Genomic DNA, 71,897 nt, shown 5'->3' with positions numbered 1-71,897 from the left:
TATTTCACATCTCACAGCGCAGGCCCCGGCACACAGCTGCCATAACCCCCGCAGTACTTCATTTACTGAGGTTATATTTATCGGGTTTTTACTTCCTGATGTTTGTATGTGTCATACCTGTTCCAGTTGCCAATTCTGAATTATAACTAACATTACAAACTTGTTTAAGGAGGAGAGAGAGCAAATAAATCCAGGGACATCCAGGGACTCTGGTCCGTTAATAATTCCATACGGCTCGCCTCGCGAACCGTGACAGTGCGAACCAGCCACAACATGGATCCAGCAGACTTACCCGGGGAGAGCGGGTAATGCTAGTCCAACGCCTGGCCAAGTGGATAACCCACACTTCTAATACTAGAGCAAAGATTGTGGGGATAAACGCTATTGAGGCGATCCTCGAAGAAAATCCCTAACTCCGCCAGGTCAGAGGATTTTTGGATTTAATAACCAATTTGCATAAAGCCCCGGAGGCAGCGCAAGCTCGGGAATTAACGGACTTTGTCCAGCAGCAGCGGGCAACAGCCGCCCCGGAGCAGCCGCGTCAGCTTCACCTGCCGGAGGTTTTGCCCGGAAGCGACAATTGCGTCGCCGGCGCGTCACCCCACTGCCGGATGTGAGTGAAGTTGGCCCCCCCACCTTCTTCAAATCCAACAAAAGTGGTATCAAACGTTTGTGCTGGTTTGTGCCGCTATCATTTTAAAAATATTAATAAAATAACATCTCGATGCGTGCTTAATCATCCAGGTAAGTAAATCCCAAAAGGTTGATTCTGTTCATCTGGACATTTTCAGTTGTCCCTCCTAGTTATGCAAATGTGACCCTGCCAACATCAAAGAATCACTTGTCAAAGCAATAATATTTGTTTGTATAAATGGCATAAACTCATGAAATGGTGTGTCTGTATACGTATGATAAATACAGTGGCTTGCAAAAGTATTCGGCCCCCTTGAACTTTTCCACATTTTGTCACATTACAGCCACAAACATGAATCAATTTTATTGGAATTTGTGAAGTGAAAGACCAACACAAAGTGGTGTACACGTGAGAAGTGGAACGAAAATCATACATGATTCCAAACATTTTTTACAAATAAATAACTGCAAAGTGGGGTGTGCGTAATTATTCAGCCCCCTGAGTCAAAATCTAGAGACTGAAATATTTTAACAGGGAAAAGGGGGCTCAAAGAAATCCTTTTCTTTCTTATTCTCATTTAAAATGTCTCGCTTTTAATAAATAATTTCCTGAATCTTACAACCAAAGTTTCCATCTGGTGTAAAATGTATAGAAATCATACATATACCAACAAGACAGTGTACATCACTGTCACAACAGCGTTTGTTTTCATTCAAAGGCTTTTTTGGCTTTTCCTATAATACCTGGTGGGCCGGTCTCTAGTCAAAATGCCCTGGTCAATTTTTTGTCCCAGTTCAGCCCTCATACTGACCCAGTACTGGTAATTTTTCTTATGCAGATGAGGCATTATTTCTGTACCATTATTTAATTCCAGAGGTTTTTAAGTTTGTTTGTTTTTTGCACTTGTTGACTTGTAAAAGCATATATGACATATTTTATTTCATAATTCATTAACCGCACAGAGAAGGCATCGTTTAAATATGTTAAATATGTTTCTTTAAGCAAGTTCTTCATGACTGAGCCAAGTGTCCTCTTTTTTGGAAATCAAAATATGGTCACCCTAGACTATAATCATAATGCAGAAAAGCGCTATTAGATTAATAAATCAGGAGGAGTATAGGGCTCACACAAATGCACTCTTTATTAAGCCGCAAGCTATAAAATTCCAGGATCTGGTGAAGTTTAAAACAGTGCAAATAATATATAAGGCAAGGAAAGGGATGCTCCCAATCGAAATAAGTAAATGGTTCTGAGAGAGGGAAGGGAGGTATAATTTTTGAGGGAAGTGGAATTTAAAAATACAAAGAGTAAGAACAACATGAAAAAGGATGTCTATTTCACTAGCAAAGTTACATTCTGGAATGAGTTAAATGAAGAAATAAAGGTCAGTAATGATATAAACCAGTTTAAAATAAAACTCAAAAAAGAAATTTTAAATAAGTATAAGAATGAAGAAACTGCAATTAACCCAAGACAGCTGTAAAAGTGGATGTCTTTGGACTGTGGAAGGAAGCTGGAGTACCCTGGAAGAACCCACGGAAACACAGGGAGAACATGCAAACTCAACACAGAAAGACCCCGGCCTGATGGTCAAATTGAACTCAGGACCTTCTTGCTGTGAGGCAACAGTGCTAACCACCATGCCCTAACTCAACAGTACATTCAATAGAATTTGAATTTAGATTTGTATTCTCATGTGCTACTATCATTTGATTATAGTATTAATATAGAACAAGGTTCAATTACAAAAAAGATTAGTAGAATTTTCCTTCAAGGAGCTACTTTTTGCTTTCTTACTTTGAATACATTTCAGAGCCTGTACTTTTTCGCTTTTACTTAAGAAAAGAAGTTGCTTCGGTACTTTTACCGCAATAGCGTTTAACACAGGTATCTGTACTTAAGTATAAAAAAAAAGTCTGTACTTTTGCTTCCTCTGAAAGGGAGGACAGGATGGATTCCAGAGGCCCAGATTAGATATCCAGCAATACCTTGAGCCTCCTCACTAGGTTATTGTTTATCCACCAGTGTATCTGACAACACATCTGGGGTCAGCCCATTTCCCAGCTGCACTTGTTGGTTGAATCTTTGGCCACAGCAAAGCTCACGATTACCTGCCAGTGCTGAAGAGATCTTCTATAAAGCCAATGGCCATTTCTTGGTCTTGGTCCACTTCCAGAGTGTGTCTGTTTATTATGAAGAAGAACTGAACAAGAATCTGCCTGGTTTTGTTTTCTTCATGATTGCTTAGATCAGTGGTTCCCAAACTTTTTTTGCTAGGCCCCCCTTTGTTTTACAAGAAAAATGTTCGCCCCTCCCAACCCCCCCGCACGCACATGCACGCACACATCCTCCAACCACACACCCATATTTTTCCTCCATTGCGGTTTATTTCACACCTCAAACATCCACTTAAACAATAGACTAATTAAGCAAATAAAAGTAATCTGCAATAAATGACAGGCAGTAATAAAATACACTACTAACTCTTTTACGCTACGTCCACACCTACACGGGTAGGTGGGTAAACGGGTTGCGTTTACGTGTGGACGAGGAATACAGAGTTCGTCACGCAACGTCAAAGGTCTGTGCCTTTTTTCACGTCACGCTGTGCGCCACGTTATTGTTTACATGAGATGAATTGCAGAAGGGCAGATAGAGACAAAATACTGTTAATCTGACTATCTTCAGTTTTTACAGCTTACATACACACGCAGTTACTGTCCCTCCATTTAGAAAGGCAGAGGCGTCACGGTGTGATTATTTTAAGTGTAGTTGTTTTTTTCCTTGTGTAATAATATTCAACATTGCAATCAAATCAAAAAATGTCTCTTAGTGCAAAATGGGTTTAAAAACATAAACAACTGTGGGATACTGTTTGTCTGTGATTTGAACAGCCCAGTGCTGCTCCCGACAAAGGGAAAACCAATTCTCCAGGGGAGACCTACCTCGGCACTTGTGCAGGTGAAGCCAAAGGGAAGATTTGCTTCACCATATTTTCTAGTCTTTGGCTCAGAATGAAGTTGGTTTGGAAACATATTCAGTGATGCTTCATCTCCTGCTTTGCGTTTGTGTAGGCGCCTCGTGCTAGCATTGTCCAAGCGTTTTGTTTTTTTGCCCCCCTTTTCATACCGCGCCCCCCCCTGCCATGGCTCTGCGCTCCCCCCCTAGGGGGCGGGCCCCACACTTTGGGAAGGTCTGGCTTAGATGGTGAGTCCATGATGTGGTTGATGTTTAGAGACCATAAAGACACATTTTCACCACCAAGTTTTCACCACTACATAACATGTAGTAATGCACTAAACAACTCTAATCAAACACCAGGGTTGGACAGACGCTCTGATCTGATATTAAAAAGAAGCTTTAAATCTCATTAAAAACTCTCCAAAATTACGATGAGAAAAACGTTAAATGGTTCAGTGACAGAAGGAAAAATTCTTTACATATAAAATCAAACAAGGTTACTAATAAATGGGGAATAGCTGCTCAGTTTCTGTGTCATGATTGAAATTTCAGTGAATATGAATCATCTCCAGGTGGTAAAAAGGGTTGGAGCTCAGCATCAGTCAGAAGAGGCAGATGAGGTGATGAAGAATAGAGTGTTCAGTCAACTCTGCAGTGGTTCAATCAACTCTGCAGTGGCTCCAAGTCCAAGACAAAGTCCAGCATAGAGCGGCTGAGTGAATGTGGTCTGGACTCTGTGGAGGAGAGTCATGGTTTCAGAGACGCTGTAGAAAGACAGAATACCTGCTCTGTGATCCAGGTACACTCCTACTCTGGAGGACCGAGGACCTGAGAGGTCAGTTGTGACATTGTTGTGTAAAAATTTATAACTGTTTGTGTCACAACGTAATGCCCAAGATTTGTCATTGTTTCCAAATCCACATTCATTGCCCAACCCTGCTCTGCTGATATTCTTGTATGCGACTGCTACACGAACTGCTTCCCCTCTCCACTCCACCTCCCAGTAACAACGTCCAGTCAGACTTTTTCTACTCAGGACCTGACTCCAAAATTTGAATCTATCTGGATGATCAGAATAAGACTGTTGTTGGTTCATTCTAGTTACCTTTCTGTTCCCCTCAGATAATAACAGAAGTGTGTTTGCTGTGTTTGGATCCAGTGTGATTTCACGTGAATATTTTAAGAATCCAGCTCTGGTCTTTGGCTCTGCTGGTGACAGTAAAACATCCACTTCAGTGACTGTCAGTGAGATGTTTGTCCATTCCTCTCTCAGGATGTCCTGTAGTTTATCTCTGGTCTCTGACACAGCTGCTGTCACATCCTCAAAGTAGCTCAGAGGACGAATATTGATGCTGGATGAGTGTGTAGACTCACTGAGTGCTGACAGTGAGGGGTAGTTGTGTAGAAACTGGTTGTGATCCTCTGTGTGTGAGAGCTGCTCCAGCTCGCCGTCTTTCCTCTTCAGCTCAGCAATCTCCTGCTCCAGCTTCTCCTGAAGCTCTTTGACTCGACTCACTTCAGTTTCCTGCTGGGATCTGACCTGCTGCTTCACATCAGAGCTTCTTTTCTGGAGGAGACGGATCAGCTCAGTGAACATCTTCTCACTGTCCTCCACTGCTTTATCAGCAGAGCCATTGATGGCCTCCACCTCCTGTTGAAGCAGCTTCACATCTTTCTTTCGCTCCTGAATTCTCTGCTGGATGTTTAGTCGTCTCACCTCGAGCTCCTTCTGCTTCTCAGTCCTTTCTGCTGCAGCTGGGACTGTTTCATGGCCTTTATGTTCATCCATTGTGCAGAGATAACAGATACTCTGCTGATCAGTACGACAGAAAATCTTCATCACCTCATCATGACGAGAGCAGATGTTCTCCTGGAGCTTCTTGGAGGGGGCCACCAGCTTGTGTTTCTTTAATGGCGCTGCATCATAGTGAGGTTGGAGGTGTTTCTCACAGTAAGAGGCTGGACAAGATAAACAGGACTTGATGGCTTTCAGCTTCCTCCCAGTGCAGACATCACAGGCCACATCTTCAGGTCCAGCATAGCAGTGATCAGCTGGAGCAGCTTGGAGTCCAGTCTTCTTCAGCTGCTCCACTAAAGCTGCTAACATGGTGCTTTTCTCCAGGACAGGCCTCGATATGAAAGTCTTCCTGCACTGAGGGCAGCTGTGGATTTCCTTCCTGTCCTCTTCATCCCAGAAACCTTTAATACAGTTCATGCAGTAGCTGTGTCCACAGGGAATAGTCACCGGATCCTTCAGTAGATCCAAACAGATTGAACAAGAGAAGGTTTCTCGGTCCAGCTGAACTCCTTTCTGCGCCATTTCTCCTCTCAGTGTCAGTGACTGTGTGAGTTTCTCTTCCTTAAAACTGAAACTAGTCTGAGCTCTGATCTCAACAACATGTTTCTGCAGTGAATGGAGCCTGTCAGCTCTTACTTGTCACCACATGTTGGTTACACCCATCTTCAAAGTGCAGATCTGAAGGGGAGGGAACGAGGAAACATGTGGACAGAGAGGAGGTGCTGTGTTTAAGAGCAGGAAGAAGAGGGAGGGTTATCAGGCTGTGCTTCACTCCAGGAAGAGGAGCAATTTGAGAGTGATACTGTGTGTTTAACCCATTTTTATTTACTGCTTCTTCTATATAAATAATTTTTTAAATCCAGCTTTAATGAACACTGGACAGAAATGTCTCATGTAACAATAACCGTCAGAACAGCAGAGGCTGCTGACTTAATTAAAGCATATACAGAAAGCAGGGTTAGGTTAGCAGATATATGATGGTTGCTTTTATTTATTTATTTATTTATTGTTTGCTTTTATAGGCAGTAATCGATGTTGCTGTAACAAGATGAGAACTAGATAAATGCCACTGCATTGCTTTGAACAGTCAGCAGAGTCTGCACATATAATTACAGATATTCCTGCAGAAAGTTAATTACTCAAAAGAATCTTGCATTTTAGTTTGGTTTTGCATTTATAACAGCTGTTGCAACAGAAATAACCATGTTCTTTACATTAAAATAGCAACAAACCTTTCTGGAACAACTTCACCTACTTTCAAGGTTCATGGAGAAGACAAAGATCTGATGACATGAAGACTCCAGTGAAACCTAAAGTATTAGGAACCAGTTTTATTAAGTGACCAACACATTTCCCCTTGTGGCTCTCATCAGGGTCATTGCAAAATGATGCAGCTCCATTTAAAAAAGTTTAAATAAAAAACAGGAAACAGTAAAAAAAATCCAAGGGGACCAATCACACCTTCACAAATGAACAATCTGACCAATTAACATTTAACATGGTGGTGCTGGCTAATTGGTTACGCCACAGTCCAAATAGGCTCAGGGTAGAGCTGCTACACCTCCACATTAAAAGGAGCCAGTTGAGGTGGTTTGGCCATCTGACTCGAATGCCTCGTGAGCAGGGTTTTAATAGTTTTGCAATTTTCATTAGTTTTTATTTTTATTTAGTTTTGACTTCAGATTTTCAATTTTATATCAGTTTTAATTAGTTTTTACCAATTGTTTGCTAGTTTAGTTTAGTTTTTATTTTTTTGAAAATCCTTAGTTTTAGTTTAGTTTTGATTAGTTTCAGTTATAGTTTTAGTTGTGTTTGCAATAATTAAGTGTAACAAAATCCCAGTTTCATCATATCAGTCATTCTCTTCTGCTCATCCTTGGGTATGTTGCTATTCCAGCTACCATACCCTGCACCCTGGACAGGTCGCCTGTCTGTCGCAGGGCTAACACGCAGAGACAGACAACTCACATTCCCACCTATGGGTTCTTTAAATAAATAAATAAAGGCAGATGAACAACCATTGATACCATGGCAACTATAAAATGTATATTTTGGCCCCAATGAGACTATTAACTCTCTCAGCACCGGGTGTTCGTAATTTTGGTTCAAGTGAATTGATAAACTTTTTGAAGGTAATTGACTCACACAATTATGTAGATATCCCCGTCCTGTTGTCTCGGGATGCATCACGCTGCCTTGCCTCGGGTTAGCTTCTGTTTTAGGTAAGCTAGGTTAGCCTTGTTGTGTGAGCTTTTCAAGTGCACTTTAAGGTTTGTGGGATTTTTTCCCTTTAGAAACGTCCCTCATAATTTGTCTGTTTCCACTACAAGACACTTGCTTTATCCAAAACACAGTCATATTCAAAGTAATCCCAAATTGGACTCTGGCTCCCGACTTTTCCTGACATGATTCTGCGCGTGGACGGAGCAGCGACACAGACGACTCGACTAACGTGCTGCCACCTGCTGGCATAATGAGACACAGCAAGAAAATAATCTGGAAACTAAACTTCATTTTCACCCTTGACTCTTGTATGACACGCACACATCAATGAAAACTAAACACATTTTTGCTATAAATTCAGGTAATTTTAGTTAGTTTTGTGAACACTCATTATAGTTTTAGTTAGTTTTCCTTTTTTTGTTTTTATTTTTATTTCCGTTAACGAAAATGTTTTTTCACTTCTAGTTTTCGTTATTTCGTTAGTTTTCGTTAACGATAATAACCTTGCTCGTGAGTGACAAGTTGTGCAGGGGAGGAGGCTTAGAGATCGAACTAGGACATGCTGGAGAGATTATATGTCTCAGCTAACCTGGTAACGCCTTTGTGTTCCAACAGATAAGCAGGAGGAGCCTGGAGAGGAAGGTCTGGGTTTCTGTGCTTAGGCTACCCTTGTGAACTGGGCCCAGATAAGCAGAAGAAAATGGATGGATATCAATTAGTATGGGGAGTCCTAAGGCAAGTAATTCACAGACAATTAGCAGATGCAGCCCATCATCTTCCAAAGCTTCCATGTGTGTAAAGTAACGTCAAAACACAAGTGACTTTAAACACAAGTGGCAGCCGTCTTTTAAATAACCACCAGGAGGCGATAGTGATTGCTAAAAGACTACTGGTCAAAAAGGAGTGTATGGTAAAATGACCAATGACCATGTGACATGATCAAGCAAGCATTTTTCTGATCTCTTCACCGCTCAATGGTTTGTTGTCATATTGAACAAAATATTAGGTTCTCTTTGTATATTATACTCAGGCATCAGGAAAGAGTGTTAACTAGTTTATAGTTTTTAGCTAATGACATGTCAATCACAAGACATTGCTCAGTAAACGTGCAGATTCTCAGCTAGATCCACCTTCCACTCTTTACTTACAGTTTCAAAACAGAAAACAAACACACAAATAAGTTGAAGTAATTGTTTCCTGTATGACTTCACTGGTCTCGCATCAGTAAGGACTTTTGCTCCTTGTTGCTTGAGTTCATTGAGGTGATGAGCATACATTTATCCCCAGACATGTCCATGTACACAAACATTAAACAACTTCTTTCTGACATTTTTCACACTTTTGCACCACTTCAGAGGAATCCCCTTAACCTCAAATCACTGTTTTCTTAAGGTATGACTTACCTTCACAGCTGTGTGGATTACGCATCATGTCACAGAAGGTCCTCACAAGCATAGATGCACGTGTGTGTTCATGTCTGTAAGCTATTATTGTAATTACATTGAGCAGACAAACATTGGGCTGGTTTCATCTCACTGAAAGCACAAACGCCATCCTCTCTCTCTCTATTTTCATATGAGGATGGGGTGGACAAAATAACAGGAACACTAACAGGAACACCTCACAACAGTGATGGCGCTGAGTTGCAAAGCTGCCTGAGCTGCATTAGAGACTGCGCTGGTGTTATTCACCTATAACGTGCTACAGTTCGTGCTTCCCTGTGTGTGTCGCTTACAAGAAGAAGGTCAACAAACACACTGCAGTGCTGCAGGCAGAACATACATAATCAATCAGCCCTCAGTGCAAGCTACAAAAATAAAATATGGGTTACACACACACACACACACGCAGCAGCCTGCTCTGATATCTATAGCTTCCTATTAAAAGAGAATGTGCGTGTATGAGGGATTAAAACATCTAATAAAGTCAGGGAAAAGCTCTCAGCCTGACTCGCAGACAGTAAAACTCAACATCAAAACATCCGGCTGGGACTCATTAAACTATGAGGGTTTGTAGGAGATGCAGCGCGCGCGCACACACACACACACACACACACAGAGTCATGTTTTCATATCCTTCCCTAGATGCTTATCCTAACACTAACCCAGTGCTTCCCAAAAACTGTGCCGTGGCACATAGGTGTGCCGTAGAAGATTATCTGGTTTCACCTGATTAGTACTCTAAGTGACCGCAGTGAGTAACAGGCAGAACAATTACATCGTCTTCCACTAGATGGCAGTACAACCACCTGCTCTAATTAAGTTGGTTGTCAAACAGAAGAAGATATTACATAATAGTCATGCTGTGAGAACACAGCACGTAATAGCAATAGATAAATATTTGAAGAGAAAAAGCAGTCAGTCTGACCTGGGTCCTGGAGAAAATTCCTGCTCACATGAAGGCCCTCATGAGTGGTGGCCAGAAGAAAGCCAAAAAGGTATACTGGGGACAAACTGAGCCTATTTTGCTAAGATAAATGATCAAAATGCTTTTTGAGACATTTTTGTTTGGTGGTGTGCTGTTTGATTTTTCTAATGTGAAATGTGTGCCGTGGCTCCAAAAGGTTGGGAAACACTGGTCTAACCTATTTTCTGTGACCATAAGGGCTGTTGGTCCCCACAAGTATGGTAAACTTCCAATTTTTGGTCCCCACACAGGTATGTAAACATGGTACACACACACTTTTTCCTAGGGGTACAGATGTGTGTGCATTTAGCCGTATTACTATTTTAGTGGGGACTTTTTTATATTGTCACCCTTTGGGGACAGAAAAACAGGCCCCTGTAATATAAATCATTAAATCATAGGATGGAGTTTAACTCTGTCTTTTAGTAAATGGTAAATGGCCTGCATTTGTATAGCGCTTTTCTAGTCCCTAAGGACCCCAAAGCGCTTCACACTACATTCAGTCATTCACTGGCGCCACCAGGCCCTCTGACCACCACCAGTAGGCAAACATGGGGTTAGTATCTTCCCCAAGGATATTTGGCATGCAGCCAGGTAGATCTCCAACTTTAATTTGTCATGTACATATCACAGAATTCAATCTTAAGGAGATTAATTAGTTACTTTAATTATCTGGATACAAATCAAAGTGTTTTGGCTTCAGAGTGGATAAACTGAGACTTCTTCAGTCTCAGTTGAAGCCTCCACAGCTTTTCACTTGCTTTCTTTTATTGACCTTTTCCTTACTTTGCATCCTATTCTGTGTTTTATAACCTCTTTTTCCTTATTTACTTTATTTTTCTTCTTTCCTCTTTTGTTTCTTTTTATCCTTCACATTAATGTACTTTTGTTTCTTCATCTTATTCCACTTTCCTTTGTCTTCGGTGTTTCCATCATTCCTGCTTCCACCTTCATTTACTTAGCTTGTCTTCATGTGTTTTTGTCTTTGCTTTATTTCCTTCCTCACTTGTCCTTCCCCATATTTCATTTATTTCCCTTTGTTTCTCCTCTTTGAATTGTTTTTCTTTCCTTCATCTTTCTTTTGTATCCTAATCAATGTTTTCCTTCCTTCCATTTCTGCCTCTTTTGTTTCCTTCATTTCCTTCATCTTTTCTTCTTTCCCATCTTTGGTCTTGCTGGTTCATTTTTTTCCCTCTTCAGCAGTTTTTGCTCTCTTTGCTTGGGATTTTGCAGTCGTCTGCCTGTTGTTGTGTCGGCTGGCCGTACGTTATCAGGCTACTACAAACACACATCAAACTCTACACACACTTTCACGCTGCACCTTTCATTTCCAGCAGGTTGTAAAAATAGAAAGCCCATAAAATCCGACTCTTTCGTGTCGGAGCATTAGGCAGGAAGAAAACCATCCACATGTGCAGAGCACTGATGAGCAGCAGCACGGACCTGCTGCACAGCTTAGATTTAATTCATTAATTTTATCAATGAAGCTCAGAGCAAAGAAAAAAAAAACACCTACATGCTTCAGTTTTCCTCGTATGGGGTGTTGCAGCCAGTTCTGGTTGCATAATATTATCTGCTCTCCTACAAACTCCCACATACTGAAGCAGAAAGCTCGGTGCGAGGCTCAGACAGGAGATGTGTGGGAAGACAGAGATTCAAAGTCAGAGTTCGTCTCCTCCTGGTTGAGAATAAATAAGCTTCCTTTAAACGGATGATTTTGAGTGTAGTAGAGTCTACTCCAAGACGCTGCTAAAATAAACTCGACTCATTAAAGTCTGGGTTTCCGCTGCTTTAATAAAGCGCAGTTTCTACAGTCCTCCACGTAGATCAGATTCAGTCTCGTACCAGTGAATTTGGTCCCAAAAACCTCAAGCTGACGTTAGAGCTCGCTACATTTCCAAGTTCAACGTGGCTTTACGTTCACTTCCATCTGTCAGTCTCTTCTCCTTCCTTTCTCATATTTTTCCTTTTACTCTCTTCTTTCATCTTTTCCTTCCTTTTTCCCTCCTCTTCCATTTTTCCTTCGTTTTCCCTCCCCCATCTTTTCCTTCTCCCCTTTTTACATTTCCTTCTCTTCCTCCTCTCCTTGTCCCCCTTCTAGCCCGTTTCTTTTCCTCTTGTTGAATATGAGCGTTTGCAGTAAACAAACATGACCAAGGAAGGAAGGAAGAGAACGATGTGTGCTTGTCAGCATTCAGCTCACCTGTCAATTTCAAGTGACGACTTCATTGAGGTCGTATGAGCCATTCTTTTACTTTGGTAAACCAGAGTTTATCTCAAAGCAGCTCTGTGTACACGGCATTTGGCCGTCTTTGTGAGGACATTCATCAACATCAGTGGGTTTCCCCGTGTATTTAGGAAGTACTAAGTGCTTAACTAAAACTGTGACCACAGCCTCATTTAAAGTGTTTTTTTTTTTAATTGTTTTTTTAAAAAAAATAATTTGGTTTCAGTGGCAGACACCTTCAGCTCACTCCTCATGTTTGGACATTTGGTGCTCTCCTCTTTATGATTAGCTGCAGGTGAAATGTTTAAAGGACATCTGTAAATTGCAGACACATAACCTGCAGTGTTAATACAACGCAGGTGTGCATCAAGAGTGAAATCCAACTACCATAAAACTGAGTTACAAATTCTTCTGGGTCACTTTGGTTTGAGTTTTTCATAATAAAAGTCAGAGGAGCTGTAAGAAAAGCAGCAGAAAACTCCCATCACAAAAGACAAGCAGTCAGCACTTTATAAAACTCATCTTTATTGATTCAGAGTCATCCCTCCATCCACGACAATATTTTCTCTGCTGTGTTCTTATAAAAAGCTGAATATGTACATCCTCTTTGTATTTACATTATTTTACATGATTACATCGTCACAGAGCCTCACACCTGCAAAAAGGTCAACTCTCCTGCCTGAAACGTATCACCTGTTGTCAGGGGAAATGAACAATAGAGCAACTTGCTCGTGGGTTGTTGCCTGGCAACAGCAGCTTATCGGATTAATATCGGCAAAGAGGAATTGTTTTTAATTATTCATCTTATTTTCCTAAATATTTCACAAGCCGAGAAAAACATGCGGAGTGACCCCATGTGCTGCGGCAGGGGGTGGGGAAAAAACACAAATAAAAAAAAGTAATGGAACATATAATGTAGTGCAATGCAAGTTTCTAATGTGAAGTCGTGACGAAAGTACAAACTAATAACAATAAAGTCGATGCACGTGAAAGAGTTTTTGTGCACTTTACATAAACACACAGTCTGAGGAAAGTTTAACAACAAAAACTGTAGCTAACACTAGGCTGCTAAGCATCTCCTCATCAATCAGCTTAGTCCTGCACAAGAAAATGAGAGGGAAAAATTATACAAAATACAGGGTGGAAAAATGTCCTAAAAAAATATACACAAACCACTGATCAGACTTAATGCTGATTATCTGATAAATCATAGAAAGGACATCAAAAGGTGGCTGGAAAACATAATGTGGAGAGCAGACTCAGAGCATAAATGTGGCTCCTTAAAACCTGCTTTGCTTCTCTAATGAGAAACAAAACAGGTTTTATTTTATGTCGGTAATATGACTTAAAGTAAAAGCACATAATTACTTAGGTATAAAAATTTTTATCCATGGAGGCAGAAAATGTTCACCGAGGTCATGCGAAGAGTTCAAGGGTCGTTTTCACCTTTCTCTTCTTTATTTTAAAAACTGTGTTAATGCTAATGTTAGCAGCTATGTGTAAAGGCGGGAGAGGTCCCAGTCATTCAGGTCTTAGAGAGTGGTGTGCGATTCCGTGGCAACTACTGGTCGCTATGGAAAAATGTGTATTCCCAGACTCGTTGGAGAGTAGTTTCTAGCAACTGCCTGTAGTTTGCAAGGAAGGCGTCGCCTTGTCTGCAAACATCACCAACTATGCAGCTGTTAAACTGAGAAGCGCAACACAAACTGGAAACAGAGATAGTTCACCTTCAAAATAAAAGTTGAACCTTTTGAAATGTACGTAGTCAGAAGCAAATTTTCTGTTTTGTGTTGGGGAGCAGTTGGCTAGTGTTTGCAGACAAGTTGGCAACTTCCAAGCGAATTATGGGTGACCACAACAATTTGCTAGCAGCACAGTCACAAGGTGGTGCAGCTCAGCCTTTGTGATCAATTTCACAACAGGTAAGTGGTTCATAACCTCTGCACACCTGAATGAATGACAGGTGTGCAGAAGGAAGAAAAAAGATACACATAATAAAATAGTACCTAGCAGCAGTCAGCAATCACTTAGCAACCGGTAAGGGGAATATGCAATTTCCCCTAGCAACCAGAGGTTTCCATAGTATCAACAACTGCTCTTTAAGCCTGCGTGACCAAAGCCTAAGCTTTTAAAACATTCAAGACACTCTCATTAATACTGAGCAGAAAAAAGGCCTCTCACACACAGAATGAGTTTAACAGCAACAATAACTCCGTACTTACAAAAGCTTGTGTGTGCAGCCCCCACCCCCTCCAGCCCTGACGGCGAGTAAATAACCACAACCCTGAAACTGAAGCCGCTAAATGGAAGTCAGCCACCTTTTGAACTGTTAACTCCTGTGCTTTCCCCACTTTAATACTTCAATGTCTCAACAGAAACAGGCTAATGCCAGAGCTGAGCAGCAGCCGGTGCCACCCCTTTGAAAATGTTTAGGCTTTTGGCAGAAAGTTGTTGCACTACAAGTAAAACTGCGGCATAAATCATTTGGACATGTGCGTCTGCGAGTGATTTAGCGTGCAGTAAACCAGAGTAATCGCCTTTCTCTCTTTAAAAATAATATTTCTGTAAAGCTTGACAAAGTTTCCAGTGTTACAACCATTGCAGATGTGAGGCTCTGCCTGTGGCCAACATGTTTCGAGGGTTTAGTCTTCCCTCTTTTTAATGATGGGAAAAGAAGCTTTAATTCCCGAATTTCACCGTTTCCAACGAATTCCAAGCACCAAGCATGTAACTCTACCGCAGGATCAAAACACGCTGTTTAGAGGCAACAGAGATGAAGAATTTGGCTCAGCTGCTGAGAATAAATGTGAAACAATGTGATGGTTTAAAAAAAAAAAATACTGACTAAATGTGAGGTTTGGTTTATATGCTGTGACATCGCTCATCGCTGTTGCCTCTAAAAGTTGCCCGTGTCTCTCCAGCTGCCAAGATTTGGTACATTTGCATTGGTTAAACAGCATCTTTGACCTCCTTGTTGGTTCAGCAGCAAAACAAACAAACAAACAAACAAACAAAAATTGTTTGCCCTCGTTCTTCCTCTCATTGGATACATTCAACAAATCCAACACTTCTCTTACAATCCGTCCTCTCTGGGCCATTTTGATTGAAATAAATGCACTTGTTTGTCCATTTACATCCATGTTTTTTGTCCTTGTGGATTTATCAGTCACACTGTTTGAATTATCCACACTGGGTTCATCCACCCGTCTCTGCCAGCCAATCAGGGACGAGCTGTAACATTCACATCTATCAGTTTGACTGACGAGAAGAGTCGGATCCAGTCAGGACTTTGGTCAAAAAAGTCAAAGTGTGATGAGTTTCTGTTACTTTTCTTTTAAAAAAAATGAAATAAAATAGCCGACCCCCAAATCCTTTAAAAAAACAAAAACAAAATCTGGGCTTTAACCGCGTTTGATGATGTCACTTCCTCCTCAGTCCGTCTCTTTCTTCTTTTCGTCCAGGTCAAAGTCCAGCACGAGAAGTTTGGTCTCCTCAGTGCCGTTTCTGCTACCGGCGGCGCACACCAGGCGAGTGTCGGACGCTCTGATTCGCCACACGACTCCACCTGGATCAAAGACGTGATTGGTTTAGCCACAGACATGTGATAACAGGTGAGGACATAAATAAAGTTCAGGTACTTATATATTTATTCTTAATATTTAATAACAGAGTCAATACTGCATCTACCTGCACCATTACTGTTCATCTAGTGTCTTTTCTACTGAAATGTGAATGTATTTAATCTGTTTGTTATTCTACATTAAAATGTTGACATTACAAAAAAACCACATAATATATAATTAAGTCAGTTACTAAAAATATCTTCTTTGCATCCTTTTATATGATGATGAAGTTGGAAATTTATTCATTTTTAATTTGTGTCTTTTTTGGACTGGGAAACACGGGTTGCTATAGAAACGTGTACTTTCTGACAAGATTGGGTGAAACTGGTTCCAAAGAGGTATATGAGCTACACCGAACACCACACTGTGACTGATTTAGTTGCTAGCAGACCGCCACGGTAACCTGTAATCTGCATGGAAGGCGCCGCAAACACTCAAACCACTCACCAATCACGAGTGAAATTGTAATTGCAAATGGGATACAGGCTGCTTGCTTACAAATTAAAAGTTGTGCTGTCATGCACGTTTCCAGCTGTGCAGGATTGGAAAAGTGACTGACTGCCTTCAAAGTGAAAGAAACCCCTGTGTTTCCACTTTGTGCATTTTCAAAATTTCACTACAATTCAGTGAATGGCAATCACAGCAGTCTTCAGGCAAAAAAAAGAAAAGAAAAGCAAGCACCACATACCTCTTTGCAAATGAACTGACTCAGTAACAGCCAGAAAAATAAAATTTTCCCTAGCGACCTAATGTGGCGCGAACTCCTCACCTGATCCTCGGCTCTGCAGCGCCACCACGTCTCGCAGCCAAGCTCCGGTCCGCAGGTCCCACAGTTTGACCGTCCCATCGTCAGAGCTGGACAGGACCAAGCCACGACAGAACTGCAGGCACGTCACCGCCGACTGGTGCTTGTTGGGACCTGAAAAGTACGCATCATTACACCGTGACCCTTGACCTCAACCAGTTGTCTTTACACGAGCAGCCTTTCTTCTCAGCGGTATCACTTTATGTATCCTTTCTTATATGAGCGTCCGCATGTGCATCTTGATATAACACCTGATTTCACTGAGTTGTAAATGCTCATACTGAATCATTTCCTCCTTCTTTGGCTCTAAAATATTTACTGCTGAACAGATTTCCAAAAAGAAAAAAAGAGAGAAAATACATGGACATTTACAGTCCCAGAAAATAAAGTTCAATACCGCTGGCAGCGAGTCCAATTTTTCATCCAGTCACCAAAAACCCTTGAAACCACTCACATCCCTTTAGCTGTACTTTCTGGCTAAATCCATGTGCCTCGAATTGCCCGCACATGTGAGCTTAACAGATGAAAAGCAAACGCTGTGAAATCCACAACCATAAAAGACTAAACAGGCCGTCACAGACTTTGCATGAAAGTATCCTCAGAACTCGTAGCAACAAACACCCTGTGGTTTGTTTTATTTCTCACGAGTCTCACCACAGCTCAGGTTCACTTTCTGCCTCAGACCTTAACATGATTATTCCCTTCATCTCAGAGCCTTTACAATGCCCCCTGTTTCCTCACTTCCTCCCAGCGGGTTGCGGACTTTTGAGTCAGCCTGTTTTATTGCCGAGTCAGCGATCTGGCGCAGAAGTTCCACGGCGACCCTCACCTTCAAGCTGCTCTCATTGTTCAATCGGACAGATTCCCTCTAAGGGACGTTACCAGCTTCTCACCTTGCAGCGTGTGGAGACACTGTCCAGTCCGGATGTCCCACACTCGCACCGTGGAGTCGGCATTCCCGGAAACCAGGATGTTGTCTCGCAGCTCCATGCCGCTGGTCAGCGATTGGTGGCCCGTCAGCGTGTGGACACACCCACCTGAACAAGAGACACTCGTTTAGCTTAGACTGGCACCCATGCGTTTCATTTTTATTTGCAAATTTTTATATGATTACAGCAGGTTACCACCAACAGGGGGCGCACTGAGCATCACTGTATTTATTCTGTTTAAATTAGGTAAAAGTGAAAAGAGGCGATTGCAGCAGCTTTCTGTCAAGTCAAGTCAAGTCATCTTTATTTAGATAGCACATTTAAAAGACATCAAGTGTCGGCCAAAGTGCTGAACAGAGGGATAATATAATAAAAGAATTAAAATAGAAAGAAAACATTAAAAAAAAAAAAGAATTGTAAGACATGTAATATCAAAGAGATCCGAAAGCCTTGGAAAATAAGTAGGTCTTGAGATTCGATTTAAAGACTTCCAAGGATGAAGAGAATTTTATGAAGGGGGGGGAGACTATTCCAGAGTCTCGGGGCGGCAATGGAGAAAGCCCTGTCACCTCTAGATTTGAGCTGGGAGCGTGGAACTGATAAAACCATCTGACTGGAGGAGCGCAGAGATCGAGTGGGTAAGTGCAGGCTAAGAAGATCTGAAATGTAACCTGGAGCCAAACCATGGAGGGCTTTAAAAACAAATAATAAAACCTATGCGTGCACCTTCTGCACGCATTATTTGCCACAAACCATTAAAAATAAACCATATTTGTTTTTCTTTCTTCATTTATCACAGAGAAAGAGGCGGTCTGTAATCCAGGCTGCTCGTGTTTCAGTTATGTTCCTATGTGTTATATGTAAAGCAAAAAAAAAAGTATAGTAATAATGATAAACACAGCCTGTCATCCAGAGTTACTGCCCCCTAGTGTCTGAATACAGAAATAAACTAATTAAATAACTCGAGGTGAGTCCGTGAGGTCTACCTGTCTCTGGGTCCCACACTTTGATTGAAGTGTCCAACGAGCCGCTCACCACGAACACGCCGTCAAACTGCAGAGAGGGGTGGGAGAGGTGGAGTCAAAACCAAAACAAGAAGCTCAAAGATGCTAAACCGCCTCATAGAGCTCAGTTTAAAGACTCCTGCTCTGTGTGTGTGTTTACCTGCAGCGAGTACACTCTGTTGGTGTGTCCCTGCAGCGTGTGCAGGCACACCTCTGTCTCGGGGTCCCACACCTTCACCATGTAGTCGTAGCCGCCCGACACCACGCGGCGCCCGTCGTACTGAACGCAGCGCACCGCCGCCAAGTGGCCAGTCAGGACGTGCTCACAGCGGCCAGTCGACACGTCCCACACGCGCAGCGTGGTGTCCCGAGAGCCCGACACCACCCTGAGAAAAAGAGACAGACAGAGAGAGGCATTACATCGCTGCAGTGACAGCCAATCAGGTCAAGGTGAACCAGACGTGTGTGTTTGTATCTCTGTTAAAGCTGCGCTGACCCAGTTCTATGAGTTCATGTGTAGCTTACATTAATGTGTGTGTGTGTGTGTGTAGCACACACAAGAGTGAGTCTGTTACCGGTTGCCGTTGAGATGCATGCAGCGCACGGTGGACGTGTGTCCGTAAAGCGTGTGCACGCACTCGCCGCTTTCGGCGTCCCACACGCGCAGCGTCCGGTCTGTGGAGCCGCTGATCACCGTGGTAGCCGCCATCTGACTGCACCACACCCCACCGCTGTGACCCGTCAACGTCCGCAGACACTGCGGGAGAACAAAAGAGGGATACATGATGATTAAACAGTGTTATGATTGAATTTAAACTTTGCTTTTAATTTAAATGATAAAACACATGAAAACATTCAGACTGAAGACCAGTGATTACAGATGAAGTTCATTTTCACTGCACTTTAAGCTCAAATATCAGAGTTTGCATTTGGAACAGTCGAGGTCGAAGAAAAGCCAACACGTTCTTCCTCCTTCACTTAAGATGAAGGAATAAAGAAATAATCTGGTGCTCTTATCTGGGCCAATGAAAGCTGTTATTCAGGGTTTTTCCTGCTTGGATCAAATTAATTAAACACAATCAAAGCTTGCAGTTTGCACAAACACAGCGAACATTAAAACGTCTCTCTCATTGTTTGCGAACGCGTGTGAGTCAATATTTATTCCACTTTCATGGACAGCCTTGAGAGACAAACGCAGTTTCACCTTGAGGGTGTTGTAGCGATAGTTGCCATGGTAACAGTGGCAAAACTTTGCCTTGGCAACTGTTGCGGACACGGAGGAAGACACTGCGGGCGTCGACACGAGCGCTCGCTGTTACTACACGACTGTCAGCGGCTCGTACGCGGCGGCGCACACGCCTCATCACCCCCGCAGACTAAAACATCGTGAGGGTGTGTGTGTTTTTCTTTCTGCAGGGAACAAAATGACTTCACACACACACACAGGCAGGTCTAGGCGGATGAGCGAGCAGGTGTGGCGGATTAAAGAATGTTTAACCGAAACCAGATGAACGACCTGAGTCTGCGAGTGTTACTGCAGTTTATATAGTACACTCAAAGTATCCCACAATGCCTCACTGTGAGTAATGTACAACCAAGGGTCACTATCCAAGCATTGTATCCCATCATGCATTGTTGCTGGAGTAAGAGGCGCTGGCTGGTTTACAGGACAGAATTTCATGAATGACAGGAATTCTTCAAATCCTGAACGCAAACACACACTGGAGCTTCATCAGAGTGTGTGATTGTGTTCCTGTTATGACACGGGTCAGCAGAGATGAGCTTCCTCTGAAGGGTGACTGGTCTCTCCCTTAGAGGCGGGGTAGAGACTCTTGAAACGAGCCATGGTTAATGTCAAACTGTGGCTCTAGCGCCTGAGCCACAGCCACATGTAGAGCAGCTCATGTGTGAATGTCAGACACAAAGCACTCTGGCGTAGAGAGAAAAACGCCTGTTGCATGGAGAGCTTTGAGTGCTCGGGCAGCGTAGAAAGCGCTGCATAAGAACCAGATCATTTATCATTTATCATTTTCCAAAATGACGTCACATGTGCTGTCGTGAGCCGCCGCAGTCCTGCATGTCTCAAATTTTACAATTTTGTGTGTTTTGATGCTGCAGCTCGGTTAAAGGCGTGAGTGTACCATCGTGTGGGTTTAACTGCAGTTTCAACAATGCACCAGGAGCTCACACATTACACAGACGGACATGCGGCAACAATTTGAAAAAGATGAAACTTTGTGGAAAATACTCAAATTCTCATGATGTGGAGGTTTGTCTGAGTGGCGACACCCGTCGTTCTGCAGAATGCTGCTGCGGCTAACAGCAGTGATAAATGGATGTGACTGTGTGACGTCACCGTGCCACGCAGAGTGTCCCACGCAGCGGGTTTACCGAGGCTTAACTCTTTCCACCTTTGATGCTTACAAGGATTTAGCTTTGTTTCTCTTTTCTGAACTGAGCATTTTCTGTCATACTTCATAACAACAGGTGAGCGTGCTCGCTGCCTACACAGCTGTCCTCGAAAAAAAACAGTCATAGTAGTTTAACGAGCTTAAAAAGATGCGTCACGACTTCTGTAAGTTTTTCAAATTTATGTACAGGTGACAGAACTCATCATTAAGGGTAGAAGGGAGTTGGTCTAATACCATCTTAAGGGGAAAAGAGTTGAGGAGCTCGGTTACTCAGGGGCATCCTCCACACCGACAGGAACCCTGAAGTGGTTCAGGATGGGGTGTGGATGCCTCCTGGGCATCTCGTTAGGAGGACACAAGGGAAAGTATAGCTCTCAGCTGGCTTGGGAACACAGCGTCACCAGAGCAAAGAGGACGGAGGAGGTGAAGGTGAAGGAATCACAACAGTCTGCTAGTGTTTTAAGCCTGGAACATGTTCAGGATTGTTCTTCTGGTATTACTCTCCTTTTCTTAAAGTGGACTTTCCTTATAAAACAAGATGAGCAAACAGTAAAAACACTGAAACCAGGAAAGTCAAGAGCACAAGATTGAAGCAAATTGGTATTACATGAGCCCGGCCTTAGTTTAACTTCAGCTGAAATCTCTTCAGCACAATCAAAGATGTCATCCTGGTCATGGTTACTTTATCTTAAAAGGACCTGCAGGGACCCATAAAACTGTTATTTGGTGTAAAACAACCTCCTCTTGCAGAACATTTTGCAGAGTTAAATTAAGATGATCGGTTGCAGCATGGACGTGCACTTGCAAGCAGACAGCTTCTTGGCTTCTGCAGAGAGGGCTGCACTTTATGTCAACATTACATTATCCTCGTCTTGGTGCAGCGGGTAGACCGAGAATCTGCAACAATGGCAAAAGCTTAGCTGGCTTAAGATGAGTCCGGGCATCTTTTCTCTGAGGACAAAGGAGGGATTTATATTCCAGCAATGTTCCCTGTTTATTTAAGGAGCTTTTCATGGTCTGAAATAAGGTAAACGAGAGCCTGTCACCTTTCTGAATGCACTCTGATTGCATATTGTGTGTTTAACAGTCTGCGGGTGTTAAACAGGAAGGTTTACAAAAACACAAACGCGCCAACAGAAACAGACACTTTCTCTACACCTTTAACACAAATGTGAGTATTCAAACAGAGATGCCTCGGGTGGTGTATGTCTGTGTGTGTGTGTGTGTGTCTGTGTACACAAATAGCTTCCCAGCGACACACCCCGACTGACACGACTGTTCCGCCTGTGTTTAGTCCGTTTAGCCACTCTGAGCTTCTCACTGTCCTATTAGGTCACGCTGGCCTACATATTAAAATCTTATTCAGGTCAAATCTGAAGCTGAGTGCAGCTCGCACGCAGGAGAGTCCCATTATTTCATGATAATGTCTTTTACTGACAATTCTCAAGGTCACCTTGATTAAACACTTGATAGCTTCAAATTTAAACCCAAACATATTTGAGCTCCGATTCTTTGAAATCGGACCTTGAAATGTGGTAAACATATGTTTGACTTCCAGACGATTAAGCCCAGACTGACAGTTTCCTCTCGTCGCACCCCGATGTTCACATTTCCAGGCTGAAGTGAAATTTGTCCATGAACTCGAGCACCTGTTGTGGACTCGAAAGTCCTTCTAAAAGCAAATCTAGCAACTCAGCAGCCATTCTGGATCAAATCCAGGGAGTTACTCATTGCTTTAATTGCTCTGTGTTTCTTCCTCTGTATGAAAACGTGTGAATGAGCGCCCGCTTGCTAACTGATCTACAGGTAACTCACTTCCTCCTGATGACAGCCTCCTACACAAATACCTGCCCAGGACAAAAGATTCACTCATTCATCTTTCGCTCAACCAGCCACACCTGCATCTACCTGCAGCTCTTCCATGTGCTTTGCTCACCAGTCTGAAGGTGTTCGTAGGAGCGTTTCACTCTTTAGTCTGAACTGGTTTCACATGTTTATGTCAGACACAAAAGCACTCCACATCACTCTCCTCACATCCTGCAGAGCAGGGATGTCACATTATAGTGTTTCTGTTAGTTTTTACTCATTAAAGATAAACATCGCCTTCCTGTATTCCCCTGATGGAGGTGCAGACACACCGAGTTGGCTCCTGAAGCAAAACTCTTCATTTCTCGTCCCAGTTCAATTATCGGTCCAAATCACACCACTCTGACTCCAAAGAAGGAAACATTGAGATCTGATAATGGTGTGCAACAGTGATTATTTCTGCATGGGCAGACACCACCCTCACTGACCTCTGATGCACATCCAATCATTTTGTTGTTTAAGGGGGATTGAAACAGTTTCAGGTCAGACAACAGCTTCACAGGTTACTTCTAGCACACGTGTTTCAGGGTATGAAGATATAAATCCTTGGTTTTGCTCGATGAATTTGGGCTTATTTAGATCAACTTTACAGAAGATTTCATGGCAGTTTCTTAATCTTAATTTTGTCAAAGTCTATATGGTTTGTTCATTTTTAGGTTGGTGGTAAATCATTTATCTGATAGGCTTTATTGTGAAGTACTACAAAATAAAAGTCATATTTGTACCAAATTTGACTTGCGAAAATAAAAGCCTCACTTTTTTTAGCGAAACAGCTCCTGCAGAGTAAAAGGAGCTGCAGAAATATTCACACTGTATGTACTTTAATATGTGGATTTCATAATAAAAGCATCGCTTCTAGAAATTTCACAATGTTCCAAAATAAAAGCGCACACTTTGTTTGCTAGGCGACACAAACAATCACACACACACACGCAACGCATGTGATCGTGTGGTTGAAGCAAAAGAAAACAATCATTTCCATAATCGATACGTCCGTCCATGCTGTTGCGTCCTACCTTGCCGGTGATGGCGGACCACACTTTGAGCGTGTTGTCGTCTGAGCCGCTGACAATCAGGTCGCCGCTGAACTGCAGGCACGTGATCACATGATCATCGTGGCCTTTTAACACCTGCAAAGACATTTAAAGACAATCAGTTCACATTTACATCTCAGACCGATGCTGCTGAACCGAGGCGGTGTGTGCGTTACCATGGGTTCCCGTGTGTCCCCCTTCCTCCAGTTGGTCTCTATGCGATGTTGTCTAATGTAGGTCGATTTCCACTCACTGACTGCAGCACTTGATCGCCTGCGACGAGACGACGCGCACTCTGATATACCTGTAGAGGGGAGGGGGTAAAAGAAGAGGATACATTTAAAAAATGGGGCGCTCAGTCTCACCCGTCTCCTCACAGATGCGCATATTAATTAAAAAATCCTACGTCGCCTCTTTTTCAAGTTATCACATTCACTAACTCAGGTGTTCATGTCGCCCACCTGCATGACGCAGGGATGAAAATACCCCATCAACCTGTTTTTATTTGTTGTTGCTACACCTTTTTGGGAGGAAAATAGGAAATCTGATGAGCAGATTTAAATAAAGATTATAAGACAAAAACAGATTTCTAATGAACTTCAGAGTCAATATTTGGGGAGGCCAGTCCATGACCGATGATGCTTCATTGTGTTTTTTTCTATCCAGGAATGTTTTTACTGCGAGATTACGTTTCATCACCATACCTGAGGTTCACCATAGTGTAGTGGAATAGCATCTACTGTGACTTTACTAAAGTAGACCTACTTTAAGCCAACATTCATTAGTATGTAAGATGAGTGTGGTTAATGAAGGTTAGCTGCATTTATATTCTTGCTGAGTTCTTGCTAACGTCGACACCGATCCCGGCGGTACGGCAGGGGAGTCGATAATTAGCCTTATTTGTGAAGCTGGTGAGCTGCAGTCAGCATCGGCTTCATTAGTATGGCTGTGGTGTGGCGCTAACGTTAGGTAGCCTCATTGGTATGGCTGCTGAGCGCAGGCAGTGAATCTCGGCTGACTGGCAGAATTCCCAGACACACACACGCACACACACACACGCACACAGCCACTGCATTGCGCTGAATGAAGGTGCAGTGACTGTGTGTGGCTGTATTTGCATGTTTCACTCAGGTTAGAAAGCACCATACATCCAGCAAGTTCCCGTCTCTCTATTTGTATTCTGGTTTCCATATTCCCCTGTGAAAACAGTGGAAAAACACCTGCAGCCTTCAGGTGCGACCTGATAAAACTCACACTCGCAACAGAAAACAGAAGGAAATTAATATAACAATGGGCTGCTGTCCTGGGCTTTTAAATGTAATTACCACCCTCAACCTCAAAATAAACTGCAATCTACTTCATTTTGCCTTTGATTGAATCATTTAAATATTGAGGTGCCTTTTCTGCATTTTTTTAAATTGGATTTGCTAAAGCTGCTGAGGTCCTCTCATGGTCAAACTTCCAATCATTTTTTTATGATTTAATTATAGCTGAGATGATCATCTCGCCAAGGAACATTAACTGCTTCGTTAACCAAGCAGATAATACACGTTTATCTAATGCAGTTTGTTCATTTTTTAAATAAACCACAGTAAAGTGAATATCTCTGGATCACAGACCACACAGACTAACACACAAATCAATAAACTGTAGAAGTTTTTTTAGAACAAAAAAGTGGAAAATATTAGTAGTTAATGTATGCAGTATGTATTATTATTGTAGGCTCCACCTTACTATATAAAGTGCCTTAAGGTGACTGTTGTTGTGATTTGGCGCTGTGTAAATAAAACTGAAATGAAAAGAATAATGAAAATAATTCTTCATTAAACCTCAAAATTTATCATATTGTTTCAACCTAAAAAGGAAAACTTACTTCCACAGCCTTAAACAAACACTGAGTGCAATTTATTATAAATCTGTTGAATATAAACGAATCTACAATTCTTAACGTTTCCAAATTTCACACTGATGATATTCCAACATTCATGATCTTCAGTATTTTCATTTTATGTTACGTTTTCTATGAAGAATGTTGCATTGTGCATTACATTGTAACAAGCAATGTTACAACATAGCATAATGGCTACATTTAACATAAACGTCTTACATGTAAGACGTTTATGTTAAATGTAGCCGAATATAATTCCTGTAAGCTCAGGTTTCATCAATAAAACAATGACTTGTGAAGTGAATACAGAAGTGTTTCTTCTTTTTTTTTCTCAAAATGACCTTTGGTTGCAGAAAAGACTTCAGATTATAAAAGTGTATTAAAAAAAAAAAGGTTTCTCTTAGTCTCTTAAGGGCTCAATCGTAAGTTTTAAGTCTTAATGAATAAAACGTGACGATCGTCATTACCTTCCTCGCGGCATTTCTCCCTCCACAGCAGGTTGTCTTCAGCCAGGGTCCTCCAGTTCCTGCAGGTCTGAGCGGCCTGCAGCAGGTCTCTGGGAGCCAGGAAGGTGAGCACGTACAGGGCTAGCTGCAAACACGGTGATAAAACACAATATTTGAAGCGCACTGCTCATCAACGGGGCCACATTTCTCAGACAGCAGAGCGGACTGCTTTTGTGCTGTACCTCTTTGGGCAGAAGTGATATAAAGTCTCTCTGGAACTGAGGCTCAATGACCTGCATCATGTGCTTCACCTGGCTGGTCTCACACCTGTCGATCAGCTCGTCCAGAGCCAGCAGCCGCTCAGGGCCGCTCCACATCTGTGTGAAAAGGCAGCGAGGGGAAACATTAGCACAGGATGAAGAGACAAAGATTTACATTTACTGTTGCCACTAAAGTGCCTCCATATAAAGTGTTAACATTTTTGTACCGCTTTGTTTTCCTGTATAATTTACTTATTATTTTATATTGTTATATTTCTCCTCTTCTATGTGCATTTCAGGGTGTGTCATCCTTTACTTTTTGTTTTTATTCCCTTATCTCTAAACTGGTTTGAACGGTCTCTCCAAAGAGATCATGTTTTTTTCCCTCCATTTAAATGTCTCCCATCGCTTTGTGTGTCTGTACTTGTATGTTTTTTTAGTTACATAAGAACAGCTTAAGGGCAGCACCACTCTGCTACTGTGTTTGTGTAGCGAGCGGAAGATACACCACACTTTACTAAAAATCAAGAAAAGCTGCAGTTTAGCTGCTGTCCTTGAAAAACCAGGACCAGTGTCTCTCTGCTCGGATGTGCAAATAAGCTGTGCACTGAAATTTTGCTAATTAAAAGTTCTTTGTTGGATTTTGTGTAAATATAATCTCTGGATTATCTGAGAGAACATGTGTGTGCTGACCTGGAAGGTGTGGAGCCAGTCCTGCAGGCCGGAGGGTGGCGGACCAGAGGTGACGCGTCGTCGCTGAGCTGAATGCCCGTTAGCCAGTCGTAGGTCACCGAATGTGGTGGGCGTGGCCTGAACCAGACTGGATGGACTGCAGAGAGATGCAGGAGCAGTATGTGACTGTTTACCATCGTAAACCCATAAAACATCCATCCATGCATGCAGGAGTCTGTTACACCTTTCTTTCATCCTTTTGGTTTATGCTCTGAACGGGTAAAGCTGATCTAATTTAACCATTTAACATTCTAATTAAATCACCAATTTGTTATTAAAATTCAATACAAATGATTCCTGGATCAAATCCACTGTGGCTGCTATATTCATAAATGTTAGGAGAGCGATGACTTAAACTTCTCTGGACACTGTGTCACAAAATCTGCATGGACAGAATCACCAATCAAAACCAACACAGGGAAGATAGACGCCAGTCAGAGTGTCGGGTCTAGTCGACGGGGTGTTTCTGAATGTAAACCCTGTCTTGCTGGTTCGTCTCTGCTGCAGGATGTCTGCAGGTGCAGATGAGAGCAACTAAAAGCCCGGGGGAGCAATGGAGAACTGAGTTGGCAGCCAACTGTTGCACGCTGCCAAAAGCAGAATGGATAGGAGACGCCGAGCTATCAGTGTGATACAGGAAGCCCAAGGCAACCAATAATCATTCCCCAGGTTCACCTACACAAACCTTGTGAGTTTGGTTTGCTTCAAGTAGATTTTGTCTTTTCGTCATGTTTGCTAGAGCTGAGCTAAAAACCAAGTAGGTGTGGGCTTTTGGGAAGGGGCAAAAATGCACAAAAGCAGCTTTGTAGCAAAAAAGAATGCACAAAAAATAAATAGAAGAAAAAAACTCTTTGAATTTTGTGTTGCTGTGGGCTGCTGTTTTAAGGGGCATCCACACAGCATCACATGCTATCAGTGATTTGGCAATTAAAATAACTATATTGGGCAATGTGCAGCAGCAGGCAAATAATAATAGTAATAATGTAAGATGGGTGTGTTACGAGTCCAACTCATTAAAACCTTGAAGGAGCAACTGAAGCGACGGGTGCTGGGTGTAAACCAGACGGATGATTAACATTTATGGAGGTTCAGTTACATCGACGACCAGTTTTAAATGTGGTGTTTGTTTGCATGTGAAACTAGCTCCAGCCTGGGTGCCATTTTGGTGCAAAGCAGGTAAATCAGTGACAGGATCTTTGTTCACTTCATGTTATTAGAGCACATTAGCATGTTGTTCCAAGTATTCCTAGTTTAGTTCAACAGTTTTGTGAAATTCGTTCTGACGGTAAGAAATCAAATGTGGTACCTGAGGTATCCGTTGCCTTTGCAGTGCTTCTTCCCCGAAGGGAACGGCCGGCCGTCTGGACCATGGTCCAACTTCCTCTTCATCTGATGACAGATAAAAAGAGAAACCATCACAGACTGTAACCCTCCCGTTTTGGAACAACAACAGAGCCAAAAGGAGCTTTGTAGGCCTAACTAATTGGATTTACCAACCGAGCTCCCAAAGCCCCACTTTGCTGCACGCTGGTGATTTGATTATTTGCAAATACCATAAAATAAGTCTGTTAGATCATTACCTGATCCGTCTGATCAGGTAATGGTGGGGTTGCACGTCATAAAGAATAAAGACTCTCCATGTGAAAAACCATTTTAAAAAGCTTTAACTTCTCCACAAACCACTTCAAACGCCACAGGAGCTCTGGCTGCAATAGCAGTTTTTACCCAAGGGCCAAAAAAACTGGTTAATCTGACCGTATCCTTCCTCAACGGAAATCAGCTAAAATAAACACGCGCAGCTAGAAGTTTAGCATCAGCACAGAAAAACAAAAGCAGAAGACATTTCGATTGTATATGTGCCTAAAGCATGGGACGAGGACTAATGACTTCAAATCTGCACAGACAAAACAAACCACACAAAGACCATTTCCAACAACTGGAAAAGATCAGGGCACACTGAGGACTACTGCGGCTGGCTATGGATTTTATTTCCACTTGATTAAAGAGGCTGATGGATACGACTTCCACAGTAAAAAGTAAGACTCAGACTAAATAAGTCAGACAACAAACTGGAGCTCTAGAGATGGTAACACAACAAATACCAAACTAACAGCTGGTCTTATACTAAAACAAATATTGACAAGACATATGTTCTATATATGACGTAAAGCCCATTATTTACTGTCTATCACAAAGCTAACACAGGGACAGACAACCATTCACACTCACATCTACAGTCACTTGCTCAGCGGGTTCAAACCCATGACCTTACAGGCAACACTATGCTGCCCAGCATGGTCATGGCATATTTCAGCAAATGTGTCATGTTTTGTTTATTTTTTTAATTTAGCTCTTCAGTGTGTGACTGTTCACTTACTGTATCTAACTTAGTTTGGCATTTGGGGGAAAACGTTGGCCTTCCTCGGTCTACGTGGTCTAATCATTCGCAATGCCCCAATTATCTTCACAATCATCTCCACAGTATTAATGTGAGCCAGCCTAATTCATATTAGCCTGCAACCAGTGTCTGCACTCATGATGCCAGCGCAGTAAGAGCTAGAGGAGTTCCCACGGATGTTTGTGGGTTTCTGGGTTGACCCTGCGGTCAGAAAGACGACCAAACGGCTGGAGCCGAGTCCACATCATCAAAGAGCTGCAGATAAACCCGAGGCCGTCTTTTGAACCGCAGAGATGCTGGAAACACCTACGCCGCCAACTTAGACAAAGCGAGGTCTGAATCAGCCCTCTCCATCTCTCGCTCGCTCTTCTCTGAGCGTCTCTCGCTGTGAATGAACGCAGGAATGCAGAAAATCAGAGGAATGTCGGCGGTGCAGCGCCGCTCCAAAATAGCCTCCAACACACACACATGCAGGGGATAGCATCTGTGTGTGTTCAAAATTAAACATGAGCAAGAAGCACCTGTAAATATTTCAGATTGTAGATTATCAGAGGGCGTTCTTCACTCCCTAACATAAACTTATAATCTGCTCTCCATTTTCAGACTCTGTGTCGCTGGATTTTAATAACAGATGCTGCGTCTGTGTGGATTTGATTAAGCCGGAAAAAATAAATAAATAAAATAAAAAGGAAAAAACTTGACCTTGGGGGGCTGGAAAACTGAAGAATGTGTTTACAGTTAAAACCAGACGACTTTGGCTTTCGGGTGGGTGGCAGAGAGGAGGGACACATCTCTGCTTCAGCAGCAAAAATGTCCCAATCAAGCTAAACTGCATACTGGGACTTTTTGGAGGGTTAGTATCTCTGCAGCTTCACCTTAAATCAAGTTTATAATAATGAGAAGAGGATACGCCATGGCCTTACATCGACCTAGGTGCAATTTTGCCGGGATTTAATGTGAAGTCTCCCTCCATAATCTGTGTTTTTACAACATAGCGAAGGAGCTAACGTCCATTTGAAGCTCCAAACGCAAACAAACACTAGTTATTAAAGTTTTATGTGACTTTAAGTAGATTTCTGCCTCCACAAATTGCAGTTTTGCAGCAGCTGCTGTCTCTAAGGTGCATCTTTTATTCATATTTTCAAAGTGCAGCGAGGTGAAGGATTCAATTTAAATAGAGTTGAATTCGTTTGTATTAGATTTTGCAGGTTTCCTGCAGCTTTTTCGAGCTCAGTCCTTCTATTTATGCAGCCGTGTTACAGATAAAACTGTCAATTTAAAGGAGCATTGTATCTTTTCTTCTTTGAAACATCTTTTTAACTTAAAAATAATCACACGGCCATTAAGGAGACAAAAAACAATCCTGTGTTTAATTGATCGTCATGGATACTGATCGTTTTAAACACCATTTTAAACGTGAACTGTGAAAAAATGGATTTCTAAGCTTTCAATCCTTCAGTTTGAAGCTGTGACGATAAATGAGCATTTGATGTAGAAGTCACGTATCCGTTTAATCAATTACTTTGTTTTGTTTTCCACTCCCGGATGGAGGCAAATAACCGTTTTTAACTTTCTGCTGCTGTGGTTTGAAGCCAACAAGACAAATTAGCATTAGAAATGAAAGTCTTGTATCCTCTTAATTCAGGTTAATAGATATTATCTGCTTCATAAAAAGCTTCATCGGTCTGGAACACAAAGTTTACATGGTAGCGTTGGGATCAATATAAATATTTACATAAAATATAAACAGTTTCTAACTGTTGCTGTTTGCAGATTAAAGGATAAACAGGTAGACACTATAGATTAGTTTGAGTTGGCATTTTAGCTCATGTCCAGTGTTTTGTCAAACACTTTCAAGGTTTTAATCGTGTAGTCTTAACCAAGCACTTAACTACTAAGTACTAAAGTGAAGCTTGACTGAAATGAATTTTGACCTGTATTAAACCTCACACGCTGACCCAGCTGCTCAGTAGAAAGACTTCATTCATTTGTGTTTTCAGAGAAGAAGCAGTGTCAGTTTCTAAGGCTTCATTCCTGTGGTCTGTAACAGAAGATGTGACTGACCATTACACACTCAGCGTTAGCTTGATTTCAATGTGAATTCTGGTGTTTTATACAGACTGAACCTAACAATCTGTCTTTTGAGGAGGTTTAGTGATACAGTTTCCTTTAAATTTTAATATTGACCTGATTTTATTGTCATTTGGATCCTCACCTTGGTCCTGACTGGAGTTGATTTCATGTGTTTTTCTCTCGTATCTGACCACAGATATGGCAGAATACTGACACTGACATGCCTGTGCAGTGAAAGGCTCCACCTTTGTTTGTTTTCACAGTGTCGGGAGAAAGAAAAGTTACTGTCAAGGTTTCATTCCTGTGGCTCGCAGCACCAACAACGAGTACAGACTTTTTTTTTTCTCGTTTAACCAGCGTATATGAGGCAAACAAAGCAGAGTGATGGTATTTAAAGGTTTGTGGAAGAAAGAAAGAGCCAATTTTGAGAAATTTAAGCCAAACAAAGCAAATTATATCAGCTACTGTCAGCCTTCCTTATTTTTCAGGGGGGAAAAAAGTTTGCAAGGCGTCATTCTATGAAGTTCTCTCTGCAATCGTATGTTTTTCACCTTTATGAAATCACATTTGACCTGTAAAATTGCAATTTTACCACGTGCAGAGTAAAGTGCCCTGAATTTAATTGTGCCTCAGAGTACAGGGAGGAAGAAATGTCACTTTTCAGGGCTTACCCAGCATTTATGAGCCAAATAGCACAGCTGCTAGAGATTATCACAGCTGTACTGTAAAATATCCCAGATTTACAAAGGGCAGGAGGTGTCAGGTTTTTACGTTTTCATCTTGCAGTTTGAGGTTAATTTGATTTAAAGTACTTTTTCAACCTTTATTAAACCCCACCAGCCTAAAATGGTGGCGTTTGCATGGTTGCACAGTGGACTAAACCACCTTTTGTCTGCATTTCACAGTGCAGGGAGGAAAAATGTCACCTTCATAAGGTTTTGTGCCTGAAAGAGGAACAAACATAGATATTGACGTTAGGGCCGACTAAAAAAAATGTAACTCAAGTCTCACCTGCCAAAAAGGGTCTATTTACATGACAGTACAGTGAAATACACTCCTGTATTTATGTTAAATATGAACAATATGACTTTTGTGGGTTTAGGCAGAAACATCTAAGCCAAACAACACAGATCACAGCAGCTGTGCTGCAAAACATCACTCATTTCAAGGAGCACAAGTCACTTTGTGAAGGTTTAATAAACCATATGGGACCAACACTGAGGAGTTTACCGTGGAGCGCACCTCCTCCACCTGCATTTTCACAGGGCAGGGAGGGAAAATGTTAATTATTATCGAGGTTTGTAGCTATAAATCATGAAATAAATATTAGACACTGAAGTTCAGAATCTAAAGAATTTAAATAAGATTTTTAGATTTTATGTCACCGTTTACAGGTTACACCCGCGGCTGAGCAGTAAAATCTATCACCAATAATCAATCACAGAGAGGGTGACACGGGGAGGAGAGGGAGGACACGGATGAGGTGCCCCCCCTCTCTGGTTCCGCAGTGGTCCACGCTCGCACGCGCACACGCACGCGCCCCCGAAGCATTTCGCTGTCAGTGAGAGAAACGCCTTGTCATGCCGGCGCACGAGCCTGACAACCTTCAACATCTGCACCACAACCGCCCTTATCGATCCGCCGCTCGTCTCTAATCGATACTCACTTTGTAGAAGATGAGCTTCAAGGTGCCGTAGAAACCCATGGCTGCCCCCTCCGGTAGGTACGAGCCTCCCGGAGCCCCGAGGGGTGGAAAAAATATATATTACAAAGTTCAAATGAATGAATCCGGAAATAAAATGTGGGAAAATAAAAATAAAGAGGGATATCCGAGAATGGGCGTGACGTCACACATCCATGGGGCGCTAATCGATGAGTTTGAGAGGAGCCGCCGAGCTGCTGCTGCTGCTTCAGGATCCACACGCTGACTGACTCCCTCTCTGCGCTCCGGCTCTATGCGGCTCGACCTCCACGGGAACACGCAGGGACATGCCTCTCCGTGCCTCGTGAGAGGGAGGGTGGAGCCTCTGTGCGTGTCCGTGTGTGTGTGAGAGAGTGTGTGCGTGTCCAATGCACGGTAATTATCGTCGTTGTAACCTTAATTACCACGAAAACACTCGAGTTTGAGTCCAAAGCGTTTAGAGGAAACAAGCAGCTGCTTTTAATGACCGCAGACACACATCAAAGGTTCCGAACAGGAGGAAAGACAGAATTAAATGATTAAAATATCTCACCGGCCACTTCGTTAGGTACACACTGCAACAGTTACACACCCTTAATATCACATCCTCTGCAGAGACACCTCAGTGTCAAACACACACATGTAATTTAGTGTAACAGTGTAATATACTGGGATATTTATAATGAATTTGATTTATATCATTATAGTATTTAATTTAGTTACTGCTCTTACTGTCTTGGACCAAATGTGACCACATCATTTCCTCTGGGATTAATAAACTAGTTTTATTGTCATACACCTGTTAACCTGCTCATTAATGCACATATCTAACCTGCCAATCACATAGCAGCACTCAGTGCATTGAGGCATGCGGTTGAGATGACCTGCCCACGTTCAAACGTAGGATTAGACTGAGCGAGACGGGTGTATTTCAGAAGCTGCAGATCTGCTGGGATTTTCCCGCACGACCATCTCTACGGTTTCAATGATGTCAGAGGTCAGAGGGGAATGGCCAGAGTGCTTCACGCTGGCAGGAAGGCAGCAGTAACTCAAATAACCGCTCACCACCAAGGTATGCAGAAAAGCATCTCTGAATGCACAACACAATAGGCCTTAAAGCAGCAGAATAGCACAACACGCACCACTCCTGTCACCTAAGGACACAAAGCCAAGGCTACAATTCACAAAGGATCACCACAATGAAAAATAAAAAGAATGAAGGAAAAAATGTTGCCCGGCCTGTTTGCTGCTGTGACAGGCTACGTCCACACAGACACAGCTATTTTGGTAAATGCAACTTTTTCTATGAGTTTTGGCCTTTTGTCCACACATAGACAGCACTGTGCAGCATGGAAAACAGAGCACTGGAAAGACTCCTTTTGAAAACATAGTTTCCATTTCTATGTATCAAAAAGAAGGACAATGGTGATTTTGTCTCACAGCGCCAAATATGTGAACCTTTATCGCCTTCTTCAACGGTGCACCTTGTTATTGTTTGTGGGCTGTTGATTGGTCATTTCCTCAGTGGTTAAGGCTACATGACCTTTTTTTGACTGAGTTTTTTGTCCAAAACAAAAACAAAATAAATCCAGGAATGCTATACTAGCAACGTGTACCTAATGAAGTGGCACGAGCATATTAGCAAATTAGATGTTTAATAGGTCAGGCCAGTAAATTACTGGCTCATTTAAAATAACACTTCAAATTGTTTCCCTTTCGTCAAGTATCTTGTGAAACAGTTTTTTTGAGCCATCCGTTCATGAAACTGACATCTCGACAAAACCACGAATCGGTTTGTTTCCACATCACAAAGCAAAGCTGCTGAAGTAAACCAGTCTAAAAATATATATATCTACACGCTTACAGGAAGTAACACTAAAAAATAAATACCCAGACTTTTTCTCACAATTTAAAAAGTTTTTCATTACTTCACAGAACACTTTCAAGCTTCAGCGTTGGTGTTTTTGGCTGCTGCCATTTTGACTTTTTTTGACCAACTACCTGTTCGTGGTAAACAGAGGGTTTAAACAGTAGGTGGGTGGGGCTTCTGAGACGCCCATATTAGGGACATCCCCTCTCTGCTGCCATGTCCCAATCACCTCATGAAATAAACTACTGTCGCTGTCTTTGCTTGACTTGAGATGGGGTTCAAGACTCAAATTCTGACTGGGAACTTTGAAATTCTGGCTACAACTTATTCAGGAACGTGTCATATGACATCATACAGATCCAAAGTGTGAAGCGTGAGCTTTCGGCTCACACGGATCCCTGTCACCCATCACCGTAACAGCAAAGCACAAAAGAGAACTGTGTCTGAACCAAAGCTGAAAGCCGACCACTGTAAACATTGTGACGTTACTCTGAAAGAACGGCCACACAGGCAACAGGAATAAATGTGACATGCTTTCACATAAACAAACACACACACCCATGTATGGGCACAGCAGGGGGTTGTTGGAGGTTGCAGCTTTCTCACAGCTGATTGACCTGAAGGTCGAGTGACACTCCTACAGGCGCGCACACACACGCAAGCGCACACAAACACACATTAGGCAGCTCTGGGAGTTGGTGGAGGTTAATTTGGGAGGTCAAGCCTTTCACTCACTGCCTGCAGAGACAAAACATCCAACACCTTCCTCCTCGCTTACCTGTAGAGCTTTTTTTTCTTGCCTTATCTTCCCCCTTCTGGATCTCTCTTCCTTTGTTACCCTGCTGGCCTGAGACGCTCTGTTTTTTCCCTTCTCGTCTTATCTCGATTACATGCGAGCGCGCGCACGGAGGAAGTTGCTGTATAAACTTGGCATTCAGAAAAATGGAAACACCTGTAAATCCAACAAAGCAGCCCTGCAGCCGGTCAAACTGTATCAGTGCTGAGGTGGTTACGTGCACTCTCGTCAGTCTCAGAGGAGTTTGTGATGCTGTTGTCTGGGCTGTGTCACAGAGAGAGAGGAAAAGCTGTATATTAAAAACACCTGAATGTATAACCCATACGAGGCTGATTAACACGTGAGGCGGGATACGCTCGGTCTTTTTTAATTGCATTTACAGACCGGATCCAGATATAATGTTGGCGCCTGTTAGTTTGCTCTGAGCTTAATCAAAGACAAACTTTCCAAACAATGCTAAACAGATCATCAGTGCATGCTCAGTATTCCTGCTTGTGGCCCGTCTCCTGCTACTTTAATCTACAAAGGTTGCCACTGCATTACCGATTGTGTCCAGAGAGAACATTTCTTCTAAAAGTACAATTTATTTTAAAAAAGAGGCACTGAGCTGTTTTTACTTACTAAAAACAGGAGGACTTAATGGGAAACCAGCTGAGTTCTCAGAACTTCTCTCTCAGAGCATGTACTGCATTTAGTAACTGATGCTGCTGCTTATAAGTGACGACTGAAACCAAATGCTGTGCCGGCAATTTTGTCCAATAATGACTCTGAAAGCTCCCGGATAGTGAGTGAAAATTGCTTTGAGTAACATGAAAAACGAACGATATAAGACATCCTTCTGCTGGTCAGTGAACTCTCTGCTCCGAAAGCCAACCAGAGGCTGTGACCTATGTCAAACAGGAAGCGATAACCTGCCAGGTTCAGTCGGCTCAGCAGTCTCTCTGAGTTCCCAGTGTTTCCAACTCACACCGATGCAGACGCAGAGGATGGAGGTGTTCACCAAGCGAGTAATTATGGACCATCTCTGCACGTGAACGAGGGCTAAATGTCATCTCCTAACTCACCCCACGAGAAACCACTCATTGGTTGTATCCCAATTCAGGGTCTGCAGCCTTAAAGGCCGCATTTTAAGGCCGATTACGTCACCGCGACGCGAAGAAGGCTGTCCCAATTCGAAGGCTGCTCGAAATGCGGCCCTCAAATGCGTCCTTAATTTCCCTGAATTTTAAGGACGTGGCGGTGTAGACTTCGTGGCCCAACATATCCCAGAATGCATAGCGCGGCGGTGGGTGTGGATAATTTTGCCGAAAAAAACGGCAGAAGAGGGGCACCCGAAGAGTAAACTTTAAGTAAGTACTGAATAGCATGTCACTTATTTATGTGCAAATGTTTAATAACGAAGAACATTAAAACATTACTGTTGGCCACATGTCGGCAAAGTTATGTGACATTAGTGACGTTTGTACTAACTTGGTTTTAAAGCCTTTACTTTAAAATATACACCGTTCAATAGCTGAGCTTAATCTTACAGAGAATGATCAAAGCTCATGTAGAAACAAACCATCAAATGAACAAAAGATTTTCTCCTTCATTTCTGTCAAACAAAGCTGTATGAAACGTTTCCAGCTGTTAGTATCATGGTTGCTAGGCAACCTGGGCAGCGCAACGGAGGTTAGACCGTCCCATTTCACAAGCCTCGCACTTCCGGCCTTGGCGGTCTTTAAGTACGCTTCCCTTGAGGATCGTTGAGGCTGCGTACTTTAAGGCTGCAGACCCTGAATTGGGATACAGCCATTTTCCCCCACACTACATTTGCAGTATATCATATGCAGCCATGGAACAGCGCCACCCTGAGACTATAAAAACTTTACAAGTTACAGCACCTTAGAAGTACATGAGGTGGCCGCTTCATTTTTTCCCAGCTTTTTTGAGCACTTAGAACTTCTTAAATACAGGATATTGAAACTTGAAAGTCAGTTTTCAGAACCCCCCCCCCCACACACACACACACACACACATTTAAGCTCTTAAAACTCCAAAAAAAAAGCCAATTCTACACCAACTCGCTGTGCTACAATATGACTCTGAAATCTCATTATTGTTGCATGGCCAACTTTGAGCATGACTTTCAATTATGGCAAAATTTTGAAGAGATGTTGCGTGACATCAACACAAACACTGAAGTTAGTGTTGAATACTGTGAAGGATTGGACTGATTTTATACACATGTATGTGTATGCATGTCCAAGACTTTCATTTAATGTGAGAACAATGGTCAAGATTTAGCGAGGCTGAGCTGGTTTGGACACGTGTAGGGGATGGTAACGGTGGATATACCGGACAATGGATGTTGAAGATGGAGCTTCCAGGCAGGAGGGAAGCTCCATCTTCCCTCCTGCCTGGAGTGAAGACTGATGGCTAGTAGGAGTAGTAAAAAATGCTGTTTACCTGAATGCCTTAAGTATCGTATTATTGACTGTAAGTCTTACAGTAGAAACACATCTGAAGCCCGTGCTTTAATACTTTATCCCCAAACAGACTCTTCACACGCTTCTCCCATAGCAGCTGTCATTTACCTGACCTGCTCTGACCCCGCCTCCTGGCTACAGCCATCCTGATCACCTTAATCATCAGGACCTCGGATGATCTTTAACCTCTGGACCTGCTAATCTATAAACCTCTCTTTCTCTCTGTCATCACATCACTTATTGGTCAATCCTCCTCCCTTCATCTCTTCTTTGCTGCTTTGAAGCCTCTCACTTTATTTCCTTTGTGTCGCAGCACTTCCTTCCTCCCACCTTTTCCTTCCATTATATCTGGGACTAATTCTTCTCTTTCTCCTCCTCCTCGTAGTTTCCATTTTGTCATAAATTTGAATTCAGCATCTCCCGCTGTCTGCTTCTAATTTACGTCTTTTTCATCCCTCCACTGCTCTGTTTTCTCCACAGAAACATGCTCGACATGTGTCGCAAATTAATCCTGGAAGTTAAAAGCAAAACAGAAAGAGTGCATGAAGACGTAGGTGGAAAATACAACGTTTGGGTTTTTTTAGAAGCGTCCCCATGTCAGCGGTAGGGTTTTAAAAGTATTTTCTGAACCGTGCATCAGCTGATTTGCATTTTTTTCATATCACCTATAATTCAAAATAACTCCATCATCTAGATTTAAGTCTTATTGTTTTTCAAGTTTCTCCTGTGCACATGTTTATTCTGCAGATCCTTTGTAATGAATAGAAAGTTTCCCCATCTCAAATAAAAAAACTACAGAAACTAAAATTCGCTCTATGCTGAGAATTTACAAGAGAAGCCACTTTTGGAAAAGTGACGACTGGGAATATTAGATGCTCTCCTGCTCGATACAAATCTCTGAAAGCAAACCAACAACACAAACCTGATCTCAGAGAGAGCTGACAATCATTTTATTTTCCAGCAACTTTGCAACGACTCGATAACTTTACAACAGACGAGACTGCAGCGAGTCTCCAAAACCTGAAACAGTATGTACGGTATTATTTAGTGGCTCTAAGCAAAAGATCACTGGTTTGAAATCCCTGTGGGGGTTTCATCAGGAAAAATTCTGCCACACCAAACACGAGCTACCCACTGTGGTGGCATCGTGTGAATAAGTGAACAGCCAGTAGTTTAGGCATTTTCAATACAAGCCTTTTTTTTCTAACACATTTAAATTTCATGCAGCTTTCATTCATTTTTGAGAGTTTGTTTAGTTTAAGTTTTAGGATGTTGGTGACTAGATGGAGGGTGGTCTGTGGTCTCGTTCCCATTTGCCCACGTGTGTGCTGGATTTTTAGCAGCTACTGAATTTTCAAAATAAGAGTAGGTTTTTGTAGTCTGGAGCTCAGATTACAGAGGGCTTGAAAGTGTCAGACACTTTTCTGATTGGCGACACCTTTCTGGAGAAGACTGAAGCAAGTCCAGCATGATTCAAGCAGTGGAAAAAATAGTTATCAAACAATACTGGCATTGTGATAATAAACAAGGCTTTAAGTGGGGATGATGGTATTATGTTTGTGCCAGTCTGCAATAGTTTTTGGCTACTCTGAGAGAAAGATTTTGGGTACGAATATCAAAGTTTCCAGTTTGCTGTAGTCCTCCAAAATGCACTGACTAAGGCCAACTGGAGTAGTTCACATTGCTCGCTGTAATTCTACAGCATGCAGATGGTCTGCAAAGTCATGCTGGTCTATTTACTTCAACAAGCAGTTTCAAACAAAACAAAACACACACAAAAAAATGGACGTATGAAGCCAACTATACTTGGGTGGTCTGAAGTCCTTTGTGTGAGAAACCCTCCATCTACAGCATTCAGATCCCAAGCTGTAAATCTTTAAACATCTGAAAGGACCATCATGAGTGACGAGAGGAAGAGAAGTCCTGCAACAGATGGTCTGACCCCCACACAGAGCCCAGATCTTATCATCATGGAGTCGGTCTGTGATTACTTCAACTCAGACAAACAAAACTCTTTCGGATAGTACTGATCAATGTCCAAAAACACAGAATCTCTCTATACAGGAAAAAGATCACCAGCTTACATCTCTTCTTCGTGTATTTTTCCCTCCACCCTGTTCATCCTTCAAAGCTCAGCCTCCCTCCCTCTCTGGTATGCAGACCCACAGAGTCTCTCGCTCTGATGACCTTGTAAAACCTGAAGCTTGTGTGAGTGTGTAAGTGTGTTCTGCATTAAAGCGCACCCTTTCCCACACTCAAGGACTTCGAGTGCATGTAAATTTCCAGAAGCTACTCTCCACTCGGTTGTGCCGCTCGTTATGTAGCAGCAGAGCTTGGGAGACCCTGTTAAGGCTGATATGACGCTCAGCTGATAAAACAATGGATGGCATGTGGTCACAGAGGTGGCAGCAGTCCTTGCTGCAGGGAGAATGTATGATAACCGCGTTGCTCTGTGGGGGCTGGAGCATGTCGTGGTATACGAGATAATCTTTGTTCTAGGGCTTAAATTTGGCCAATTTTATGGTCACGATTGTCTCGTTGGGGAGCTACAACCTCAGGCTGTTTCTGCTGAATGTTTTCCATCAGGTGCTTTGAGACGTTACAGAAGTTTAAACTGACATCTTGCCCTGACTGAGGGACGAATTGTTGATGCCCACCACTGTGAAGGAGTCACATTTCTGACCTTATGTGGCACATTTAGGCTAGGAAACTGCAACCTGTACAATTTGTTTTGTTCGAAGTACTCAGACATGCATCTCATCTAAAGCGATGCCAGTTTGGCTGTTTGTCAGGAGGCAGAGCGTGTCCCTTACCTGGTCAGAAAGTCCGCAATCTTAAGCTCTGAAGTTGCCCTCAGTGTATTATTGTACTGCTCAGCCATGTGAACTTATGCCATGAAGCTCCTGGTATACTGTTTTTCTGCTGATGTTAATACCAGAGGAAGTTTGGAGCTCTGCAGCCGGCAGAGCATTGGCAACTTTTACGCACTATGCGCCTCATCTGACACCCAATCTTTAACTTTATGTGGTCTGTAGTTAATAAACTCTTGTGCTAGGCAATAACACCACCTAGAGTTTAATTATGTTTGCCTTTCGCGTCTGCAAAGGGCGCGATACAGCAAAAGTGACATCATATGTTGGTGCGAGCCGCACTTCGGTGTCATGTCAGACAGTTGTGCTGCCACTGAAGCCTCCTGGTAAAAGACAACCATATGAGCCTTCCACACCATAGCTGATGTGCGTTGTTCAGGAGAATACTTCAGTGTACACCCACGCCCTCAGCGCTGGTATTAATGGTACAGAGTTGTGGTGGCAGGTTTCCGTGCAAAGTGACTAATGTGGTGGGTACAAATGGTTGGAGAATGTGTAGTGTTGAAGACAAAGCTCTTTACAGGAACTTATCCTTTCATACATGCTTGTAAAGGCAGGCACACCTGTGTGAATGGGAGTGAAAACACCTGAATACAAAGATTCAGAGGTGTCGCCCATTATTTTTAACAATGTAGTGTATTTAAAAGTATAAAGCCATTCTTCAGGTTGGTTTGGGACATACGTTGATATCTGTGGTAAAATAGATGTGGACATGAAGACGGTTAGAAGTGGTCTTTACTGCAGCAATGCTTAAAGCTCAAAGGGGAACTCAGCCAAAGTTTAAGTTCTGTATGGCTTAAGTTTTACAGGACTTCCAGAATTTGAACCTCACAAATCTTCCTTATAATAAGCATTTGTCCTCCAGCTGTAGTGATGAATAAGTTGCAAAATGAAGAAACTTCATGTAGAGATGTTAATGTAAGGTTTTCATAACATACTGCTGCTGACAGTGATTGATTTTTAAAAAGAAAACGATGTATTCTCTTAAAAACGCATGCATTGTAATATTAGAAAGACTCCAAATCCAGCAAAGTCAGAATTACAGAGTCACTCTGTAGTTACTTCACCATCTCTGCACACTGGAAAAGTAAACCGTCAACTTCAATGGGCAGTCTAGATAGAAAGCACTCTTCTCACACACACTAGGGGAACCTCACTTCCCACTATTAGTTCCTATCTTTTACAAAAGCGCCTGTTTATTTCCTTTGACTCAATGACTTTGCAATCTAATAAAGCAGATTTTCATTTCTCATTGTGTTTTATGCACCAGCTCATCTCTCTGATAGTCCTACTGCCCACGAGGCCTGTAAACCCAGATTACCAACTTTTTCCCCAGCGCTTTGTCCAACATCTGTTTCAACTCTGTTACCTTAAGTTTAGATACAAGAAATATTTTATTATAGTTAGGCTTTGATTTAGAGCTCTTTGCGTTCTCTTCTTATCTCTCTTTTTTTTAAATTTACCTTTAGGAGGCAATACAAATCAAATACATTTATTTTTTGTGCAAGGTTGATTTTGATTTTAGCTGCTGTGACAATTTCTGATCTTAACCCAACTAGGTCAGAATCCACAGAAACTATTTACACACACTCCAAAAAATTATTTTCACTGGTCTCCAAGCAGCTAGGGTTTGGAGCTATAGCTGGAGTCATCAGCAGTGACTATGACCTCACAGGGTTAAGCTAACCAAGTCAGTCTGAGTCACTCACACCAGTGAGGTTTGACTGTTATTAACCCCCCCCCCGAGAGGTTGCTTTGGTTCGTTTTAGGATGTTGTGGCCCAGGATTCGTTCTGGTCCTCGGGCCATGTTTTGCTCTGTGATGGCAGAGTTACACACTCCAGCCTCTGTAACCTTAAATTGGGTAAGTGTCAGGTACTTTCATTAAAAGCAGTAAGAAAGCAGTGAGAACATATACTGTGAGGCACAAAGAGAGAGTCGGTACCTAATCTTGTTGAGACAGTGTTGGTGATGTGAGGAACAGGATTTTATTTCTCTTTTCCAGCATGAATATAAAGTAATGCAGGGCAACTCTCCAGAGACTCCGCTATCCATATTTAATGAACTGAATGCACAAATATCAGCTGAAATGAAGGTAGAAATTTTATAAAGCACAAGAATTTGTCTTGTTCTTTTTTACTTTTTTTTTTCAATTCTTCTATTTCTAAAGAAAAATCGTCAAACCAAACACGTTTTTTCTATGTTTGCGATCCTCAGAGCTAACGATTGTCAGACAGTGAGAAACAGTCCGACACGGAGAAAACCACTTCAAAGAAACACACAGTCACACTTCAAAAAGGCAAAGGCAGATGTGGACGTACGTGTGTGTGCGCGCGTGCACGCACATGTCTGTTAGCAGGATTACCCTACGAGTGTGTGAGGAATCAATAAGGAGAGAGGGGGGGGGAGAGAGGATCAGAGGAATGTGTGAAAGATTGATTTTCAGCAGATGATGTTTCATCTCTTTCTCTCCGTAGATGACTGTGTGTTAAAGTAGAAGAAGACCCTCATGCTCAGAGTTCATTTTAGCATCAATAATGCAGCGCAAACAACCAACAGTGAGCACTTCAAAGGTCAGGAGGTCACTGGCCATAAAGCATGTGCAAAAATATTATAAATCCTTCACCCCTCCAGGCTGCAGAGAGATTAAATGTATTTTAACACCTAACGCCAGAGAGGCTGGTTTCCAGCATGATGCAGAGCATCTTCCAGAAATGATTCAGTTTCTATCGCAAACACATGCAGCAGATTGCAGCCAATCCCTGAGCTGCTGGAGGTTTCTTCCTGTGAAAATGAAGCTCCTACTCTCACCCATCAACAAGTCCTGCTTACACTGAGATTGTCTGACTGTTGGGTTTCTCTCTCTATTATTGCAGTCTTTCCTTTACAATTAAAAAGCACCTTGCAACAAGACGAGTGCTGTTGTGAACCAGCACAGTGTAAATAAAATTAATTACAACTGGATCATTACAGATAGAGATGCAGCACGTGTAAAATTCTGGGCTGATATAGGAAAGTGCAAAATTAATAAAATTAGAAACCTTAGTATTGCCAGTATCAGTCAGCTTTGTTCAACTGTGATGTTTCCAGGGTGGAAGGATTAAATCTTAAATCTTTAATGACTTTTAAAAGTATTTCAGATTTGATCTAATCCACACAGCGTCAAAAGTATACCTACAGGATCAAATATAAACATACACTCACAGTTTTAATAAGTGCTGCTGAACGTTATTCAGTGTTTTAACATGACTACACCAAGGCCTATTTACTGCTCAACAGTGATCATGAATGACTACAACTGGTAGTTTCTCTTTGCTAGCATAAAATTAAATTTGACAGCACTGCATTGACTGCAATATTCCAAAAAAATGGGAAACTTGAAGGAAGATCTAAGAAGGAGAATTGTAGATTTAAACAAGCTAGGAAGCGGTCATGGAGCCATTTCTTAAGAACTGGTCATTCCAAGATCATCAGTTCAAACAATTGCACACAAGTTATTCGGATGTGTCACCACTTTCCCAAGGTCTTGAAGAAACACATATCCAAACTGTCACCTTCATGTTCAGGAACAACCAGCTGAGATGAGACAAAGATTTAGCTGTTTGGCCACAGTGACAATAGGTATATTTGGAGGACCGTGTACCAACTGTCAAGCATGGTGGTGGTAGTGCAATGCACATTGCACAATGTGGATGGAAATATGAGGGAGAACTACCTTCAAACTCTTCAGATTCAAACTTAAACACAGATCTTTGTCCCAACACAGCAATGATCCCAATACACACATCTGGGGTGGCTCTATCTCAAGAAGTACAACAAGTCATCCATTATTTGGAAAGTTGGTGGTTTGATCCCTGGCTGCTCCAGTCTGCATGCCAAAAGTATCTTTGGGGAAGAAACGAAAGGTTCATTAAAGTAAGAATGTGTGTCAGTATTAGCTAGAAAGCACTTAGGCATAGAAAAAAAATGTATGAATGGGTGTGAGTGGGTAAAGGAGGTGAGTTGTATGAAGTGCTTCGGGTGCTCCAGTAGAGTAGAACAGCACTATATAAAGAACCAGTGCATTTACATCAGAACTGGTTTTAGAATGGATAAAGCAGGCTAACACTGAGCGTCTGAAACTCCTCAGAATTTATAGACTATGCTTAAAAGACAGATACAAACCAATTACATGAACTGTAGCAATTTTAATAGACAAAGATATTTCTTATGCTATCAAATAAACATTTACTAGCTTAAATTTAATAGCGCTCTCCCGTGTTCTTCACCATAAGCCATTAGCAACTGTTGTTTTCTTTCAACTTGCAGAGATATTTTAAGAGTCAAAAACAAGCTTGTGCAGCCACTGAAGATAATGGTTGAGTAAGTTATTACAGCTTCGTCAGCCCTCAATTAAAAATTACTTCTACAATAAAATGCTACTGTAAAAATAGTCAATTACTAGGAACATCTACCGTGAGGAGAAATTGAGCTTAGCGAGCTAACAAGCTGCCGGGTCTGAAGACAGAAGTCATTTCCAGTGGGACACATTACAGAGGTGCAATGCAGCAAACAACAAGTGGCTTATAATGGAAGTAAACAATGCCACTGCACCGTGCAGAGAGTGTGTGCGCGCGCATGTGTGTGTTCATCTATAATGAATGCCGACAGTGTTGGAGGAATGTAAGGGAGTTAGTGCTCATGTATATTTTAATGAGTACCTCTGTGTGTGTGTGTGTGTGTGTGTGTGTGTCTCTAAGCTGCAATCGTTCCCAGGGGAGAAATAGAGATTCAACAGCACTAGCAATCAGGATGGGAGGATGGAAGGAAAAAAGGCACAAAGGAAAGAAAGAATTAAGATACACACTCAGAGGAAGAATAAAAAGCCCTTTTAATATGCTGGCCTTGTGTGTGATCAAGCATTAGCATGTAAAGAGGGTAATCCTAAGATCTAAGGAATATGCAGAGTTGCAATATTTCTTTAATACAATGATTAATTCTACCTGCTTGGTATGTGGCAACTATCACAGCAATACAAAAAATAAAATAAAAACTATGTTAAAGTTTGATAAAGAGCAAGTGCACTGGCAGGCACTGGATTCTGGTGCTCCTAAACCAGTGTCTACATCCAGTTGGGCGACCCAAGAGAACCTCAGAGGAGACGAACCTGAGCTGGAAACTTTTGAACATGAAGGAGCATTAAGTTTACTCTGAGTGCAACTATACAGGGGAGTGTGCACAGGAAGAACCCCTGTCAATCAAATTCAGTGACTAGTAGAGACGACAGGGGTAATAGCGGTTAGGAACACGAAGTGGGCAGGTGCTAACCATTACAGGAACTTAAGCAACAACCGATGGGAAAGCAGTATTTAAAAATCATTGTTTATTTGTCTCAAACCTAAAATTAGGGACTTGGCAAAACAGCAAAAATGTTTCAAAAGGTACAGCTTTTACTTTTTCTGTATGGTGGGGTACCAGTCTGTAGGTCTGTGTGACTGCGCCCTTATTCACTTGACCACAACTGTCGCACATCAAAAATGGTGGATGAGTTAACCCTGCATGGTTAGTGCTCATATATATTTTCTTAAAGAGGCTTGAAACTTTGCAGTCTTTGCCTCAAAGCAATTTTCCCCACCCACTGTAGGTTGTTGCTCTAGCACCACCGCTGCAGAGCTCTCCCACAGACTTCAGTGAAAGACTGTCAAACCGAATCCCTCTTCTTTTAGTCATCTGATTGAAGCCTGCAGCTCGATGACATCAGTCAGAAACATCATGTAGGTGTGTCTAAGAATAAGAAGAAATACTAGATGTGTGGGTGAAGACAGGCACTCAGAAAGAAAAACAGACTGGGGTGGGGGCGCGAGAACGACACAAGCCTCGAGGTTTTAGTGGCATTCTTCAGGTGTCACCTTACACACTGTAAAACACAGGGAACGGGAGAGAGAGGAGACAGGACAGCAGAGCACCTGTTCCTCGCTGTGCTCCCTCGCTCACACACACATGAATGAGGGTCAACGGAACACCGGCCCACCAATAAGAATACAGTTCTGTGGGGTTGCCATAGTAATGGTGCAGTTAGAGAAAGACATGAGTGGTTTAAAAAAAAAAAAAAAAGAGGAAAAAAGGAGAAGGTTGATTTATACTTCAGCTACCACGTTTGAATACCTCACAGTTTTTACTGCACATTTTATATTTAGGCAAACGGGTTACAGCCATGTTATTACAGATTGGCACCTTTTATCCACTTAAATGACAAAAAAACAAAACAAAACACATTACCATCACTATTTAAGTTTTATTTGCTCATGATTTACTAGAAGGTTTATTCCTGTGTGGGTACAACCACTTGTTATAAAAGGTTTTGAAGTCAGTATTCACCTAAACCACATGGCTTCAGTCAATCGTAGTGACTACGTAAGATCACGTGAATATAGGCTAAGACACAAGGCCTGGAGACTAGTCTGCAACCTTTGGGCAAAAACTGGTTGTGTGGGAAAAATAAGTATTCCGCAACTAGTTGGGAGCGTTGCGGAGGGTTGATGGCAGTTGCTAAAGGCCAAATCACACAGGTCTATGTGTCAGTCACCTCTGACTTATGGGAACCATCTGTCACTGTAGGGTGGGAGGTGGGGGTGAACTTTTTTTTACACTACTGCTTGGCTAAATGTTGGCATGCGCTTGCAGACAAATGTGAAAAACTACAGACAACCAGTCATTTTTTTTTTTAGCTTTTAGTGCAACATCTTCTTTGCAAGCGATTTCATCCAGCCACAGCCAGAAACCTCCAACAGCCACTGCCAAACAGTCCCTAGTAATCATGTCCAACGTTGAGTTATGTGTCCATAAAGTCACATTAAAAAATATCTTACATACAATATAGGTGTGGCTTCCTGGTCTGGAAAATTAGCCAATGGATGCCCTGAATGGCCTTGTAATAGCCCCTGTTCAGGGCCGGTGGGGGCAGCATCCCTCCAGTTGACAGTTTGATCAGCACCACACTATGTCCATCTTTTATATACAGTCACTGGAAAAAGGTAGAGTTAGTGTTACTTTAGTATGTTCAATTTCATTCGAATTAGATCCATTGTTTAATCTCCCTAAAAAACCTGCTGGTGAATTCTTACCCTGTTATGACTCCATATCAGCTCTAAATTGTGGTGGTAGGCCATAACCACACAGAAAGGAATTACATTTTGTTTTTTATTTTCTCTGTATGCAAAATTAAAAAGGAAGATTACATCAAAACAATCAGCTCCTGCATTGAAACTACTGGCAGAAAATGGCCCTGATGTACAAACATATTTGCATAAATCCTTGCTAAATTCCCACATCTGACAGCTTTGACAGGCTCACAGGAGAACGTGTCAGTCTGACTGACAAGAACGTTTGCTCCTCGTTTACACAAGAGAACTTGAAAAATCAGGGGGTTTAAAAACACTTATAGCCAATAAAAGGTCTGGCTTCAAACCTAGCACTTTGGATGAACTTTCTTTCTCTCTCTGATAATGATTTCTGTCACTACGTACTAGAGCAAGGCGATATGGCCAAAAATATTTATTACGATATACATTTGAAAATGTGCAATAACGATATAACTGACGATATAATTGACACGAGACAAAATACTTACAAAATACAACTCCACAACTTTATTAGTGCAAAAAAACAAACAAACCCATCAAAGTATTTTCACTTAAACAAGCAGCTGTTTTTTAAGTGCATTAAAGTTATATAAAAATTTAACAGTGCAAATGCAAATTCCTTGCTGACAGTTTAACCAAAAGGCATTTCCAGTGGAAATTGGCCGACATATCCTCAGCATAACCATGTATAACATCCACAAAGAGGTTATACACACACAATACGGTGATATTATGTTGAAGCACAGTACGTATCACTCCGCGAGGCTCCTGCCTACGATAGCCGTAATGCTCCGACAATCCATCAAACGGTGCGGGTTTGTAGCTTAGCAAAGTCGTACTAAAACATTTGACAGATTTTCGAGCGCCGTGTACAACATAAAATCATTTCAATGTCAGTAAACACAACCAGAATTCATACATAAGGCCCATTGGATTATAAGGGGCACTGCCGATTTTCAGAAAAATCAAAGGATTGATTTTAAGTGTGTCGTATTTTCCGAAAAACACGGTAATAATGACGGCCCGCTAGCGTGCTCTACCAAAAATAGTGCTTTGTTGTGTATCTGATAGACGAAAGCCAAACCAGTTCCACACCACTGAAGTTGCAGCATTTTTACAAACCAATTTTGGTTCATTCGTTTCATTCAACGATCCGCTTTCGCGCTTCTTATTCTCCATCACTGCCACACTTTTCCCACCATGTGCGTATGTAAACAAAGGCACTGCACATGCGCGTTTTACCCGTATTCTATTGCGACATTTCATTTTCTTATTGTTGCCCAACATTATACTGGTATTACCATGAATGGTGTGATATGGCCCAGCCCTACTACGTACTACAGTAAAGAAAAAGCTACAAGAAACAAAAACCATCATGACATCAGAGTTTCAATAAAGAAGATACCAGCTCTATATTAAAAGTTAAGCTGAGCGAAAACTGAAAAAGAAACCAACTGGATCTTTTTTTTTTCCCTCTTCCAAGACACCGAATATGAAAGAACTGAACTACATTTTTCAGTAGCTGTGTCAACGTGCCGCAGGGAGACTTTACTGTAACCGGAAGGTCACAGATTCAAGCCTCCGTCCTGCTGACAAGCAGAAGAGTCCAGGAATGCTGCAGCTCGAGGAATGTGTGTGTATGACGCGCCGACTCGGCGTGGCCGGACCTGACTGGCTGGAATGTGACCGCATGCGCGCACACACACACACACAAACACAAACACAAACACAAACACACACAGAGCGTGGGTATGAGGGTGTGTTAAGGTGTGTATGAGGAAGAAAGACTTGGAAGGCAAACAGAAAGACCAACTAGCAAATTATATGTTAAATGTTCCGTTTTGTAGGTTTGTGTACCTGTGGTAGAAGAAAGAAAGAAGAAGAAAGAAAGTGTACTTTACTGATCCCCGTGGGGAAATTCCTGTCTGCATTTAACCCATTCAGTCAGTGAAGCAGTGGGCAGCCATTGGGCGCCCGGGGAGCAGTGTGTGGGGACGGTACCTTGCTCAGGGGTACCTCAGGGTAGCTGTTCAGGGGAATTGAACCCCCGACCTTCCGATCGTGGGGCCACCACTCTACCTACTGAGCTATCCCTGCCCCACAGAAATCCACAGTATTGGATGAACTAGACCAGATGATGTCATTGATGTTGGTGAAATTAAAATATACCGAGTGCATTTCTTAGGAAGGCATGAGTAGCATCCTCCAGGTCTGAAAAATGAAACCTGGAGATACAAAAATGCAGTACCTCTAATGTCCACTTGAGGCCCACTCCAAAAGTAAGCCAACTCTCATAGAGTCCTGTGTTAAAAATGTCCACCTTTACAGCAGAAATAAAGATGTTTACAGTCTAGTAAAAATGGGCTTTAGCCATCATGCTAAAAAGTTACTAGTTTAACATAATGGGCATGACGTCTTTGATTGGCAGCTGTCCCAGCACTGCTGCTAGCTGTCAGCTAGGCTTCCCCTGCTTTCAAGTGCCTGAACTGGACACGTTTGTGATGTTGGTGCCTGCTGGAGTGAAATGATCTAAAATAAATAAATAATAATAATTTTATTTTATTTTTACAATACATAATTTTTTAGTCTGCACTGATTAGCAGCTGTCTAACTAACCTGTTGGTAGATAAAGTGATATTTAACCCTCTTGACCATATGTGTTCATTTCTGGCTAAAACCCCCCTACAGCAATGTTTTGGCAACCAAATTTATTCATTTATTTATTTTTAGTCTGAAACCAATAAGCTGCATTGTATAAAAGAAGCACCCATCCATCTTTTATAGACAGAAGAAAGCTGACTCTCTGCCAGTTCTGTGCTTTGAAGTGGCTTCCTTTCTCACTTTGTGATGGACAACACAGACTATTCACTGGAAAGTACGAATATGACGCATTCTCAGATAGGATGAATCATTCAGTCGGCTCAAGGTTGCAACATAAAACCCTCCTCCATGCGAGGTGGTAAACTAACAAAACAGAGGGACCGCATAAAAAGCATCCGAAGCGCTCGGTAGACGTCTCTCCTTGTACCAACAACTATTTTGTTCTGTGACGTCTACATCATGACAGAAAAATGGATGTTTCCTACATTTTGGCCCAGACATTAAAACGCGGCCTCCACTAACAGTAATACGATTTGGTTCATCCCTCCTGAAACTCACACAAGAGACACCACGTTTCAGACCCTGTACGAGCAAAGGAAAGGAAAAGTGTGTGTTCGCATACCAGACATGCCGTTGCAGATCTAATGTGCCTCCACTCATGCCAGTCATCTGACCCTAGTGAGGTCAGTGTGTGTCTGTCATGTGTCTTTCACAGACATTTTGAATGAATAAGAAACAGACCGAGTGTGTGTCAACAAGGTCACACTAAATCGGTTTAAAAACTAAGATAAAACCTCTTCACTGAGCATTAAAGTGCATTAATATAATTCCAGTACAAGTGTGTGTGTGTTTAATCCTGTATAAGTGTAGTAGTCTAGAAAAAAAATGCTCTTAGATTGCAGATCAGTGCCCTAGTTTTTCTGTCTGCTCTCTTACAAACACAAAGATTTGTACATTGTGGGGACCCTCACTGATATAAAGCATCTCTTTGGCCACTAACCATCACGCCTAAAAGCCTCGACTCAAATTTAAATTCAACCAAACCTACAGCATCTTTTAAGAAGTCAAATGGACCCTTACAAAGACAGTCATGCATCGCCCATCAGCAAACTTGACTTAAAAGGAGAGAAAAAAAAGAAACTGCTTTTGTATTTTGAATTGAATAAAAACCAAAATGTGCCCCCTAGAGGCCGCAGAGAGAAATGCAGAACCGAACCATCAGTTGATCTTCGGGTGTCCCATCATCACACTAACAACTATACACTGTACTGGTTCTGCACTAGTATGACAGTGCATGTGTCTGTGTGTGCGTTAAGCCATCAGTTCCCATGGGACCAGACTTCATATCCCATGATCCCGCAGTTGTGAGAAGAATCTGAGGAATGTTGACTGCTGCACATTCCCACCCACACCTCCCTCTCTGTGTGTGCGTGCTGTGTGCCTATCTTTGTGATGACTAATTTAGTTTGAGTCCTTGGGATTGAGGACATCATTATCAGCTACGAGCATGATGGGATATCTGATGTTCTCACTGTGGCTGCTAGACAGCACGCTTTTTCATTTTTGTATTCGAAAACTAATTCATGACATGTGAGATTAAAACATGTGACTCAGGACAGGTCAACTTGATCAGCCTGAAGCTTTTGGCTGATGGCATATAAAAGGTGCTTGAAGCTACTGTGAGGTCACAGGCTGGTTTGTGGACTCTTGATTTGAACATTTTGGCAATCGAGATCAATTTTTAAAAATAAACTCATATTCTACTACTTTATAAATCACAAATATAAGCCACAGACTGAGATGCTTTACCATCTGCAGTATCGTCACTATTGCAAACATGATCATAATTTACAACTCTGACTCAGCCTAAACTCATCAGGAAAACATCACCAAGGTTGTGCATCCAAAGCTTCTTTCAACCATTATCTTTAGGGGTCGCCAAAGCAACCCACCTCACCCTATCCCAGCATCCTCCTCTGTCACACTAACCCTCTGCGTGTCATAATTCCCTGCATGCATCCATCTTCTCTAAGGTCTTACACTTGGAAGTTCCATTGCCTTTTTGTTGTGCCACCGTATCCAAATCATAGACCATAGCTAGTCTCGCTACCATCGTGTAAGCCTTCCCTTTCGCTCTCACTGCGATCTTTCTCTCACAAATCACCCTGAAACCTGCCTCCACCATGCCTGCACTCTCCTCTTCACCTCTCTTTTGCACCAAATGCTACTGGATAGTTGACATCAGCCATTTCCCTGTTGTTCCCACATGTATTCTGTCTTTCTTCTACTCACTCTCCTTACCCTTCGATCCAGAGTTTACCTCGACCTCTAGGCTCACTTCGAAATGTCATCTGCCAACATCATAGTCCACAAAGACTCCTGTCTGATCTCATCTGTCACACCTCACCCCAGCCCCTGGCACCACACTTTCTCTTCCTGTTCTTCATGCAGCACCACAGTTCATCTGCTCTCTCTGACTCCACAAAGACACAGAAACTCCTTCTGACATTCTCATATATCAGCATGATGCCATAATGCTGCTCACAGATTATTATGGCATCATGCTGAGATTTGATTTAGTATGTACTTAATCTAGTATGTGCAAACAATCCCCGTAAATCGAAAGCTCCACCTTCACACCGCTCTGAAAAGTTTCAGAAACTGTTTTTCTACTTCTCATTTACATAGTGTAAATAAAATGTGTATATGTGTAAATTTATACACAAAGGGTATTTCAAACTCTTTGTGTATACACACACACACACCTCTGCATCGGTGTTTCACTCACTACACATCTCTGTCAGGTGTATTTCATTCACACTGAGGAGATAAAGTGTGCACTGGCGCCACCTGCTGGATAATTGCAGAAGAAGCAGGAACTCATAAGTAGGGATGGGTATCGTTTAGGTTTTATCCGATACCGGTGCCAAACCGGTACTTTTGAAACGGTGCCGGTGCTTAAACGGTGCTCAAACCGGTGCTTAAAGAATGGAGAACACAAAATTGGTCCAAAAACCTCTCATGTTTAGCTGTTTTCCACTTTTTCTTTGGTCATTTTAGCCTTTTTGGCCAGGGTGAAGGGAGTATCTGCCATCAAACAAGAAGACAGCCTCATGTAACTACGACAGTGTTTGCTAGTTCACCTTACATGCATTAATGTAATAACGTGGTTAGCCTACTCAACGTAAACATTAAGCTACTCACGCAGAGAAGAACGGCTGCTGCTGCCGTCATCATCATTTCTGCTACACTGGCAGGGCTAGGGGCCAGGACTCTCCTCTTCAGGTTTTTGGGGGATGTTGCTAACTCCGGGTCCGATAACAGGCACCACACCCGCAGTAGATGCGCTCGGTGTGAGGTCTCGCAGCAAGCTATCAAATACGGAGCATTTTTCGGCTTTTAAAAAAAACGCTATGCGTCGCCAGGTGTTTCATCAGATTTGAGGTGTTACCTCCTTTGACAGTATCACAGTATCAGCTTAAAGCACTTGTTGCAGGCTGCTGAGTTTGCATATTTTGCTATGAAGAACAGCCAGACTTTGACCGCTTCGTCTTGGGCATTTTAATCTGTAGCTCTGCTCTAAAAGAACTACGTACCTGGACCCGCCTACTATCCTCGGAAACGTAAAATGATTGGCTAGAATCTAAAGTGTATCACATCTCAGGAAAAAAAAGCACCGAAATGTGCGCTGCTTTTCGGTCTGGTTACTACCGTTTATGTCAGAACCGGTGCCATCATGGCACCGGATACCGGTACCCATCCCTACTCATAAGTATAAAAATATATTGGCAGCAGTAGAAGAAACACTTTTATAGTTTAAAAGTATAAATATACTAATCAGTAAATGGACTTCAAGAGAAAATAAAGATCCTACTGATTTATTCTGTTTGAATGAGACTATCCTCCACTGCTGTGGACCTACTGTGAACACAGTGTAATTACACATGATGTAACAGAACAGACAGAGCTCATTAAAGCACCTCTCACATTTTAGGATATTTCACCATATTGGATTTTACAAAAGCTGCAAGGTACAAATCGTAAGCAAATTGGGATGTTTATCCATATATGCAAACTTTATGAACACTGACCATTAGCCAATTACAGCAGCAGAATATGATGGGGCATCAAAGCATCTTCAAAAACACTTTAAATATCTGAATGAGATTTTATACTGGACGACTGTTAAAATATCTGTGTGTCGTTCTTTATCCCAACGTGTTCATGAATAATCCTTAAAGTCCAAATCTGCTGTCTCTTTTTACACGTGTCAGGCTTTTCAATTATTTGTCAGAGTTTCTAAATTCTCCAGCTCTTTGTTTCCCCGAAGATCTAAAACTGAGGTGGTGAGTATTAGACTGACCCACAGAGGAGCCACTTTATGGGCAAACCTCCAGTCTCAAATAATGAGAATGATCCTTTAATCCAAATACTGAAAATATACATGATTAAGTTCTTCTTTGTATTCCCTTACCCCTGACTCCTAACTATTCACTGCCTCTCCCTGATCCTGGTTCTGTTGGAGGTTTCTTCCTGTTAAAAGTCAGTTCTTCCTTTCCACTCTCACCACGTGCTTCTCATTGGGCCAAACATACTAAGAGCACCACTGGAAAATCACTCAGCGGTCCACTTGGTGGTTAGCACTGTTGCCGCACAGCAAGAAGGTCCTGAGTTCAATTCCACCATCAGCCCCTTTTCTGTGTGGAGTTGGTGTGGGTTCTCCCTGGATTCGCCGGCTTCCTCCCACAGTCCAAACACATGCAGTTAGTGGGGATAGTTAATTGATTAATCTAAATTGCCCATAGGTGTGAATGGGGGAGTGAATGTAAGTGCGAATGGTTGCCCTGCGACAGACTAGCAGCCTGTCCAGGGCGTACCTCGCCTCTCGCCCTATGACAGCTGGGATGGGCTCCAGCGTCCCCCGCGAAGGAGAAGCAGAAGCTGATCGATGGATGGATGGCTAATTATATTTATGGTGGCGAGCAATACACAATACATTTTGAATTAGGAACGACAGGTCATATAAAATCTGACCTAGGGTGATGATTGGCCACCCAGCTGGACTTTGGACAAGCCTGTCAAAGGGGGAATCTGAGTTTTTGGGTCATCTTGCTAATAGTAGGGCAGGTGTGTCAAAATAAATCCCGCACATCACCTTTCTACCGCACATGACACACAAGTGCTTAATCAAACAGAAGCCTGAAAATGATCAAGTTTACTGAGATAAAAAAAAAAAAAGGTGGAGACAAAGGTTCTTAGTGAGAGTACTCAGTACTCGATTTCTCACTGTGGGTCCTACCTTGAGTTGCAGATGAGCCTCAGGTGACGCCAGCTCCCCTTCCTCCTCTCTCTCCTCAGCATTTGCCGCCTCCTCCACCTCCTCATTTTCTTCTTCTGCCGCCTCCTCCTCTCCTTCCATCTCTCCATCCTCCTTCCCCTCCCCTCCACTCTCTGCCTGTCCATTATCATCCTTGGTTGGTTCAAATTGGGTGGTGCCAAAGGGCTCTGAAGGACAGGACTCATCCTCAACAGTTAGGATGGCGACTCTGACCTCCTCTTCATCCTCGCCCTCCCTTCCTTGATGAGGGGAGGAGATGAAGGGAAAAGAGGTGAGAGAGGAAGAGGCAGAGATTGGGGTGTGTCCATTAATCAGCTGACTTCGAGCTTCGTCTCTGGGAGAAGCCTTCATCAATTCTGTTTCCTTCCCCTCATCTTCCTCCTCCATCTTTGTCCCCGATTTAAGTTTAAGAGAGACATCCCTCTGTTCCCCTCTTTCTCTCTCCTGCTCATGTATCGTCTCCTCCTCTCCCTCCTCTCTCCTTTCTCGATGTCGTCCCTCCATCGATCGTCTACTCTTTCTTCTTAACCAGCACAGGAATGTAGAAGCATCCTGAAAAGATAACAGGGATCAAAACATCAACATCATCATCAACAAAAACAGCAGCACAAACCTCCACTGAGGCAGCTCATTGTCTGGGCAGGATTTACTCTGAAGGGAATATTTTCATTATCTATTTATTCATTTAAGTTTTTTTTCCTTTTTAAATATTTTATAAGACGTTTGCACTTGTTCTTACTGCCCCACAAAGTGCAGGCTTTTAAAATTTAGCCTGTTTAAACCCATTTTAATAGACTTTTAAATAGCTGTTTATGGCATTCTTATCGCATTGACTTTCAATCTGTTGACCTTAAAGGAAAGATCAGAGGTCAAATGTAAAAATATTTTATGTCTTAATACTGCACTTGCTATACATTGACCATACATACCAGACTACATAAGAATATTAGTTTAAGTTATAAGGCTTATTCTGTCCATTTTTCCATCAATAAAACATTCATGTAAGGTCACACACAGACAGAGTGGGAAAGTATTTGGTTCTTTTAAATATCTTCTTAGAGCATAAAAAACTGGAATGTGTGTAAAAATTGGGTTATAGTTCTGCTTTTGCAGTATTTTTATGCTGCCAAAGTATAAATATCTGAGAACAAATGGGATTCAGTGTGTGCCCAATGAGAAAAAATAAAGCATTGTTCAGGTTTTTATTTCATCAACCTATGCCAATTATTGTGTCTCGTAAGCTAAAGACAGAAAGCATTTTAATGAATTACAAACAGCAGGTTTATTTATCTTCAAAACACAAAAGCATAAAAAACAATATTTTTTCAGTGGTTTCATATTGAAATTAACTCATGGTCACAGATTTAAACAACACTTCAGTTTTGGTTTCCTTTCCTTCAGAATTCAGAACATCTGTCCACGCCTTATGTATTGATCACTTTAATAATAGTAATATCACTTTGTAACTTAGTTATATGAATGTAGAATAGCATCACAAATGGGTCTTATGCTCTATCACACATACACTTTCCCAAAGGGACCATTGTATGGAGGTCAGAGACATCCAAGAGCTGCATGTCAGTGGGTCGTAATTATTATTATTATCACCATCATCATCATCATCATCTCGGAAAGAAAGGAGGCAACGGCTAAGTGAAAAACATAGTTGTAATTCTCTCTCTCGGAAGGGAAGGTTTTAAGGATGAGCTGAACTGAAGGTATAGGCTCACATGATGTGTTGTGTTTTTGTCTGTGTATGTGGATAAAAGAGGTCAGAGCGGCGGCCCATCTTTAGAGACCACTTTGGCGTTTGACTAGAGATTTCACCATATTGCAATATGTAATTGAACCCACGTCAAAAAGTTGCTAACCAGGTGTTTGCAGTTTATTTTAAAACTCTCATGACAGATGTTTTTGTGATTGAGCCACACCCCAGTGACCCAATCCTCTTACGTACATCCAATACACGAGTAATCAATCATTAAAAACGTATGAACATCCATTCCTAAATACAGAAAAGTACACGGAAGCACCAAAGTTCATCTCTTTAGATCCTCAAAGAAAGAGAAATTCCTTCAGACCTTCTCTTTGCTTCATGAACACTGGAAGCAAACACTCATTTAATTGTTCCACCAAACAAACTTACATCATGCCCCTTATATAACATTTGGTTTTAAAAATTTTTTTCTTCAAACGGAACAAAAAACAAACAAACACTTTTTTGACAAATTAAAAGCTCACTATAAGAATCTTTCTATTAAACACAGTGAAAGAGTTTTCCTCTGCCATCCTCACCTCTAAATGTCTCAATTTGGAAAGTTATAAACCGTTCTTTGTTGAAAGTCCGCCACTAACATGAGATCTTGTTTTTCTCTAATCGGTGCCTCTAAAGTATGACGGGTGATCTATGCAGAGAAGAAACACCACAAAAGTGAGCTCTCAGCAGAAATAGAGACCAAAGAAACTAAAAACTAAAATTAACACTTTAACCAGTTGCCAACTTGATGACTTTATTTCAATTTGACAAATTCTGCAGTGGATCCATCAGCTAAAAGCCAAAGTCCAGCATAGAGCGGCTGAGTGAATGTGGTCTGGACTCTGTGGAGGAGAGTCATGGTTTCAGAGACGCTGTAGAAAGACAGAATACCTGCTCTGTGATCCAGGTACACTCCTACTCTGGAGGACCGAGGACCTGAGAGGTCAGTTTGGACTTTGTTGTGTCGAAATTGAAAACTGTTTGTGTCAAAACGTAATGCCCAAGATTTGTCACTGTATCCAAAAACACATTCATCGCCCCTCCCTGCTCCACTGATATTCTTGTATGCGACTGCTACACAAACTGCTCCCCCTCTCCACTCCACCTCCCAGTAACAACGTCCAGTCAGACTCTCTCTACTCAGAACCTGAAAACATCCAGTGAATCTGTCTGGATGATCAGAATAAGACTGTTGTTCTTTCATAAATGTTGCTTTTCTGTTCCCCTCAGATAATAACAGACGTCTGTGTGCTGTGTTTGGATCCAGTGTGATTTCATGTGAATATTTTAAGAATCCAGCTCTGGTCTTTGGCTCTGGTGGTGACAGTAAAACATCCACTTCAGTGACTGTCAGTGAGATGTTTGTCCATTCCTCTCTCAGAATGTCCTGTAGTTTATCTCTGGTCTCTGACACAGCTGCTGTCACATCCTCAAAGTAGCTCAGAGGACGAATATTGATGCTGGATGAGTGTGTAGACTCACTGAGTGCTGACAGTGAGGGGTAGTTGTGTAGAAACTGGTTGTGATCCTCTGTGTGTGAGAGCTGCTCCAGCTCGCCGTCTTTCCTCTTCAGCTCAGCGATCTCCTGCTCCAGCTTCTCCTGAAGCTCTTTGACTCGACTCACTTCAGTTTCCTGCTGGGATCTGACCTGCTGCTTCACATCAGAGCTTCTTTTCTGGAGGAGACGGATCAGCTCAGTGAACATCTTCTCACTGTCCTCCACTGCTTTATCAGCAGAGCCATTGATGGCCTCCACCTCCTGTTGAAGCAGCTTCACATCTTTCTCTCGCTCCTGGATTCTCTGCTGGATGTTTAGTCGTCTCACCTCGAGCTCCTTCTGCTTCTCAGTCCTTTCTGCTGCAGCTGGGACTGTTTCATGGCCTTTATGTTCATCCATTGTGCAGAGATAACAGATACTCTGCTGATCAGTACGACAGAAAATCTTCATCACATCATCATGACGAGAGCAGATGTTCTCCTGGAGCTTCTTGGAGGGGGCCACCAGCTTGTGTTTCTTTAATGGAGCTGCATCATAGTGAGGTTTGAGGTGTTTCTCACAGTAAGAGGCTGGACAAGATAAACAGGACTTGATGGCTTTCAGCTTCCTCCCAGTGCAGACATCACAGGCCACATCTTCAGGTCCAGCATAGCAGTGATCAGCTGGAGCAGCTTGGAGTCCAGTCTTCTTCAGCTGCTCCACTAAAGCTGCTAACATGACGTTTTTCTCCAGGACAGGCCTCGGTGTGAAAGTCTTCCTGCACTGAGGGCAGCTGTGGATTCCCTTCCTGTCCTCTTCATCAAAGTGAGATTTAATACAGTTCATGCAGTAGCTGTGTCCACAGGTAATAGTCACCGGATCCTTCAGTAGATCCAAACAGATCGAACAGTTTAATTCTTTTCTATACAATCAGAGCAGATTTATAAATGTTGATCAATTCAGTTTTTGTGTGATAAATTTTCAGTTACCAGTGTTTCACTTTAGTAAAATTACCATGAAATTGCTTTCTACTTGTTAGAGATGCTGTTTTCTGCACTTTTTCCTTTTTAAGGCATAAACATTTTATCCCTTGTGCTAGAGTTCCATCTTGTGGCCCATTTGCGTAGTGCTTTACTAAATGTGAACGCTCTTAAGGAGTGGTATTAGATTGATACACCTCCTTAGATTTATTTTAGAGGAATTTGCAGCCAGCTATTTTACCCTTTAATCTTTATTTATCTTCTAATATATCTCCTGTTCTTGATTGCATAACCCACACCAAATCACCGTACCACATTCTCCTACACTATGCCATAACTCTATGTACCAACACCCAAAGCCAAAATACACTGATTACTCTAGCTAAAGAAGATATTTAAAACTTTTAAACAACTTCTGCAACAAATCCAACCACTAAAACTACACCAACACTTGTGACAAAAGAATGGCAGCCACTTACATGAAGCACCTGCTACAAACAACAGCAGCTCCAGCGATCAGACAAACCAACATCAAACATCAAGTCAATCTGGCTTCTGCAACTAAAATGACCACTACAACTTACAACAGCATCCAAAACATGGCAACCATCTGCAACTAAGAAGAACATCAAAACAATTAAGCAAAGCAAATCTTTTCCCTCACAACTTCTGAGCCAATTAGTGAACCTACAGCACCAATTACAAAGCACATGGCACTCTGCAATCTGTCTGTGTAATTTCACTAACACATGCAATCAAATTCAGATCCTACAACAAAATCCCAGAATTATTCAAGACCCTTTCTGCTAAACACCAGAAACAAATTTATTTCCATGTTGCACAAACACTTATTCGAACATCTATAAGAAAATATAATTTAAGATTTAAAGCATTTAATCCCAAATAAAGTCAAAAACAGAGTGTCGTGATGCACGCTCAATCATCCAGCTGTTCATCTGGACGTAGCATTTCATCACTCATCCAAGTGACTTCTTCAGTCTCCGCTGACTCCGGGTTTCCCCTGGAAACATAAACAGTACATCTGCACAATAACTGAAGCTAGCACCACTGAACAAACAATGTGCTGCAAGGTCATTAATATGCAAACTGTCATCACCTTTGATCCTGATGAAACAGAGCAGTTCTCAGATTCCTTCTACACATATTCTCACTACTGGCATACAATGATAATAGCAGACTGTCCTCCAGAGTTCATAAGCTGCCACATTCCAGGCAAATTAAAAAAAACAAAACAAAGTTGATGCTGGTCTGAATTTGATCATGAGAGTTTTGACTAACTGCAGTGTACAGTTCATTACTGTAGCACAATGTAAATCTATCAAGGAACTATGATTTTCTCAAGATCTGCTGGATTAGTCTGGAGATTGTTTTGTCAAGGACTATCGAAACACAGGACTCCAAACAGCTCAGTACATCACCATCAAGTGTCAAATGTTGCACTGAATCCCACAAAAACTAACAACAATCACCAAAAACAGCTTTCATTTTATTTTTTTAAAGCGCGTACTCAGTACTGTGAAATGGTCTGAAGGCTGACTGAGAGGTTGTTCTCTTTTCATAGAACTTCATCCTGATATAAGCCAGTGGTTACCAACAACGGTTCATTCTTGCTCTAAGCCAAGAGTTCAACGTCTCAACAGTTCGAGGTCTTCTTTATTGTAGTTTTATTTTTGTTTTAAAATGCACCAAATGTTTTCAGTGGACAACAGATGTGGACTACGGGGTGCCAGTTTTCACACCAGCAGTCTTTTGCTATGACAAATTGCATTTTCATAGTGAAAAAAGCAAGACCTTCCCCGAAAACATGTCAGATGTGTCTGTGTACACCAAGTCCCATTTTAACTGATTCAACATAAATACAGGCTTTTCTCTTTTCTCTGTTATTGCTGAGAATTTGACTGGCGTTTGAGTAAATAAAACCTCCAATTTATTTCAGGATAATTTCCCTTCATGCAATTACTAATTGACCTGTAATCTGTCAAACATCAGTCATTTAGAGGAGGACAGAACACTTCAATCAGTTTTTGGCAAACTGACTTTTATACATCCTTCATTTATCCAGGTAAAAAGGTAAAAGTAAAACGTTTTATTCAATTTTTTTTTTTTAAATCTATTTTTCAAGTAAGTAAGATCTGGCCAAGAGTGCAGCAGAAATCGCAACAAATATAACACAACAGTTCTCTGTTGTTAAAACAACAACAACAACAACAACAACAACACACACACACACACACACACACACACACACACACACGTAATCACCTTTCCTGGCCACGTATTTGACACAAGCCGTCCACACAGACAGATGTAATCACCTAGTCTAACAAACCTAACCAATCCCAGAGCCTACAAGAAAACCCGAACATTACCGTTCATACTTGTATGAGACTAAAATCCTGCCTGCAACAAGTGTGTGTTTTGATAACTACCCATTCGTACTTCAAACTGCCTGCAGCTAAAAAATATCGGGTATCTCTATAGTTAATATCGATATCTCCGTCATTTTTACAACCACCCTGTTTAGCCACTAAAAAAAATCAATACGACTATGTTAAAAGCTTTAAACCGGGACGTACTTACGTTTTGAGCTTTCCTCTCGCTCTTCGGACTTTAAATTTTAAAAACCGGCATTTTCTTCTTTGTTTATTCTTCACAGCAGCTTCAGCGTTTTCGCTCCAAACAAACACCTCGGGTCTGAAGATGTCTCCAGAGCGTTGAAATTACACACTTTCTGCTTCTAAAAACCTCAAACCTCAGAGAAACTAAACTTTATCCCGTTCTCTTCTCTCTTGTCTCTCTTTTACACATGGAGCTTTGTTTGGCGCGGTTTAATGACGTCAGGCGCCTGAATTACATAACGCTCCGCCATTGTCCAATCAAACGCCTCACAGCTTCCTCTTTGTGTGCTGACGTCTCGTTGTGAAAATCTGTTGTTTAGTTTACTGTGGAAAAACTAAATATCTGCAAACCTGCAGCTCTCAACCATTATAATAATGGTGGCATAACCTTTTTAAAATTACATTTAGTTATCTAATAATACACTAATACTAAATACTCTTACACCAAAGCCTGTTTATTTAAACTCACAAATGCATTTTCCTCACAGATGTGGCTCCATTTAAGGTTTCACAGAGGTGTACACAATGGTGTGAGGTTCATTGCCAAGACGCACTGTTGCAAAAAATAAATGACCAAACACAAATGTCCTTGCTTTTTGTGCTAAAATCCTGATTTTATAATATATATGAGACTGATATCAGTACCAGAGCAGATAGACTAGACGCCAAGCAAAATTGATGGCGTGGAATTAGACTGAGCTCACTTTATTTCATTACAAAAAAAATGAAGAAAAACAGAGAGGAAGATGAATGCTTCCACCTTTACAGCCTGCACAACAAATTCAAGCATAAAGAACCTGTCTGAAACCACAACATGAACCTGTAATAACCATACATGCAAAGTACACTCACTGCAAATTTGTTTTGCATGTCTCAAGTGAGAATTGGGATAACACATTCTTTTGTTTAGTTTTTTAACATACAGATTTGAATATTTCCTCCAACGTCTGTCAATGTTCATGTAAAGTTTCCTTCAGACTGGCCCACCATAATTGGTTGATTTGAGATTTACCTATTATATACATATATACAAAGATGAAGGGTAAGGACCTGGTGTAATACAGCTAGCACCCCCATAGCAAATTGTAACATGTATATGGTAGGAAGCGAAGGCTGGCAGACTCTGTGATACAACCTGTACCACTAATCTTAACCTGATTTACAAAGAGGACCTTTCAAGTTAGAATATTTAAGAATATTCTATATTACAGCCTGCAAATCTAAATCTACACTGATGTTCTTCATGCTTGTATGTGACTGCATCTCCAACCCCTCTCTCTCCACTCCACCTCCCAGTAACAACATCCAGTCAAAATCTCTCCACACAGAACCTGCCGACATAAAGCAGCGGAGGACGGTGATTTCATTATTACTGTGTATGTGAAAGATTCGGTGCCAAACAGCTCGTTGGCTCGTTGGTCTAGGGGTATGATTCTCGCTTTGGGTGCGAGAGGTCCCGGGTTCAAATCCCGGACGAGCCCGAATGGTTTTCGGATGCTTTAGTTGCACCAAATGTCATCGTTATGGATGAAAATGTCTAATTTCAACTCAGGAATCCTTTAACATTTATATCATATTTAAGTTAAGATTTTGCAAAGTTAACTTGTATAACTCAAACATTAATTAACATAAATGATGTACTCAAACAAACATTAATTGACTAATAAGACATTCATTCGTGTGTCAGAAAGAAGATAAAGAGGTCATGATACAAATAAGTGATGCCATTTTAAAACACACTTTAACTATACAACAAAAGTTCAAACTGTTCTGATAATGCGAGGACGTTGCTGTGAATTATAAAGTGTCTTCTTATTTTTATCTTTTCTCTAAAAGCATCAATAATATTAGCTAAAACCCCTTGAAATTATTAGCTAACTTTAACCTTCTGATCCACTAGTCTGCTGGTATATCGCGAGTCGCCAGCTGAGAAGCTGATGAACTTTATTATTTTGTTTATTTTTTAAAAAAGATTTTTGTTCCTATTCTGATCTAATTGGGCTTCAGTGTTTTGGTACAGCTGCAGATCCAGGTGACAGCAAATCAAAATGATGTTACCTGTGAGTGTCCAGCTGCAGCCCGTGTTCAGTTTAAATACTGTTATACACCGATATGGATCAGTTCATGTAAGAGTGGACATGTGGTCAAATTCACCACAAATGATAAAGATGTAGATTCTATTAACCCATATTCAGTGATGATGATTTGACATAACTAAGCCGTGTGTTGTCCTGTTATCAATCACGAATCCCAAACTGCTCTTGTAATAATTATTATGAGATTATATTTTTGTCATTTACCACCAAATACAATTCTAGCTTAGTGAGGAGGATGAAGAGAGAGAGGTTGTACAAGAACAGGAAGAATGAGGTGAAGATAGTGAAGTTAGCTGGAAAAACTACAATTATTATTCACAAAGTAATTTTTCATGTTGGCATCTTGTACAGGTTGGTGGAGTGGCAGGGTGATGCTACTTTAAGTGCTTGACGATTTGATGGACCGCCTGTCATGATTAGGCTGTGTGGCAGGCAGGAATTGGACCCAAACGCAAACTCACGGGGACAGAACTTGAACTCAAAAGCACAGCTTTATTGCTGGAAAACAGATTACAAACAATACAAAACTAAACTGGGAAAAGCTAAATATAATGTACACCAGGAGACACAGGGAGAATCACACACAGCATGAGGGAGATCGTGACACTGACACAGAGAAACACAGTGCTTAAATACACTGGGAAACAACGAGGGGAATGAGACACAGAAGGGGAGCACAGCTGGGAGAAAGTGGACATAACGGTCGTGTCCAAATTCATGGGCTGTATCCTTCTGAGGCCGCATTTGTACAGCGATTACGTCACAGCGACGCGCTGAAGGCTGTCCAAATTCATAGTCTCCTCCGAATGCAGCCGACAAATGCGTCCTCCTTTTCCCCGAATTTGAAGGATGGGTGGGGTGTGTCCTTCGTGGCCCACCATATCCCAGAATTCATAGTGCGGCCCAGCCAAACTCCAGTTTCCAATAATGGCGGCCGCTACTAAGTTTTAAAATTACTCTTACTAATCTTTCTGGGTCACAAAATAAACTTTTAACATATTTTCAGGCGAGACGTCTGCTACCCACCAGCTCGATAGCAAGCCGGAAGCTCGAGGGTCACTGAAGCCGCCGAGAACGGCACAACTCCCGGCACATCATTTTCAGATCACCGCGGAGTTTCGCTACTCAGGTTAAACATAATATATAAGTCACTTAGACAACCTAAAAATGTGATTGTTGGGCTTTTTTCAGTGTTTTGTTTGTTCGTGAGTAAATCGGTTTGGCTGAGATTAAAGTTATTAGATTAGATAAAATAAAACTTTATTAATCCATTGGGTGGATTCCTCCGGGATTTTCACACAGCTGAATAAACGTCAAACAGAAAACTGATTAAACAGAAGTGTGAGACGGTCGAGAATTTACGCCAGTGTCCTGTTATATTTTAGATAGCAAGGAGCAGACGGCCGAGTTTATTAAACTTCACAGAGACAGCGGTGACACTAATCAGAAGGCTAGACCGTCCAATTTCACAGCCGTTTACTTCTGGCCTACCCGACCTTCTGAGGACCCGGCCCACGTACACCGCGAAGGCCAGGTCCTCAGGAGGATGCAGCCCATGAATTTGGACACGACCAACAAGACCCAAGGGAGGCGAAACTCAATACATTCACGTAGGACACAGACTTTCAAAGTAAAACAGGAAATGTAACATAGACGCAGACTTGACTAGGGGAGACAGGGCAACTAAGAAACACAGAGAACAATAACAAGGAGACACAGAGGGCAGCTACTAAATACTCAGAAAACTAAAGAGAATACAAGAAAGCCGAACTAAGACACTAGACTAAAGAATAAACTGGGGCAACAAAGAGAACTAAGATCATAATACAAAAACTCAGAGACACAAGGAACTCAAAACACTGGGTCACCGACCCAGGACCGTGACACCGCCTCTGTCATCTTATCCTTTTTGACACAAAGAGTTCTTTAACTTCTTGAATTGAGGTTTGCAAATGTGAGAAGGGTTGACTACATTTGCAAACAGTATTGTAAATAACCCTAAATACTTTTATTTAGTTCCTTGCACTTCATTTTGGCACTTATTGCTGTTTTCTATCACCAGCTTCCTGTTTGAGTTTAGAAGCTTTTATTTTGAAGGGACGATTTCCCGTGAAACACTGTCGGCGCACTTTTAGCGTCACTCGCGGGAGTTTGAAGTGTGATGGTGTAACAGAGCCCTTGGAGATTTCTTTTGTCATTAGCAGCCCCCTTGATAGAGGCACAAGGCAGTTTCGTGACGTAGATAAGGACATATTTATATGTTTTGTGTGACAGAGGCTACATTTGTTAAATTTTATGTTGAAGCCTACTTTATGATGTAAGGTTTATGATTGTTAAGAGTGTAGATTTTTAACTTACACGCTGTTTCTGTGTATACATCCCCAGTTCCTATAGTGAGGTTGATGGTTTACTGCCATTAAGCCTTCAAAACTTAATGAGTAAAGTGTCATCCTTCATTCCGTGGTTCGCTACAAGTATATTCCATATTAACTACGCCCCCGCCCCCCGGAAGCTGATCAGCTTCTGTTAGTTTGCTCCGTTTTGAGTAGTGATGGTAAATTTGATTCTTTTTACTGAATCGAGTTTTAATGAGTCACTCACCAAAGTGAATTGGGTTTTTTGAGTCATTTGATTCACTGAGTCAGTTGACCAGAGAGTGCAAAAAATGTAAATTTTCACTCAAACTTAATTTGTTTCTCTTTTCATGTATATCCTACTGCTAAGATGAATGATTAAAAAAACCCAACTATTTTATAGAGCAAAAAAGAGCAAAAACATTTCTAAAATTAAGCAATTTCCTATCAAAACTCCTTAATAAACATTTATTTTGTTTATTTTTATTTTATTAGTATTTTCCTTAAATGTGTTAAATATATATTTTCTCATCTAAATGTCCACTGAGCTGTGAGCCAGGGGGCGGTAATGCGCCTTAACATTGGTTGCCAACCAAGAAGAAGAAGCTGTGAGCCAGGAGGGAGGGGGTGAGCCAGTCCTGAGTGATTCGCTTAGGCTTATGATTCAGCACAGGAAGGGAGGGGGTGAGTAGCTCAAATGTGCTGTTAGCATGTTAGCAGAGCGATGCTACTGTGAACCCAGGAGCTATTTTCTTGATGTGAGCTTCTACTCAGGGTTTTTTCTTCCAGTTCAGAGCAGAAATTTTTATATTAAGATAATGGATGTTGTGATTTTCTCCACAATTTTAATTATAAGCTAGATACATTGCTGCTAACAGCAACAGGGATGAGTCAGTGAGTCATTTGGGTTTGTGAATCATGATTCATGAGTCAGTAAAGTGATTCTCGAGTATTGAACGATTCGTTCATGATTCGCGTATCACTAGTTTCGAGCCTGTTGGTAAGTTGTGGAGGAGAAGTCCTCGCTCTTCTTTTTCTTTTGAACCTATAAAATTCTAAAAGCATTTTTTTAAAATAACTGACCTGTTTGTGATGTGTTCCTTGGCGTGTGCTAAAGACATTGTTGTGCATGTTCACATTGTTTTTTTTTTGTTTGTTTTTTTACTGACGTGTAAGTTTAATCTGTTCAAACAAACCGTTGCGAAAGTAACCAGTGCAGCTCTTCAGAGACTTCAGCACTTCTAGTGTACAGGGGACAACAAGTAAGGACAGACACGGTGACAGTTCATATGTACCTAACATATATGTAAGGTACATATGAACTGTCACCGTTATTAGGAAATCTCCTTGGGAAATCATAACATTTGATCAGAAATAAATAAAGAAGGAAAAAGGTGTTGGGAACGGTTTTTAGGGTGACGTGCATCCCTGTGCTCTCATGCAGTAGTATTATTTTTAAAAGAATAATTTAATGACTGTTTTGTCAAGGTGGTGAAAAAAGTGAGCAAATCCTTAAAAACTGACATTGTCCAAACATTTTAGCACCAAAGTACAAAAATTGAAAGCACTGAAGCAAAATCATACACAACATAGTACTTGTATATTGAATTTTATATCACCCTGATGCTGCATCAGATTTTATTTCCTTAATGCTGAGTGAATTTATAAGAACTGCTGTGATTTTAAAAGTGTGACCTAGAGCCATCTGGTGGACCTCAAATGTACTGCAGATGGGATCTACAAGAAGTCACAAGAGAAATTTAAAAATTCCTTTTAAGCATTAGTTTAGTTTAAATTGACATTAAATATTACTCTACTACTACTATTAATAATGATATAAAATTAACTAGAATAAAATAAATAAGTTCCACGTTTCCAACCAATTTGATTCTTATCTTGATGCATGCTCAATCATCCAGGTAAGTAAATCGCAAAAAGTCGATTCTGTTCATCTGGACGTAGCGTTTTCAGAGCTACAAAATTCTTGTTAAACACTTTTTTTTTGCATAAACAAACAGGTCTTAGGGTCCAGAAGTTCTAATCTTTGTCAGTTGCAGGTCTAGCTTAGTTTGCAATGTAGCGTTGTGGTACCTTGCTCATTCATAATGTTCAATAAAGATTTGATGTTGACTGACTGTTGTTTGTGTTTCCTTGTTCGGATATACAGGTTAAAGATGTGTGAAACCAACATGTGGTCATGTTTCTGAGCTGATGGGCATCATTCACTGCAGAAATGCATGTTTAGACCAGAGATCAAACTAGTTTCACCAAAACAAAAGAAACTCACACAGTCACTGACACTGACAGGAAAAATGGCACATAAAAAAGTTCAGCTGGACCGAGAAACCTTCTCTTGTTCCATCTGTTTGGATCTACTGAAGGATCCGGTGACTACAACCTGTGGACACAGCTACTGCAGGAACTGTATTAAAAGTTTCTGGGATGGAGAGGACAGGAAGAAAACCTGGAGCTGTCCTCAGTGCAGGAAGACTTTCACACCGAGGCCTGTCCTAGAAAAAAGCACCATGTTAGCAGCTTTAGTGGAGCAGCTGAAGAAGACTGGACTCCAAGCTGCTCCAGCTGATCACTGCTATGCTGGACCTGAAGATGTGGCCTGTGATGTCTGCACTGGGAGGAAGCTGAAAGCCATCAAGTCCTGTTTATCTTGTCCAGCCTCTTACTGTGAGAAACACCTCCAACCTCACTATGATGCAGCTCCATTAAAGAAACACAAGCTGGTGGCCCCCTCCAAGAAGCTCCAGGAGAACATCTGCTCTCGTCATGATGAGGTGATGAAGATTTTCTGTCGTACTGATCAGCAGAGTATCTGTTATCTCTGCACAATGGATGAACATAAAGGCCATGAAACAGTCCCAGCACTCAGTGAGTCTACACACTCATCCAGCATCAATATTCGTCCTCTGAGCTACTTTGAGGATGTGACAGCAGCTGTGTCAGAGACCAGAGATAAACTACAGGACATTCTGAGAGAGGAATGGACAAACATCTCACTGACAGTCACTGAAGTGGATGTTTTACTGTCACCACCAGAGCCAAAGACCAGAGCTGGATTCTTAAAATATTCATGTGAAATCACACTGGATCCAAACACAGCACACAGACGTCTGTTATTATCTGAGGGGAACAGAAAAGCAACATTTATGAAAGAACAACAGTCTTATTCTGATCATCCAGACAGATTCACTGGATGTTTTCAGGTTCTGAGTAGAGAGAGTCTGACTGGACGTTGTTACTGGGAGGTGGAGTGGAGAGGGGGAGCAGTTTGTGTAGCAGTCGCATACAAGAATATCAGTGGAGCGGGGAGGGGCGATGAATGTGTTTTTTGGATACAGTGACAAATCTTGGGCATTACGTTTTGACACAAACAGTTTTCAATTTCGACACAACAAAGTCCAAACTGTCCTCTCAGGTCCTCGGTCCTCCAGAGTAGGAGTGTACCTGGATCACAGAGCAGGTATTCTGTCTTTCTACAGCGTCTCTGAAACCATGACTCTCCTCCACAGAGTCCAGACCACATTCACTCAGCCGCTCTATGCTGGACTTCGGCTTTTTGAGAGTTTTTTTGGTGACTCTAATAGAGACACTGCAGAGTTAATTGAGCTAAAGTAGACAGAAGTCTTTGAAGGTCAGTTGGTTAAAATTTATGTAATAGTTTCCAGTTTCTTTGGTCTCTGTCTTTGTTGCTGACAGCTCATTGTTGTCCTGTTTCTTCTCAGCAAAGAGATCGCTTGTCAGTCACATTTTATCAGTGATACTGTGACATCTTATCATTTGTTGTCTAGTTAATGATCGACTTTGTTAGGATCGCGCTCCTTGTTGTGCTTGTTTTCCACATGAAAATATAAACTTCTGTGTGCTATTTCAGGAACATTTGTGCTGATGTGAGTGATGTTTCTCCTCCACCATATGGGCCTCAATAGAGAAACCAGAAGACCTTAATTTTCACACAGACTTCATAAAGAGACACATCTATAATTACATTTACATTTATTTGTTTACGCTTTCAAATTGATGTAAACTGTGGTAATTGTCATCAACATGAATCAAGACTCTCAGCAGCTTATATTCTGAGACAAACACTGAATATGTTCAATAATTCACTGAAAAATAAC

At 41.7% G+C, this 71,897-nt stretch overlaps 3 protein-coding genes and 1 non-coding gene across 6 annotated transcripts; 1 reads left to right on the top strand and 3 right to left on the bottom strand.

The window, feature by feature from the left end:
* Positions 1-4,307: 4,307 nt before the first annotated feature.
* On the bottom strand, positions 4,308-5,915 carry LOC148103803 (E3 ubiquitin/ISG15 ligase TRIM25-like). Its single transcript, XM_087833491.1, has 2 exons — positions 5,112-5,915; positions 4,308-4,407 (listed from the first exon to the last, which is right to left on the bottom strand). Exons 1-2 carry the CDS (start codon positions 5,913-5,915, stop codon positions 4,351-4,353), a joined length of 861 nt encoding a protein of 286 aa, XP_087689617.1. The 3' UTR covers positions 4,308-4,350.
* Positions 5,916-12,757: 6,842 nt separating this feature from the next.
* On the bottom strand, positions 12,758-63,515 carry LOC102781423 (F-box/WD repeat-containing protein 7-like). Of its 2 annotated transcripts, XM_087833575.1 has the most exons (14): positions 63,277-63,515; positions 56,424-57,014; positions 28,554-28,636; positions 27,209-27,344; positions 26,498-26,632; positions 26,277-26,400; positions 24,098-24,225; positions 23,904-24,017; positions 19,186-19,367; positions 18,771-18,996; positions 18,593-18,659; positions 17,571-17,714; positions 16,642-16,791; positions 12,758-15,814 (listed from the first exon to the last, which is right to left on the bottom strand). In XM_087833575.1, the coding sequence occupies exons 2-14, from the start codon at positions 56,964-56,966 to the stop codon at positions 15,681-15,683; spliced, it is 2,166 nt and encodes a 721-aa protein (XP_087689701.1). In that variant the 5' UTR covers positions 56,967-57,014; positions 63,277-63,515; the 3' UTR covers positions 12,758-15,680. The 2 variants fall into 2 exon arrangements, with proteins under 2 accessions (XP_087689701.1, XP_006806155.1); XM_006806092.3 differs by lacking the exons at positions 56,424-57,014; positions 63,277-63,515 and adding an exon at positions 33,385-33,695.
* Positions 58,973-69,669, bottom strand: LOC148103802 (tripartite motif-containing protein 16-like). 2 transcript variants are annotated; one of them, XM_087833788.1, is made up of 2 exons: positions 69,636-69,669; positions 58,973-60,612 (listed from the first exon to the last, which is right to left on the bottom strand). In XM_087833788.1, the coding sequence occupies exons 1-2, from the start codon at positions 69,667-69,669 to the stop codon at positions 58,973-58,975; spliced, it is 1,674 nt and encodes a 557-aa protein (XP_087689914.1). The 2 variants fall into 2 exon arrangements, with proteins under 2 accessions (XP_087689914.1, XP_087689916.1); XM_087833790.1 differs by lacking the exon at positions 69,636-69,669 and having other exon boundaries at positions 58,973-60,556.
* trnap-ugg (transfer RNA proline (anticodon UGG)) lies at positions 64,724-64,795 on the top strand. Its single transcript has one exon. It is a non-coding gene; the product is annotated as a tRNA-Pro (tRNA).
* Positions 69,670-71,897: the final 2,228 nt, after the last annotated feature.

The sequence above is a fragment of the Neolamprologus brichardi genome, chromosome 3, assembly GCF_056152115.1.
Source record: "Neolamprologus brichardi isolate AB-2024 chromosome 3, ASM5615211v1, whole genome shotgun sequence".
NCBI lineage: Eukaryota > Metazoa > Chordata > Actinopteri > Cichliformes > Cichlidae > Neolamprologus > Neolamprologus brichardi.
This window is presented reverse-complemented; position numbering and strand designations above follow the sequence as displayed.

Bases quoted from the DNA above. Each gene is read 5' to 3' on its own strand.
- LOC148103803 (XM_087833491.1), bottom strand. From the start codon at position 5,915: ATGGCGCAGAAAGGAGTTCAGCTGGACCGAGAAACCTTCTCTTGTTCA. The intron at 4,408-5,111 runs GTGAGTCGAGTC...TCGGTCCTCCAG, and splicing joins GATCCCAGCAGGAAACTGAA to AGTAGGAGTGTACCTGGATC.
- LOC102781423 (XM_087833575.1), bottom strand. From the start codon at position 56,966: ATGGAGGGACGACATCGAGAAAGGAGAGAGGAGGGAGAGGAGGAGACG. The intron at 24,226-26,276 runs GTAATGACGATC...TCCCCTCTACAG, and splicing joins GGAGAAATGCCGCGAGGAAG to GTATATCAGAGTGCGCGTCG. The intron at 15,815-16,641 runs GTGAGGAGTTCG...TCTTTGATCCAG, and splicing joins GCTGCAGAGCCGAGGATCAG to GTGGAGTCGTGTGGCGAATC.
- LOC148103802 (XM_087833788.1), bottom strand. From the start codon at position 69,669: ATGCATCAAGATAAGAATCAAATTGGTTGGAAAC. The intron at 60,613-69,635 runs GTGGAACTTATT...TGTATAGAAAAG, and splicing joins GAATCAAATTGGTTGGAAAC to AATTAAACTGTTCGATCTGT.